We start from the raw sequence: 72089 nt of genomic DNA on the forward strand, positions 1-72089 counted from the left end.
GTAAATACAGCTAGTTAAAAATGTGGACATCTATTTAGCACAACATCTGAGTACCAAATAGCACATAACTATTCCTGCTTCAGGAAGGAACATGGGTTGTTACTCAGAAATACGTTTAAAAAACAGAGTAACAAAATGGATGGAAACACATAAGCATGTTTTCAGAGACAGAGTAAAATCTGCAGACTTTTATGAACTGTATTGCAAAATTGAACCAAACAAGGTCTTTTTTTTGTTTCTGAAAAAAAATGGACATGTAAGGTATGTGTCTTCTTTCTTTATAGTTATTGCTACTAGTATGCTGGGTATGTACTGTTATATTCTGTGTACTAGGCAGCTTCAAAAGTCACAGTTGTGTTAAGGGGTAAATTAAGCCTCAGTATAGGGACATACTTCCAAAAATAGGTATCTTGTGTGCAGGGGTAAGTCAGGTCTGAAAATTTGAATGTTCCTCCAAAACAGAGACAGTTGAGAGGTCTGACCAGTAAGCTCCATAGCACAGAGAGATGGAGACCTGACTACAGCCCTAATGATTCAGGTTTGAATACCTGCCCTAGGTAAAAAAAAAAAAAAAAAAAGCTGGGGTGTGAGATTGATCAGCTTATAGCTGGTTCACCTATATTGTGGGAAGATTGTTGGGAAAAGCCATCAACTGGGATGTCAGCAGGTTAAAAACTTTTAGAATTATCCCAGCATGCACATAGTTCTAGAATGACGCCATATAGTGCACTATGTTGAAGCTGGAGTGGGTTTCATCAGCTACTGTTCAGTCCCAGTATAACAGGAACATTTTTCATCTGTTGACTTGCAAATGGGGAGTAAATAGGAGCAAAACTAGAAAAAGACAAACCACCATGGATGAGAGAACAGCACAATGGATTAGAGAACAAGGCAGCCCTACTCTTGAACTCACCGAAAGTGTTTATGGCTGGTTGAGACAGAGAAATAAGAGTCAGCTGGCAGGTGAAGGAAATGCTCTGGAGGAAAAGACCATAAAGAATGGTTAAAAATGTATATTATTTTGCATGCTGCCTAATTCACTTTCTCAATATGTCTTAAACAAAAAAATGAGCAGATATAAGAATATGGTTAATGAAACAACCCTATAATTATTTGAACAAACTAACTACATGGTATAGAGGGAGAACATCTTAGCCATGCTACATGCAAGCTGAGTTCTGGTAGAGGCTTTGATGCCTGTAGGAGCTGACTGGGGAAGATGGGAGTGAGCAACTTCTGCCAGTTTGTCCAATATGAGGGAGTGAGGTGGCTCTGGCTCACCACATGGGTGACACCTAGCAGAAGCATTACTTGTTCACCTAGAGGAGCTCAGAATCAACTGAGTGCATGCTGTTATAGTTTGCAAAAGCAGCAGAATTCCAAGAGGAACATGACATGGAATGGCACTTTTCCCTTGGATGCCAGCGATTAGCTCAGATAAGACACTGAAGGGAGGAGGTGCTCATTAAGGGACAAAGTTAATCCCTCCCCCAGTATCAGCAAGCTGGCTTGATCCCTGCCATACAAATCCTACTGAGGAATGGAGGGCTGATCATGATTTCCATGCAAGAATGAATGGGCCACAGACAGGGCCATCACCTTGCCTTCAGATATGTGGGTCCCATTCCAATGGAATGAATGGGACATTCGGATGCCAGTAGAGGACCCACTGGCCAAGGTCCTGTGCGGTGGGGGAAGAAAACAAAAACAAACAAATAAACTATAATTAATGCCAGCTATGCCGTATTCAGAATAGACAGTTCATAAAATGAGTACCACAGGTTGTATTTCTGCTAAAACAAAGAAGTCTTAAATCTCTTTAAAAATAATACAGAAGTGCAGCTTCCTTAACTGACCTTGAAAAATAGATGCACAAGGCTACAGCAGCAGCAATGGGATCCTTATAACCAAATGTTTATGTTACATGAGACTCATTGCTAAGGAAAGGGAAAAGAATGAGGTGGCACATGCAAACTGAGTGGTCATATAGTCAGACCATCTAAATGTGCATTTTTTAATTTTATTTTAGTTTTTTGTTTATTTTACCTTAGGATGCACCACAACACCAGGCACATCTATACAAGGTTGTACACTCAAGCAACACTCACACACACACACACACACACACACACACACACACACACACACACACACACACACACACACACACACACACACAAACACGCACACATACACACACACACACACACACACACACACACACACACACACACACACACACACACACACACACACACATGTACACACACACACACATGTACATGCACACACACACACACACACACACACACACACACACACACACACACACACACACACACACACACACACACACACACACACACACACACACACACACACACACAAAGCTCATGGTACATACTTTTGTGACAAGGTTGACAAGGTATATGTGCGCTGATCCATAAATATCTTGGACACTGCATTGATACCATATTCTGGATGCAACAGATATGTACATGAGTGTCAAAAGGTTCTAAAAACTTAACTCTTAATCCATTGTTTGAGATGGTTTCTCTGTGTGTCCCTGAGGTTCAGAATGTTGAAAATCTTACTTGTGACAGAGCAAATAAAGTGAATATGTGAGATAGCTGTGAATTGCTTTGTGGAGTTTCTTGCTTTCAAATGTTATGTCTCAAAGCCTTATCTTTATATTCAGTCTCCTACTGACTACTGAGAGGTGGTCTATGTCTGGCTTACAAGGCATCATCTAATCCACTACTGATGAACATAATCCACATCTGCAAGTCTTCTTCTTCTTCTGGCTGCTCCCGTTAGGGGTCACCACAGCAGATCAACTGTTTACATTTCTTCCTGTCCTCTGCATCTTGCTCTGTCACACCAACTACCATGTCCTCTCTCACCACATTCATAAACCTTATCTTAGGCCTTCCTCTTTTCCTGTTACCTGGCAGCTTCATCCTTAGCATCTTTTTCCCAGTATACTCTACATCCCTCCTTAGCATATGTCCAAACCAACGTAATCTTGCCTTTCTGGCTTTGTCTCCAAACCTTCCAACTTGGGTTGACCCTCTAATATACTTATTCCTAATCCTGTCCATCCTCGTCACACCCAGTGCAAATCTTAACATCTTCAGCTCTGCCACGTCAAGCTCTGACTCCTGCCTTTTTGTCAATGCCACTGTCTCTAACCCATATAACATAGCCGGTCTCACTACCCTCTTGTAGACCTTCCCTTTCACTCTTACTGGTACTCGTCTGTCACAAATCACTCCTGACACTCTTCTCCACCCACTCCATCCTGCCTGTACTCTCTTCTTCACCTCTCTTCCACACTCACCATTACTCTGAACTGTTGATCCCAAGTATTTAAACTCATACACCTTCACCACCTCTACTCCCTGCATCCTCACCATTCCTCTGTCCTCCCTCTCATTCACACACATATATTCTGTCTTAGTCCTGCTGACCTTCATTCCTCTTCTCTCTAAAGCATATCTCCACCTCTCCAGGGTCTCCTCCACCTGTTCCCTACTCTCACTACAGATCACAATGTCATCTGCAAACATCATAGTCCACAGGGACTCCTGTCTGATCTCGTCTGTCAACCTGTCCATCACCATTGCAAATAAGAAAGGGCTCAGAGCTGATCCTTGATGTAATCCCACCTCCATCTTAAACGCATCCGTCACTCCCACCGCAGACGTCACCGCTGTCACACTACCCTCGTACATATTCTGTACCACTCTTACATACTTCTCTGACACTCCCGACTTCCTCATACAATACCACAACTCCTCTCTAGGCACCCTGTCATATGCTTTCTCTAAATCCACAAAGACACAATGCAACTCTCAGAGCAAACATTGCATCTGTAGTGCTCTTTCCTGGCACAAAACCATACTGCTGATCACTAATCATCGCCTCCCTTCTTAACCTAGCTTTCACTACTCTTTCCCATAACTTCATGCTGTGACTGATCAATTTAATCCCTCTGTAGTTACTACAGCTCTGCACAGTCTACCAGCATTAAAAATACCTGATCAAAGGACCTAAACCTCATTTACAAGATATGTAGAGCATATTGGAAAGACAGGTATGTATCTCAGAGACTACCTCTATTTTGGAACGGCTTCCCATCCATGTGAAGCAGAGTTCATCCTTGACCCATTTCAAATGCAACCTGGACCAATGGAGAGGGAATCAGAAATTTACCCGTGGACTGGCACCTATACCTCTGTTGGACATAGGCAGCTTATAAATGTTGTGCCAGCTAAACATAACTATTTGCCCCAGGGTAATTTATCTTGTCATTTATAAATGGGAAAACATGGATAGGCTTAAAAAAAGCCTCCTAGGGCCATTAGCATAGTAATCACCTATGATCCTATGTGACTATGGACTTGGAAAATACAAGTGTTGTGGTTTGTGGGTGATGCATGGGGTTTGCAGCCTTGCAAAAAATATTTTGGGCTGTCTCACTGTTCTATCTAACAGGCAGCTTTCAAAGATCTTTGACCTAGGTCATGCAACACAGTAGAAGTAGCTGATGCCTGTTAAGCATAAGAAACCATGATGGGCAAAACAGGATAATTAAGCAATCAGTGTTGTGGCTTCATCTGGCATGAGGCAAGGATTTTATACATTAAAGAATGGAATCAAAGAGAGAATTCTGAAGATAAGTCTTGGCATAAGCAGTTCTACACTTCCTATGACCTGGCTGTGTCCTCATTTTTTTCCTTCCTTTTCAGAGTCAATTTTCTGCCATTCGATGTCATTCAGTTCTAAATCTTGTTTGCCAAATTGTTTAGTCTTTTTATAGTCACTTATTCTTGTAACATTGGAACATAAGATGCAGATAATAAGAAAACCATTCCAGAATATCTGATATTGATCTCTTTGGTTCTTGTCAAGTTAACAAAGGTAGTTTAAGGCGAATATAAAAAAATCAAAAGCAGTTCACTGAAACTGCTTTTGCTGACAGTGGAGATTGCCTTTTTCTCTACTGATATGCAATCTCAGAGTCGGCATAAATAATTCCATTTCTTTTAATGTTTGCTGAACATGGTTTTGGAGAGCTGCTTTGTTTTCAATTTTTTTTTTTTTGCATTTGCTGATTGCAGCGACTTGACATGCGTAAACCAAGAAACTTGAAAAACTCCAAATGAAACTAGAAACCAGATCCCAGAGACCACCAGTAAAAACCACAGGAAACTTTATTGTATAAAATCAGTATTTACTGCTTTCGTCTAGTGTAACTACGACTTCATCAGAATACAAAAAAATTAGATAAATGCGATGCACACATTTAAATACTTCGTCTCCCAATCACATGATGAATCAAGACCAATCAAAGCCCCAAGTTACAAAGTCATTTGCATCAAGTGTGAGTCCACAAAATAAGTTTGTTAAAGAAACATGCACTTAAAAAAAGAAAAAAGCCAGACTTCACATAACCCAGGAAAAATGTTACACATCATATGAATGTAACCTTAAAACACTAGCCAGTGAAAGTTCATCATTCAAACCTGGTAATGTTTGAGCATTTAATCTGATTTGCATTTTTCACAGAGCTCAAGTAAATCATCCCAAGGTCCCCTTCTGCTATTCTTTATGACAGTATCTAACCCAAAAAATAAAAACTTGTGAGTAGAAAACTTTGATAAATGTCTAAACAAAGCATTAGAATTCTTTTGTTTTTCTACATCCAAAAATGTTTGTAGATTCTATCACAACGTTTTCTTTTTGGTTTTTCCTACATAAAAAAAATCACACTCTTGACACTGGGCTAGGTAAACTATATAAGAAGTATTGCAATTGCAATGAAAATCAGAGAAAATATTCAACCTATTAATCATCACATAGTCTTTCTCTAGTATATGTTTGCATTGAGAACAAAAAACACACTTCAATGTGCCCCTCTTTTTATTTGTTAATGCCCCCTTAGTTTCTCTATTCTGTTTTAGTTTTGGTTTACTGATTTACCTTTCCTAAGTAGCATTCTAGGTCCTGCTCCCACTGTTTCTACAACATTTTCATAACAACTGAAAATGTTCCAATTATCTTTCAAAATTTTCAGACTCACAACAAAGCAGTAGAATGCCTGGTAATTTTAAATGTGGCAGATGCAATGCATGCGCATATATTTGTGAGACAGGTGGTACCATATTCATTAATGGAAGAAAGTTCTACTTCCATAGTCATTTCAATTGGAAAAGCAAAAAATGTAATTTATATGGCTAAGTGTCAGCATTGTTCTGCCTTTTATGTTGGCAAGACCAGCAACTGAGATTGGATGCCACCATTTTTTCCTGGCATTAATGACAATGTCAGTATTGCAGCTATACTAACAATTAAACACATTTTAGGTTAACATACACAACACTAGTGTATGTAGCATTTATTTAATTTTCTTGGATAAGTTGGCAATAATATTTTGATACTGTTTAGTATTTTATTGTCAGAATGAGACAGTATTCTGAATTTTAACATGCATTTATCTGTCTTAAAATAGGTGGGGTTGGTGCGATACTATGCAATTTTAACTGGTGTTTAAGGGAATTTTAATCTACCAATTACTTTTAAGTGTTTAATTGATTTACAGGGAGGGGTATAAAAAGTTTGAGTTAGTAATGTTCATTGTTCTGAGGAAGTCCAACAGCAATTGGATGAAAGCGCTTAACCTGTGGATTGCGAATTGTGAATAAAAAAGTGTGCAACAGTCTTGGTATCCTGGGTGCCTTCATATTTGTGAGTGCAGTTATAAAATTTTCAGAATGCTATTGCTATCAGTCATGTATGTGGTGACAAAACAGTCTTGAAAGACATTGGTGTTTACAGCTGTGTCTCTGTTAGATTTAATTGGCTCCTGAGCTCTAATTATAGGTACATATAACCCCTGGTTTCTTTTCTGTTTAACTTTATCGCAAATAGTGACAACTAACTCAGTTGGATAACCTCTAAACACTGTAGTCAGTTTTTGACTCTCTACCTGGAACTGTTCATCCTCTGATACTTTTGTTCTTCTTTCGGCTTTTCCCGGTTAGGGGTCACCACACCGGAACTCCTGTCCGCTAATGATTGGAAGTAGATTTTTATGGTGCCGAGGTGCCAGCTCGATGCCCAACCTTCAGCGAAGGCACGCCCATTCACGCATGTCTTTCAAACACCACTCAACTGCGGGGAGGACATGCAGACTCCACACAGAATGTGCTCCAGCCGAGAATTGAATGGGAGAACCTCTTGCTGTGAGGCAACAATGCTACCGCTGCACCACCATGGCTTGACTCATTCATCCTCTGATACTATATGTGCTTAATGCACAAATTGCCCTTTCACTAGTCCTTTTTTTGTTTTTTCAGGGTGACAAATCGTATAATGTAATGTACTATTAGAGTATGTACTTTTTCTGAAAATGTTACTTATGATTCTCTGTTAGGCAACATCCTTAGTGATTTCAACATCCAGGTAGTGTATGTGTAATAAATCATCAGTATAGGTAAATTTCAAAAACCTAGATGTTAAATTCAAGTACCCAACATACTTTTTGTAACTCACTTAAATTCAGTTCTCAGGCAATAAAAATGTCATCCAGGAAACAGACATATGCACAAATTGCCCTTTCACTAGTCCTTTTTTGTTTTTCTGGGTGACAACTTGTATAATGTAATGTACTATTAGAGTATGCACTTTTCCTACTGTGGTGGTGGTGCTGTGGTAGCGCTGTCGCCTGACGGTAAGACGTTGTCCCGTTCGATTCTCAGCTAGAGCGTCTTCTGTCTGGAGACATGCGTGAATGGGCGTACCTTTGTTGAAGGTTGTGCATCAGGGCTGGCAACTCGGCACATAACAATCTACTGCCAATCATTAGCGGACTGGAGTTCCGCTGTGGCAACCCCTAACCGGGAAAAAGCCGAAAGACACAACAAGAGTATGCACTTTTCCTGAAAATGTTACTAATGATTCTCTGTTAGGCAACATCCTTAGTGACTTCAACATCCAGGTAGTGTATGTGTAATAAATCATCAGTATAGGTAAATTCCAAAAACCTAGATGTTAAATTCAAGTACCCAACATACTTTTGTAGCTCACTTAAATTCGGTTCCCAGGCAATAAAAATGTCATCCAGGAAACGGACATAAAGGGACCAGGGTGGTTCCTGGAACTTTTGAAAAATGTGTTCTTGTTCCTAATGTAACATGACAATGTTCATAAATATGGGGGCACATAAGGCCCCCATAGAAACACCCTTTTTCTGTAGGAAGTATTGACCTTCCAAGAACACATAGTTGTTTTAGTACCATTTCCATTAAAGTACAAAGGCTGCTAATGCCATTGTTACTGAACCCTGAAAAGTTTACCAGGAACTCATGAAAGGCTTGTAAGCCTTCCATATGGGGGATCACATTAAACAAATGCTAACTGCCTACAGCTAAAAATATGGTATTGTACAAATATCTGACCTTTCTAAGCTTATCAAGAAAGTCTTAGGAGTCACCCCCCCTCCCCCCCAAAAGGAGAGATATCTATACCAAACGATTGCAGCCCCCCAAACATCTCCAGCGCCCAAGTGAGAACTGCTCTCTCCAAAGCATAAAACACAGCATCCATGGGACCTGATGGTGTCCCCGGCTGTGTGCTCCATGAACTCAATGAGGAATTAAACCCACAGCTAGGACAGCTGTTTAATCAAAGTCTTACCTCTGGATACGTACCCAGGGAGTGGCGCACTGCAACTGTGGTACCACTTCACAAAGGCGGTGCCTCCACCGACCCTGGAAATTACCGGCCCATTAGCTTGACAAGCCTTATCTGCAAAGCCATGGAGAGGATCATAATGGACCTCATAAATAAAGACATAGGAATTTGCAGACTTTGGATCCAACCCAGTTTGGCTTTAACAAAGGCAGATCATGTTTTTTAATCTTGGTTGACTTTTTGAAACAGTCACCACAGCCGTTGGTGACGGAAAGGCAGTCCATACAGCCTACCTCGATCTGGCTAAGGCCTTCGATACAATACCCCACTCGGGTATCATTGAAAAACTCATCAGCTTAAATGTCAACCCATACATCACAAGATGGGTTGCAAACTGGCTGAGTGACAGAACCCACAGGGTCAGAGTTGCTGGCGCCATGTCAGACTCAAAGCCTGTCACAAGTGGTGTCCCACAGGGCTCAGTCCTGGGCCCACTCTTGTTTGGCATCTACTTTTCCGAAGTACAAGCAAACACAGGAGGGTTATGGCTGACAAAGTTTGCAGATGACTGCAAACTGGGCGCCATAGTAGAAAACACATCTGATACAGATATCCTTCAGAAGGGTCTCACAGAAGCGGATAACTGGTGCCAGAGCCACGGCCTAAAGTTAAATGCCAAAAATGCATAGTCATACCCTTCGGGAAAAACAAGGTTACCCCTAGCTACCAAATAGGTGGCAATCCACTGAGCACAGAAGAAGTTATCAGGGACCTGGGGACCCAGGTTGATAGTAGTCTGTCATTTGACACCCATGTAGCTAAAGTAGTTAGGAAGACCTTCTACATTGCCCACCTTATCATGAAGGGATTCTCATCTAGATCAAGGGAGGTCATAGTCTCCTTTACTCATCACTCATCAGACCAATGATTGAGTACAATGCCCCATTCGGAATGTATCTGACCCGACACTTGCAGCAGCTGGAGAGGCCACAAAGTTCCTCACCAAAAGGATAAAGGGTCTCAAAATCTGTCCTATGCTGCCCGACTGAAAGAACTCCAGCTCTATTCAGTCACTTACGCTTGCTCAGAGGTGACCTTTGCCTAACATACAAGGCCATGTCAAACCCAGATTTGATGAATATGCTTCACCTCAAAAAATCTAGATCCATCAGAGCCACAAGGGCGGGAGACTTAAACCTTGACACGGCTATTAATAGGACGTGCTGGAGGGATAGATTCATCACCCAAAGACTCCCTATGCTGTGGAACAAAATCCCGGTACATGTGAGGCAGAGCACCTCGCTGGCCTTGTTCAAGAGAAATCTTGACCAATGGATGGGAGATCACAGATATACCCCAGGGATTACCTCAGTGTCACTGCTCGACAGAGGCACAGCAAAATAATGGGTATAGTTCCCCATACTAAAGGGGTGGCGTAAGCCACAAAACAATGGGCTAGGCTTGTAAATGCCCTCGGGCAGATAGCCTAGTATGAACCTATGAACCTATGAACCTATGACAAAGATGTTTAAAGAACCTTAAACCGTTTTTTAGCTTGGCATTTATGAACTTGGCTAAAGGATGGATTTTCAACCTCCCCATCAACAATAGGTCTTAACAGTGGTTCTACCAAGTTCTTATAAATCTTCAGAATACTGAAGATGGGTAGTATTATTGGGTGTTTGACTTTCAAAAAGTTGTATTCCTCAAAACTTATCTGTTCTTGGGTAAGCATGTCCTCCAAACAGTAATCTATCCTTTGGTATCCCCCATGAACACTGTTTTGGGATACCTCCCCATTGAAATCATTATCTAGTAAATGCATATTCAAATGATTAAGATAGTCATCTTTGTTCATAATCACAACCCCACTCCCTTTCTCGGGTTTCATGACCCATATCTGCTTGTCCTGGCTTAAACTTTTAAGCAATAGCCACTCACTTTTAAAAAAGGTTATGTTCAACATTACTCATTGTTTTAGTAAACAGTAATTGTCTAAAATCAAACATGCACATTTTTTCAAACAGTACCAGAACCTGCACTGGGGGTGGGTTAAAAAGACTCTTGCAGGTCAAAACCTTTTGTTGAAATTGACTTTCTGAATTTTTAAACAAAAATTTACAATTTAACTTCCTAATAAACAGTTTAAAGTGAATAATTAGCTGATCAAGTTTTGCACGTGCCGTGGGAACAAATGTTAAGCCTCTGCTAAACAACTCTGCAACATTACCATTGTATTCATTACTAGAATCATTATAAACAGAAAAGTCACCTTTAGTGTTACTGATGATTGTAAGTTTAGTTTGCTCATTGCAGTCAGCAAAAACCGGGAGAGAAGTGAGCAAGGCATTCAGTATCTCCTCCTCCCTTGCCCCCTCTTCTGGTTTTGAAAATTGTTCCTCTGTCCTCTTGATTGAGAACTCTGTGTTTCCTGTTGATCTCTTCTTTGATTCTGCAAACGTTCCGAGCATCTCACTGTTGCTGGTTCTAAAGGGAGTTCCTCTTCTTGTGACTCTTCTGTATCTCCTTGAATTTGGTTAGTTGGAAAGTTATTAGAAGGGCCAACAGGCTGAGCACCCTTTGGTATAGGTTAAGCGGTTCTGTTTTTGTACTCATTTTGGTCCCTGATGATTTGTTTTTCTCCTTTCTAGCCTTAACTTTGTTGCTTACTTTGTCTAAGTGAAGAAAAACATTGTTGTAAGCAACACAATGTTGGTTAAACAACAAATATTTAGTGATATTAGTGTCAAGCACTGTAGCCTGTTACAAGTCTATCCACTTGTCTTTGATTGTGCTTGATTAAAACGTCCATAAATTCAAAACCTTGTCTGTTGAATAAGTCAAGTAATTCATTGCGTAGGTCTGAATTGGGTTGGAGCCCCTTGGGAAATTTAAAACTTCTCAGACCCTTTGGCACTATTTTTAAATGAATACACTCCTTGAAGTAACTAATTTCAAACTGTAGTTTGTGACACTTGATTAATGTTTGCTCAAGCTGTGTAACACATTGCTTTACAGTGCCACCAGAATTAAAACCATGGTCATTGAAAATAAAAGGTTTGTTTAACCAAATATATAAGCTGGTATTGTTTTCACAGTTATTGGCAGCAGCTTGACTTCAAAGGAAACTATCGCTGTTTTCTGAACCAAGTAAATTACTCACTCTTAAGTGTCCTTGTCCCGGGGGAATTGAAGACGAATTGGAGCAGTTAGGTATTCCATCGATAACTGCTGTAGTGTGATTGAACTTGAAGGGCTTTGATTGGTCTTGATTGATCATATGATTGGGAGAGGAAGTATTTAAATGTGAGCATTGCATTGGTTTGATTTTTTTGTATTCTGATGGAGTCGTGGTTACACTCAATGAAAGCACTCAATACTGGTTTTTATACAGTAAAGTTTCCTGTGGTTTTTACTGGTGTTCTCTGGGATCTGGTTTCTTGTTTCATTTTAGACTTGAAATACATCCCTCATCTCCAAATGGTAGCATGTATCTTGCAAATAATACCTGCATATAACTTTACCCTAAGCAATTGCATATGGCAAATGAATCAAGGGTGATGAGAAGTCCATCATTATCACTATATGGTTTTAGCAAAAGAGCCAGGACTCAAAATAATTTTTGCCAATGTTGCTAAGTATTTTACAGTACTGCAAATAGCACCATGTGACATGTGAGTTCAGCTAGACAGAAGAAATTATGTAGAATAAGAATCTGTCGTTCCCATTTTCAGCATGCCCAGTTATGTAGTTTTGTACCTTGTCATAGTACCATCTGATGCTAAGTCTTAGCTTAAAAGCAAGCTAGTAAGATCCACGGGTTTATATTAGCTTATCGAAAGCTGAAAAGAGTGAAGGCTCTTTGATTGACCCCTGAACATCGAACAACCTAAATAGCGAAGACACGGAACAGCAATTTTTTTTCCCCAGGGAAAAAAATTGCTGTTCCACGAAAAAAAAAAAAAAAAAATGAAAACACAACATAATATGGGGGGCTTTTCTGTGCCGCCCCCCACACCCCCTACTTAAATATACAAACTCCAAGATTGCACCATAGTGGAGGAGGTGGCAAACTCCTGAAAATGGCCCAGCGATTTTTTTTCCCTGGGAAAAAAATCGCTGTTCTGTGTCTTCGCTATTTAGGTTGTTTGATATTTAGGAGTCAATCAAAGAGCATCCACTCTTCTCAGCTTTCGATAAGCTGATATAGACCCAGACCACAGATATAATGAACATTAATATATGCCATGAGGTCAAAGCCATGCATTTTTATTGCCATTATCATAGCTTTTAGTGTGATTTGAGATATCCTGAATGTAGCTAGGATGCCAGAGTTTAGAGATTTTTTTCAATATACTATGTAAAACAAAAGATACATTGTTCAGCTAGACGGTAAACCTAGAGCACAGCACAAGTGAATGCAAATCAGACCGGTTCAGTTCGCAAATGATGAGCTATTGCTATGAGATAACTTTAGTGGTTTCAATTACTTCATGCAAGCTAAACACACAGTGTCCCATTTCTTTACTGACAGATCTGTGTAGGCAAGGTACATCACACTAGAGAAGTACCAGATGGATAGAAAGCAACCATATGGAGGGGAAAAAAAAAACAGAAAGCAAAAAAATATACATCATCTGGAAATCAGGAAGAACTGTCCACTCTTAAAACTTTCCCAAGCTAGACAAATGGAGGCGTAATAGTAAAAGCCAAGACTAAAGCAAAGTCCTGCAGGGACGGGACAGCTCTATAGGTGATTATGTCTTGATGAAGGGACTGGAGTGAAGGCTGGGACAGCAGCACAATATGCAATGGGTAAGAATGAAAGTGGATACCAAGTACAAGGAGTAAGGGGTTGAAGGATGGAACTGAGGGAAGTAAAGCACATGCTGTTAAGTGGCAGCACTCCATGATACAAGATGGTAAGACAAGATGGTACATTACTTAGGTGGACTAGAGAACCAGTAATCACTTTATGGCCATGTTATGATATATCCTGGGAACTCTGCTGTTCAAAATACCCTCTTTGCCATCTTTTCTGGTTCATTTATTTTTTTTTCCTTTTTATAGCTAGGGATCTCTGTATAACAGTGTACTTCAGTCTGAATAGAGAGGGACAGTATTTGCTCAGGAAAAGCAGAGACTGACATGCTTATATCTTCATGTTACATGGTATTTGGGAGTGAATTCCTGTGAAGGTGATTATTTTTTTCATGCTTTTAACTGAAGCAACCAAGATGAACTTTTTTTTCATTGTACTTTATTAGTGGCACATAGGAAAAGAGGTTTTGGGAAATGTTCACATTGGGAGTATTCAGTGCCACATTTGTATATTAGATATCTGCTTTCCTGGGATCAATTTATGAGCAGTTTAGTGTGTTACATTTTGGCTTCAGATTCCATTTTGGATAAGGTCATTAGGTTCACAATACAATCTGTCTAGTGAAACAGGCCATACAACTTATCACTTTCAGTTTTCACCCTCTGGATATTTCATTAAGGAATTATTAGTTAAGTAGTTAAGTCTGATAGCATGACTCCAGAGTGGGTTAAAATGGCTCTTGGGCTGATACTGGAGAGGACTGGAATTGTTGAGAACAAGGTAAGTGCCAGAGAAAGAGAGATACTGCATATATGAAATCATGTGGGTTGTGACACTTGCTGGAATGGATAGGGTTTGAATTCCACCCTGTCATGGCAATTTGTGAAAAATGGTGGCACATGCTGCCACCATATAAGAAACAAAAGATGAAAGCTGATAGTAGAGAGATTATATCTCTAGTCACACCATTGTTATCAAGCAGGTTTAAATAAAGGAAAAAAGGGTATACAAGTCTAACTCAATGATCAATTCACAAAATTCAATGTGGCTCCAATAACAGAAAAGGAATATGCACTGCTGTCCTGGGTATGAGCTTTTGGCATCCACACCCAGATTAGACTACAAACAAGCCACCTTCAGAGCCAAGTCTTTGTCTTAGAACCATAGCCTACTTTCGTACCAGTCTGTGAACCATACAAAGTCTTTCAGTGCTCCTGTCCCATTGTAACCATGTTTCACACAAGTTATTTTCAAATACAAACATACATATAATTCCCAGGAAGGCTGGCAGAATTCTGCAATTTCCCACAGGTTTTTCCTCTGGCATAGTAATAATGTCACCTTTCTGGACTTAGTCAGAGACTTCCAGTTACCTGCTGGTCTTAAAAAAACAAATATGAAATCATGCATATTAATAATCCCATGGCAGTAGGCCCTAATGAACTAAGTGCAGACAGGGCGCCACAGCCTTTTAACCTATAATAATAAGCAGTAATAATCCCACTACATAATAAATAACAATAATACCTATAAAGCAAAAATACAAATGCTTAAAGGTGAGTAATTAAAATATAGATAAATAATAAGGCAATTAAAGGTTAAATGTGCACAAAGGAATGTCAAAATAATGGTTAGTGTACAGACAGCACATGCAAAGAAGAATCTAATCTCCAGCTTTAAAATACCCTAGCTGTCCTTAAACAAAGAGTATTTGACCAAACTACTCTTAAGTTAGAAAAATATTTAATCTATGCAGACAGACCTTTCACAGATGTGTCAGAAGTTTCTTCCAAGCAAACATAACACAGAACAAGACCAGTCTCAAAATAGTTATACCAGTCTCAAAATATTTTAATTTCCTCAGTTGTGCTCTCCAATAACCATTACATAATTTACTTTTGCAGAAAGTATTACATTAGCTTATTTTAGGTATTGGTTTTTCCACAGTAAAAGTAACAAAACCATTAATGCTGCCTGTAAAGGTCAAGGGAATAATTACAGCAGTCCAGAATAATAGACTACAACAGAATCATGTATATATAGATGCACGGAACTAGGAATACCCACCAGAACCAAGACGCTCTTTTCCAAAAAAGGAAGCCAATCTGGTGGTCTCCTGCCATTAATAAACTCTACAATATAAGGAAGAAACTGTTGCAGATAAAGGTGAAGTCCGAAGACTGGAAAAATTCCCTTATCAGCCTCAACAAAAAGTTGAGATCCCTCATCAAAACCTCCAAAGCCAGCTATGAAGGCAGAATTGTGGCAGACACTAAAAACTACCACAAAGCCTTCTATAGTTATATCAAGAATCTCCACGGCAATACCCAGACTTGCACTGAGTTACTGCACAATGGTACTTCCTATACTGAGCCAACAGGTATTGCCAACATACTGGCCAACAGATTCAGTGCCAACTTTACCCCTCTCCCCCTCCAAAGGACCAATCTCAATACCTGAAGAATGCCAGGCACCCAGCATTACTGCAGCACAGGTTAAAGCTGCATTGTCCAAGGCCAAGAATGCAGCTTCCATGGGACCCAACAATATCCCTGGCTCTGTTCTACATGAATTACAAAGTGAACTGGCGCCACATCTGCATGCCCTGTTCACTCACAGCCTCACCTCAGACTTTGTCCCTACCAAATAGCACACTGCTACAGTCATCCCTCTCCATAAAGGAGGAGCAACTACAGACCCTGGAAATTATCTCCCCATTAGCCTGATGAGTCGGATATGTATGGCTATGGAGCGCATCATCATGGACCTAATTAACAAGGATATAGGGAATCTCCAAACTCTAGATTCCACGCAATTTGGTTTTCTGAAAGGTAGATCATGTCTGCTCAACCTGATTGACTTCTTTGAGTCAGTCACCAGAGCTGTGGATGAAGGTAAAGCAGTTCATACAGCCTACCTCAATCTGACCAAGGCCTTTAATACCATTCCTCACTCAGGAATTATTGATAAACTCACCAAACTAGGCATCAACCCCTATATAGTTTTGTGGGTTGCAAATTGGCTCACAGACTGCCAACCAGTCATGCGTAGAGGCCCACAGGGATCAGTCCTGGGTCCTCTCCTGTTTGGCATCTACTTCTCAGAAGTCCAGGCCAACATGGAGGGAATCTGGCTGACCAAGTTCGCAGACGACTGCAAGCTTGGAGCCATTATTAACTCCCCAAGTGATGCATACATCCTACAGAAAGGCCTCACTGAGACCAATGATTGGTGTCAAAACCATGGCCTTAAGCTTAATGCCAAAAAATATGCCATCATCCCCTTTGGGAAAACTCAGTTCCCACTAATTACCACAACGACCAGAGCCCACTGAACACTAAAGGCGTTATAAGAGATCTGAGGACAGAGGTTGACAGCAACCTCTCCTTCGACCACCACATTGCCACTGTGGTCAGAAGTCCTTCTATGTGGCACATCTCATTACCAAGGGTTTTGCATCCAGAAAGAAAGAGGCCATCATTTCTCTCTGCTCTTTCTTCATTAGACCAATCATAGCATATAATGCACAATTTGGCATGTACCTCACTAGACACCTGCAACAGCTGGAGATGCCACAAAAGCACCTCATGAAGAGGATCCTAGGTCTTAAACACATGTCCTACACAGACAGACTCAAAAAACTTCAGCTATTCTCTGTCTCATATCATCTACTAAGAGGTGATCTCTGCTTGACTTACAAAGCCATGTCTGACCCAGCTCTGTTAGAAATGCTACATCTAAAGAAATGCCAATCCCTCTGCACCACACGCTCCAGAGACCTCAACCTCATTACCACAATAAACAAAACATGCTGAAGGGGCAGGTTCAAAACTCAGAGACTGCCCATGCTCTGGAATAGATTTCCCATACATGTCAAGCAGAGCACCTCACTGGCCGTCTTCAAGAGAAACCTTGATGAGTGGATGGGAAATAGAAAGTTCACCTCGGGGATCAGTCCAGTGGCTCTGCTTGATAGAGGCACTGAGAACTAAAGTCGGGCGGCACAATGCCAGGTCACTTCTATGGGCTAGGTTTGCAAAGGCTCCAGGACCATTAGCCTAGTACACACCTATAAACTTTTGAACTAATATACAGGATATCAACATATATCTCTTAAATATGCACATTTTCACAGTTCTAGTTTGCTACCTCTTTGAAGTGGATTGTAATTACATTTTATGACCTGCTTGCACAGGAGATGCAAGAGCTTTTATTTTACATTCAGCACAAAAGATTCCTGTATTTTAATTTCTTTATCCCTTGTTATGTTTACAAAAGAAAAAGGTCACAATTTTACACATAATTTGCTGTCCAAATTTGTTACTGGTTGGAAGCATGAGAAAGAGAGAGAGTGAGAGAGAGAGAGAGAGAGAGGGAAAACGGGGACAATGCATAACATCTTTAAATCTGTTTTCCTTATCCAGGAAGCAGTCCTGGCACCATATGGATGATGATGATTTGGCAGAGGGGTCTGTTAAAGAAGGTGTTAGGCAGTTAAATAAGTAGTATTGAGTTAGAGAGAACATAGCACACTAGAATTACTGAACAACTTTAGCCTTTAGAAAATATAAAACTGACAATGCATTAGCTAATCATTAGATTGAATTTGCCTGAGCAAAATTTCAAGCATTAGAGGCTACATACATGAATTGTTTGGGCAGATTTGAGTCATAGTTTGTTAATTAATTAGTTAATTACTTGAAATGGCATTTGAGATGCAGCTTGAGGAATGGATATGGACTGAATAAAATAGTAATATTAAGTTATCCAATGGTTTCTATACCTCCAACATTTCTGGGAGTATTTTAACAGTGCATTACAATAACATATTGTATAAGCATAACTGTTCATAGTTTTGATTATTTTACTGTCTCATGTGTAAATAGGCAAAGTGTTTTACTCATTGTTCTTTGATCTGAGGAGGGAAGATATTCCAAAAGCTCGTAGATGTATTATTTTAAGTGAGTCAAGTAATTTCAACTGTATGTAGTCACTTATTTTTTAGGTATTTGCAATACCCAATATGTTATGGAGTTGTGATTGCTTCACAATCTATGTTACGTGCATTGCAATTGCTTGGATGTACTGTGTATGGTTGCCCAATATTGCTGCAGCCAAAATAGTGACAGTAGTCAGAATTGTAGCCATGGGCAACTTTTGGCAATCTATGGTCAGTACCATGGGCATATTGCAGGTTTCTGAAATTAATATTTTGATCAACTCTCTGGGTTGCACATGGACTCTAGTAAAATAGTTCATCCACTTGTCCAAAAATGTTATTAGGAGGACATCTGTAACTTAAGATTCCACTGCATTGTCAGTATTGTCATCATCACTGATGTGATAAGTTGTAGGTATGCTACAGTCTATACTCCTAGCACAGGTGATGCTCCCACTTATTATAATATGCATGGACTCTGTTCAATCAGCATGCAGCTAGGATGTAAGCATCATGATCATGTATTAAATGTTTGTGCACAACACCAAGGCAGCACACATGACTCTCACTTCCAGTATGGTGGTGCTCCACAGCATGTCTTCCAGTATAATTTGGTGCTACATAGCTGCCTTTTGAGGGATACATCATACCCACTGCTGTTATGGCTGAAAACACCTGTGCAGAGGCTGCAAACCAGGCAGATGTAGAATATAATACTGTATACCTGCTTACCAACAGGAAAATATCATCACTGAGCATGAATCTGCACATCTGAAAACCGATTTTTCTACCTAAATGCTATGGGGAAGCCCTGTAATATATGTCTGTGAAACTATCCATCATTGTTGTGGTATTTTGTATACTGCATAACATAACTGTGGATGGGATTGCTGTGGCTGCACAATGATCAGGGAAGAACATCCGGTAGATGGTAGATAGAATGGGAATTTATTGCAGGAAAAGTAACAGCAAGATGGTAGCAAGCAGGACAAGTAATCCAAGATGTTGCGCATCACATAACCACACCGATGCTGAAGCTCTATAGCAATTGCAAGTATGTAATACATAACAATAGTGTGTGTGTGTGTGTGTGTGTGTGTGTGTGTGTGTGTGTGTGTGTGTGTGTGTGTGTGTGTGTGTATGTGTGTGTGAGAGAGAGACAGAGAGAGAGAGAGTAAGAGAGAGTGAACTAGAGTTTTCCCCTGCATTATGTATCCTCCATAGCTAATTATCTCTCTCTCTTCTCTCTCTCTCTCTCTCTCTCTATATATATATATATATATATATATATATATATATATATATATATATATATATATATATATATATATATGTATATATATTTTTCTGTTATATTTCATTGTCCCAGGTCTGCAGGCCATCAGATCTTCCACTTTGTTCAGTGACTGACTTGGCTGTCATCTAGGTAGCCATTCGAAGTTTTTTTTTTGCTTCAAGCTCTGATAATGTTCCTTGTACATTTTTTTTATTAAGCATTTAAGGAGTGGATGTGCAATGTACATAGCGTAATGTAATTGGTCACTGCCAGTTGGGAAACACCCAGTAGATACCGCCATCCCTTCCAAGCAGACCATTCTACATTAGGTCTTCAGTCTCCACCATGGCACATTGATAAGATGAATGACCCATAAACATATTCCCCCTGCCCCAAGTGAGGAACACAGGTATATCCTTTTATTCCGCTCTCTCATCACCATATATCTCTTTATTCCTGTCTCTCATCACCATCTCTTCTAGTGCCTGGCCACTAAATGCACCCTAGTCATCTGGGACATAGTCAGGGCTCATTCCCTGTATGCCAGACAGCCAGTTGTAGAGACTAAGTATAATCAAACAGTATTTAGAAGAATAACATAAAATACTTTTTAAGTATTTTGAAATTGCATAACCTAGGAATATAATATTTGTGTTAAGGTTCAGACCCAGAGGACATCTTCACCAGCCTAGCCAGAATTCAAGCTGGGTAGGTTGGGAGGGGCACTTGTACTTAATGACTGTTTGCTCATTTTGTTAGGCCACCATGTATGCATAAATATTGCACCATAAATGTGCTCAGTGACCTTAGGATCTAACTACAACACTGTGTGCTTGTAAAGTGACATTTACTGGGCTGTGCTATGTAGACAGTTGTATGGAGTGTGCAGTAGAAACACTTCCAATTCCTGCAGGACTTGGACTTGCTAATACTGGTATCTGTCATGAGCTTTTTCAGCTAAGCATCACTGGTTCTGCAGACAGCTGCAGTTTGTTGTAAATGGTGAGAAGTACAGAGAATGAAAATGTTATTGGGTGCATTTAATTTCTAATATGCTTTCACAGCAGAATGAGTGTCTTTCAGTATGCATCTGTTAGGTTGCTTCCTGTCTTAATATTAGCAAGTGCTGACAGGGTTAGAAAAGTTTAAGATTTGTTCTGAGTAGAAAGTTCTATCATGGAATTTGGAACCTGTGCCTAATACCAAATTGCAGAATACAGCAGTCATGAGATCTTAGTCAGCAAAATTAATGCTTGGAGTGTTCTTTTCTAATTGGTAATTGTTACAATAATATTGTTTTTAATGAAAAAAGTTAAAATAGTGTTTATTGTTGTAATTCAAGGAGACAGGAGCTTGATTTCCTAGTCTCCCATGCATATGTATTTCTGAGCAATAAAGGAGATTGTTATTCTCTGCTGAATTGTCTCACTTGAAAGTTATTTGGTACCTTAACAGTTTCATGCCATGCTTCTCTGAGTTTGAGCTGTTTGTGTGCTGCTGCATTAGAAATTGCCACTAGGCCTTAAAAACAGACAGTTTTTTTGTCAGGCAAGTTTCTGGTATGATTGTACGCAATTTTAAATCTCAGCAGAGTTTAAAGTCTCTATAGGTAAGCTTTATTAAAACTTTCTTCACTAGTTCTGATTGCATGTGAGCAGGTAAACTGTACAGGAAGAGGAAATTGGATGTCTGTGTGATCACTTTTACTAGCATGTTTCAAGAATAATTGTGTGCTAGAGGGTTATTGCTATTATATAATGACATTATTTAAGAAAAAATTACTTACTTTTCTTAAATAATGTCTTTGTATAATGGCTCTGTGATGTTCTTCCTCTCTTTTGGTATCCTGATACTTTCTTGTTGTACTGTGCATGCGTATGGGACTTATGTTCCCACACTTAAGCAGCACATCAGTGCTTTGGAAAGGAAGCAATGGAGAAAGGGAGATCTCCATTGCTTCTTCTTCTTTTTTTTTTAAATAACGTTTGAAAGCTGGAGGGTTCAGAGGTATGAGAGAGACAAGGGAGAAATACAAGGAAAATCAGATACGTTTCTTTGGTTTTGCATAATGTACTTGAACGTCGAGCTGGCACCTCGGCATTCGTAAAAATCTACTGCCAATCATTAGTGGACAGGAGTTCCGCTGTGGCGACCCCTAATCGGGAAAAGCAGAAAGACAACAACAACAACTTGATTTTCATTGTATTTCTGCATTGTTTCAGTTGTACCTTTAAACTGTCCAGGTTTCAAACTGAGTACTTCCAACCTCTTAGCTCAAGAAAACTGAAAAGCCGTAGCATATATTAATAGGAGAAAGTCAGGACAACCGGATTTTTTTTGTTGGTATATGCTTGATTTTATAACGGGCATGCTGGTTGAACTAACCAATCAGCATGCACGTTTTTGAATGTTAATGACCAGTCATTGCGTAATAATGAATACATACAAGGATAGAGAATCCTTGTCACAGGGCCTGTGATGCCCTTGTAGTAGGACTTGAAAAAGCCTACTCAAAAGTGAGAGCGGGTTTTAATAATAAATATAGAGAAAAAAGAACAGAGGATTCCTTCATTGGTAATGTGAGTGATCCTAATAATAGTCGTAGCTCTATCCCTTTGGTATGAGAGTGGGTTTTTATAATGGGCACCAGTACTTAAACAGCCAGAGCCAGAGACTCCAGGCAGTTATATGTTTAATAAATATGGTAGAAACAGTTGTAATCAATTGATAAAATGGTCTCAACTCACAAGAAATGATAGTGCTTTACAGTTTCTGGAAAAAGGTGAAAATCTAAAAAATAAGTTGAAACAGAAAGGTAACAAAGTACCAGCCTCTTGTTGGTCAGCTTTTAATGACTGGTAAGAAGAATCTAAAAGTAAGGAAAATAAATCTGTAGTTAGAAATTTAAAATATAACCCTGCTAAACTAAAGTCACAGCTGCAGACAGCTAACAGAACAGGTGGCACTTTACAAAAAATATGCAGACAAAAAGTTACATTCCTGGGGGTATGTATACTTTTAAGACAGTAAGAGATGTTATCATTCACACAGCTAGAATCATCAGATGATAACTGACCACAATTACCTTCTGTAACCCCTCCACCTTACAACCCATCTGTATATCAAGAAGCTGACAGTGTTCCCTCTTCAAGAGGGCAGGTGGAGGTGAGTTTTGCAGAAACAAATACCACTTTTCCAGATACAGCCCAAGTTACTTCAAGCACTTGCAGTCTCTTCTTTGAGTTGGGTTACGGCACTAGATTTTGCCATCAAAAATATCCTCTTAAAGACATGTTTAACAGGTAGTTGGGTAATGAATACAAAAAACACACAACCTACCTAATCAGAAAGTGGACCCTTTGTGTTATTATTAAAAGTTCTTAGTGTCAGTGTCCTGACTTCTTCTTCGTGAGTTCTGCAGACTGAATTGGTTAGTTAAATGCAGGCTGCGAATAATAAAATACTCTAAAGCTTTTATAGTTCAAGAACTTTATTCAAGCGAAATTATCCAGGCAGATAAGTTTTGCATAGATTATCTAAAACAATAGGCTGGTACAGTTTCATATACACAGGAGTTTATAGGCATGTCTGCAACTGTCATAACCGTCATAGTGGATGTGTTTATTGATTGACAGTTATGCAAATGGTATATTCCTTGGTGCCGAGTTTTAGTGGTGTAATGGTTTGGGGTTTACTTAAACTGTATCTAAAAGAATCAGAAATAATCAAAATGACTAACAAAAACCTTTAATAAGAACACTAAGGGTACACTTTCTGGTCAGGTAGATTACGTGTTTTATGTATTCATTACCTGACTACCTGTTAATCTACAGCCAATCATTAGTGGACCGGAGTTCCGCTGTGGCGACCCCTAACCGGGAAAAGCCGAAAAGACAAACAACCACAACCTGACTACCTGTTAAATACATCTTTAAGCTGCTACAATTATTTAAGACCTGCTTCAGGATCGAGCAGGTATTCCTACCAACCTGGGTCATCGCATAAAGGGACAGAAACTTTTTTGTATTCTAACAATATTATCCTGTCATACCCTCAGACCAAATGTTAATGTGTATAGCTAGCTAGTAAAGGGAAACAATTATATCATATGCAGAAAAAACAGGGGAAAGTTAAAAAGATTTCTAAACAAAAGTTGGCCAGCAAAAACTAGCACTTTGGGTAAAATTAAACACATTATTACTTAATTACAGTTGTAACATAATGTAGAGGAATATCAGTGGGCATCCCCTGCAGGGCAACCTACAACAGAAGCGGCAGACTGTGACTATTCTACTGATTCTGATATGCCTTCCACTCAGATGCACCCCTTGTGAGAAGTACCAAACCCTGCAGCAGCTAGAGGCAGCAAAGCTGAACCTACTATAAGAGTGGTACGACCATGGACAACAGTGGATTTTCAATCCATTGTAAGGTGTCTCCCTCCACTTCAAACACACTCAGCAAAATATGCAAAAATCTTACAGGGGCACGTACAATTGCAAAACCCTACCATCAAAGGCATGAAAGCTGTACTCCACATGTCCTGACATTTTTATAAAAATATGGGAAAAAAATCTAACTTGAGTAATAATATTCCAAAACACACAGATGATGGGTTTCTAGCTACTAGAAATAACTTCTTAAAAGCTATTACCACAGTGTACCCTCCAGCCCCTAATTGGCAATAGAAAAAGCTATTGTGCAAACAGAGAATTAATCTATTTATGCATATCTGCAATTCATTATAGATGCATTTGAAGCCTTCTCTGGATATCCAGAGCCTACAGAGGGTGTGGCAGTCAGCAGGTTGTCGATAGATTTTTTAGAGGAGTTCTTACCACTTATACACGAACATATTAAAAAGATTTGTTTGAATTGGCCAGGTCTGGGCATTCATGAGATTTTACATCAGACACAATATGTAGCAGACAATATTCTTATGGAAGAGAAGGAACAAAATAAAAAGTTAGTGGATATTCAACTTCAGTAGTTCAGTACTGATATTCAAGTGTGGGGACGGGCAAGAAGAAATTGTCAGGGCAGAGCCAGAGTCCAATTCTTTCAACACCCCCAGGACAGTATCAGCAAAATTATTATCCCCATGATTCATCACAGGTACCAGAGGGTGCACCATGTTTAAATACTTGTTTTAATTGTGGTCAAACGGGTCTTTGGTGAAATGAATGTTCATTCACTGGACAACAAGCAGCTTTGCCAAACATTCAAACACCACAGTGACCTGATACAAACCCTCTTGTATGGAACAGTAGTTGGCAGCTACTAGCATGGCAGAAAACTTGTTAGGACAGCCATACGAAGACAAGAACTAAATTTATTTCCCTTTATACCAACTAAGCCTAATGGTCCCTTTGTAAATGTTACAGTGCAAAATACATCTCATTTCTTGTCGACATGGGAACTACTAGAGCTATGATTACTTCGGTGAACCCTAAGGACCTTCCACTTTCTAAACACACAATTCAGCATGTGGGTATGTCCAGAGTTCCTCTAGACTATCCAGAAACTAAACCTGTACCTATGCAAATCAGTCTGTTAAAAGAACAGCATGTTTTTCTTGTAGGAAATTTGGCCCCTTATTATGCAAACTTAGATGTACTGTTTATTGCACACCTACTGGTGTATTTTTAGACTTTCCTAATGAAACTTTAGGATTATACTCTTTTGGGGGGCGAGTTTGGCACAATGGTTGAGGTCTTCATCTCATAGACACAAAGTTTGATTCTGATCTTAGGATATTGGTTAGGCTTAAAATGGCCCTTAAGGACCATTAGCCTAGTATTCACCTATGAACTATTTGTTTGAATAAAAATGCCTTTTTTATTTTATAATAGTAGAGCAGCAAGACAAAAATGCTGATATGGAGAAATTGAATGCTATCCCCCTGCAGCTCTGGACTACCCATGAGAATGAGGTAGGGCTCATACAGGATGCAGAACTTGCACATATAACACTAAAGCCCTGTGAGCATCTGCCTAGGTAGTTCAGTATCCTTCGCTGGTAGAAGCAGAAAAAGAAAATGAAGCTGCCATTTCTGCTTTGTTACAACAAGGTATCAATATCATATCTTGCAGTCCTTGTAATACTCTTATTTTACTAGTTAAGAAACCAGAGAAAAGTATGTGTAGGTTTGTACAAAATGTACTTGCAGTGAATGTTGTAGCAGTACCAATATTTCCTGTTGTTCCTAACCCTGCAATAATATTGAGTTCTATCTCTTCAGATGCCACCACCTTTTCAGTGATAGATATTTAATCTGCCCTCCTTTCTATCCCTATACATCCTGATAGTCAACACCTGTTTGATTTTCTTTGTAAGGGTCAGCAGTATACACTTGGACTAGGTTACCACAAGGATAGTCAGAATTTCCTAATCATTTCTCCAGAGAAATGAGAAAACAATTAGATTAAATTTCCTTATGTGTCTACTTTGATTCAGTGTATAGATGATTTATTTTTAGCTTCAAGAACTGTACACAATTGTAAACAAGATACTGTTTTTCTTTTGACTCAGCAGAACTGGATGCAAGGTAAATAAATGTAAATTGCAGTTACGAAAGTCACAGGTTCAATACTGGGACATCTTATTTCAAAAGGTGCTAGGCAGATAGCTGCAATCCAAACAATACCATTCCCTACAAACTGAAACAGATATGCGCTTTTCTGGGTCCAGGTTACTTCTGGCAATCAATTTCTAACTATGTAGAAGTAGTAAGACTATTGTTAGAATGATGAAATAAAGAAACCCCTGAACATTTACCCTGACAGGATTATCATGAACAAGTTTTTGTACAATTGAAAAAGTTGCTCTTACATCATCCTGCACTTGGGTTACCAGACTAATCTAAGAATCTTTTTCTGTTTTATAGTGAAAGAAATAAAGTGCCATTAGGACTGTTAGTACAACACTGAAATGACGGTTTTAGACCTGTTGCTTATTTCACTGTGAATTCTCGATCCTGTAGCTGCAACCCACTTACATGGGAGTTCTGTGTTCTGTAGAAAGACTAAAACACAATATTTATCTGCAACATGGTTGTCTAAATATCAATTGTTGTTGTTTAATAACCCTTCTTTATAGATTGTTTGATGTCCACCAGTTAGCCCTGCTTCTTTGATCCCTACAACAGGCAAAGGAGAACCCCCATGAATGTGTAGTTGTTGCTAACACTATGCTTCCTCCCAGAATAGATTTGACAGACATTCCTTTGCAGAATCTAGATCTCATCCTTTTTGTAGATAGCTCATGTGTTTGAAGAGACAATGGTTTACTCGTAGCAGCCTTTTCTGTTTGCACTCAAAACATTTTATTAACTGGACAGTTAAACAGATATATATATATATAGTCAAATAACTGAATTCACAGCTCTAACTGTAGCATGTAAAACTGGCAAAGATAAGTCACTCATCATATATAATGATTTTCGTTATGCTTATGGAGTTGTGCACAATTTTGGCACACTTTAGAAATAAAGGGGTTATTTAACATTGGCAGGGACAGTTATTAAAAATGTTCATAGGTTGGTACTAGGCTATCGGCCCCTAGTATACAAGCCTAGCCATAACAATTCCCTGGATATTTCTTCCCACAATAATATGTTGTCTTTTAATGAACTGTTTGAAGCTTTATTATTACCAAGAGAGATGTCTGTAGTAAAATGTGCCACAAACAAAACTGATAGCTGCTTTTTTAGCAAGAGTAACACTTTTGCTGACATGGGGCAAGACAGGCTGCATTGTTTTATCCTGTTCAGGCTATATTTTTGCAGCAACTGAATGAAAATAACAATAACTTTTCTTTAGAGGAGTTACTATCTTTTCAAGACCAGACAGAGGTCTCTGAGAGAGAAGGAGGTGGATAAGCAATGACTGTAGTCACTCTCCGGGCTTTGTGTGGCACCATATGGATAGTCAACCAGTAGCCCCACTAATTTTCGAAATCAATTGGTTAAAACCTATCACTTGCCTTTTCATCTGGGCAAAAGTGAGTTAATAAAACAGATTTCCACTGATTGGTATGCACCTTATTTCTCAGCAGTTACTCAACATTTTGTAAGTATTTGTGTAGTTTGCTTAGAATATAATGTGTCTAAATCAGTACCTGCACCTGTTCAATCAATACAAATGACCTGGGGACCTTTTTGTTCACTTCGGTGGAACTTTACAGAACTTCCTCAAGTCCTAATACACCATTCTGTCTTGGTGATGATTGACATGTTTTCTTGATGGGTAAAAGCTTATCAGAATGTGAAGCATGATACACATATGGTAGCCAAGAAATTGCTAAACAAACTGAGTCAGAGGTCTGATGTTATCTCTAGCATTCAATCAGATCAGGGATCTCATTTTATTAGTCAAGTAATACAACAGCTTTGTAAGGCTTTATGTGTTAAATGAAATTACCATTGTCCCTATGAACCACAAGCTTCTGAGACAGTAGAGAGAGCTAATCAAACTATTAAGGAATATACTGGTCTTAAGTGGCCAGAAGCATTGCTTTTTCTTTTATTTAGTTTTAAAAGTGCAGTTAGTGCTCCTAGAAAACTGTACCCTCATGAAATCCTCATGAGAAGACCCATGAGAATATCTACCAACTGCTTCTTAATTTAGAGGTGCAAGATGTTGATGAGACCATGCTTTCCTATTGTAAATCACTGTTTTCTCTTTTATAGAAATACCACAGTATCATTCTGCATACAGCTGAATGACCAGGACACATCAGAACACCTTGACCTTCATCCAGGGGACCAAGTATACCTTAAAGTGACCAGTACAAATCAGAACACCTTGACCACCATCCAGGGGACCAAATATACATTAAAGTCCATTCCTGAAGAAACTCACTTAGTACCAGATGAAAGGACCATACTTGGTTTTGCTCACAGCTGCCATTGCCATCTGTTGTCTGGAACCACCCATAAACTGTTTGCCATCCAACCAGATTCCACATCTGCCTTCCAGCTTGTATCTGGAACTGAATGTAGTTAAGCAACCCCTGTTGCCTGACCAGAAAGTTAAACAACATGTCTCTGCTACCTTATTCTGGTCTGATTCGACTTCCAGTGGTTCTTCTTCTTCATTTCTAACAGCTTTTTTTCTTGTTTTCAATTCCAACATTATTGGTTCATCATACCTTTTGGATATCAATTTGGACATTGCTTTATCCAGACAACATTCCCTTTCAAAAACATCTGTGATTAAAGCCTTTGGATGTTGACTTTTTGATGATTGATTTCATTTGCACAATGAGCAGCCCACCAACATCTTTGTTTACAATTTCTTCTCAATCCTCTCCAGCCCCAACATGCTCGCCTTTCCTGGGGACCAATCATCACTACAATTACTGTACTTTTTATCATCATTTTGTTTTGCCTGCTTTTGCCATCTAGACCTATGAGTGCATCAGCATCTGTGACCATCAGAACTGTAAATATAGAATCCTCTCTTAATAAAGCTCCATGCTTTGCTAAAAATTGAGACAGGTGTTTGATGAAAACTGAACCGAGAACACCTGAATGGCATCCTCAGGTTAATACTTCTACTGCTGTTTTGAATACCTGTGCACAGGCTCTCAATGTCAGCAACTGCTGGGTTTGTACAAATATTCACACTGAACATGATTCATAGGTTCATAGGTTCATAGGATGATACTAGGCTATTGGCCCAGAGGCCCTTATAAGCTTAGCCAAGAATTTCACCCATATTCCCACAAACTCAGCACCAGTTTCCTCTGTCCAGCAGGGACACAGGTGGGATCCCAGGGGTATATTTTTTGTTTCCCATCCAGTTGTCTAAGCTCCTCTTAAAGAGGGTTAGTGAGGTACTCTGCTTGACATGGAGAGGAAGTCTATTTCACAGATGGGGGAGTCACTGGGACAGAAATCTATCCCACCAACAAGTTTGATTAATGCCACAGACCAGGTTGAGACCTTGCATGTGGGTTGCATGAGTGGAATTTGACTTACAGATATGCAGCAACTCCATCAAGGCTGAGTCTGAGATGGCCTTGTATGCCAGACACAGGTTACCTCTGAGCAGTCTGTATGAGACTGAGAAGTGGGACAGGGCTTTTAGCCTATCTGTATAGGACAGGTGTTTGAGACTCTGGATTTTCCTGGTCAGAAACATCTGTAGTCTATCCAACTGCTGCATGTGCTTGGCAAGGTACATGCTGAAAGGAGCATTGTACTCAATAATGGGTGTGATAAGAGAGGAGTACAGGGATGTTATGACCTCCTTGTTCCTGGATGAAATACCCTTACTTATGAGGTGGGCCATGTAGAAAGCCTTCCATACAATGGAGGCAACATGGTGGCCAAATGTCAGGTTGCTATCAACCTGGGTGCCCATGTCCCTCACAACTGATTGCATGCTTAGTAGATTGTTATTAATGTGATAATTAGTGGGGACACCATTTTCGCCAAAGGGGATAATGATGCATTTCTTAGCATTCAGTTTGAGCCATGCTTCTGGCACCAGTCATTAGTCTGGGTAAGGCCCTCTTGGACGATGTTCACATCACTAGGGGAATTTATGATAGTGCCGAGCTTGCAGTCATCTGCAAACCTGATCAGCCACAGACCACTGGTTTTGGCTTGCACCTCAGAAAAATATATCCCAAACAGTAGAGGTCCCAAGACTGATCTTTGGGGTACACTGCTTGTTACGGATCTACTACTAGAGGTGCTTCCCATATTTTGACTGAGTGGGTTTTATCAGTGTGGCAGTTAGCTACCCGTCTGGTAACCTATAGGTTGATGCCTAGCTGGGAGAGTTTGTCTATTATACCTGAGTGGGGAATAGTGTTGAAGGCTTTGGCTAGGTCAAGGTAGGTGGTGTGCACTGTCTTCTCCTCATCCATGGCTTTGGTGACTGTTTCGAAGAAGGTGACCAAGTTTAACAAGCATGATCTCCCCAAACTGTGTGGGATCAAGCATTTGCAGGTTGCCAGTGTCCTTGTTTATAAGGTCCATGATAATGTGTCCTATGGCCTTGCAGATCAAGCTAGTTAGGCTGATGGGCCTAAAAAATGCATGGGTTGGTGGACACCCTACCTTTGTGCAGAAGGATGACAGTGGCTGTCCTTCATTTTGCTGGTATGAAGCCAGTGCACAGGATTTGTTTGAATAGGTTGCACAGTGGTGCTGAAAGCTGTTGCCTGAGTTAATGTAGGACACAGCCAGGGATGTTGTCGGGTCCCATGGAGGCTGTATTTTTGCCTTTGAGAGGGCATTAATAACCTGCTCCCTGGTGATGAGGAAGGGGGGCAGGTGCTGGAGATTTCCTTATTTACTGATGGGGGGATGGGGGTGAAATTTTCACTGAACTTATCTGCCAGCAGGTTGGCTATATGTATGGTGTTTGTGTATGTGGTATCCTTGACCACCAATTCAGAGCAGATTTAGGAGTTACCTTTGAGATTGCAGACATATGCAAAGAAGGCCTTGTGATTTTCCTTAGTGGATGTGGCCAATTTGGACTCAAAGTTAGCTTTAGAGGATTTCACCAGTGATCGTATTTGTTTGTTCAGACAAAGGACAGATTGATTCCAACTTGGCACCTGCTCCTTCTTGGCCCTGGACAGCAATTTTTTCCTTTTATTATAGAGTCTGTTTATTGTTGCTGTCCACCAGACAGGTTTACTCTTCGTTGAGGAAGATGATTTGGTTCTGTCAGTTATTGCTGAGTCCATGCAGCTATATAGATGCTCATATAGTTTTTTGGTGTAGGCTTGGACATTAGTGCTTGATTCAACTGAAGGGATGGTGGCTGTGAAGCTGCTTATACCTGCTCTCAAGAGGTTGTAGTCAGCTTTGGAAAAGTTTTTTTGTTCGACCCTGGCAAGGGGGTGGGGGGGCATCAGGGGAGATGGTGACTTTGAAAGTGATTGCTTTATGATTGTATCTTACCAAGGAAAATGACACTGTAGGGGTGCAACACTGGCTACTCATGTTGGTTAGTATGAAGTCCAGGATATTTTCACCTCTTGTGGTGGTGTCAACCAGCTGATCCAATGCATTGGCATTGACAAAGTTGAGGAATCTCTGGGCATTTGTATTTGAGCTAGAATAGGCCTTCCACTCTATGGTTGGGTAGTTAAAGTCACCGTCACCTAGGATCAGGGTAAAGGGTTGAATCTTGATGGATTCAAGTAAGTCCAGATAGGTGAGGTGGCCCTCTTGAGTCACAGTTGGGGTTCTGGAGCTAGCTATGATTTGAATAGGTGTTTTGTCAACAGTTAACTGCACCTCAGATGTCTCCTGTGCGTCATACTGTTTGACCAGCCTGGAGGTGTGTATGTGTTTATTCCATTGATTCTTATACCAGTGATAGATTCTGAGCTTCATACTGCATTTTGTCTTATTTTTCTTGTTAAAAGTTGAAAGAGTAAACATGTTTCTAACTATTTTAAGTAATGCTACCTCATCTAGCAATGCCTGCTAAAAGATTTGTTTGCTATTGCAAACATGGAACACTTTTTGATAGTATTAGTACTTATAATATTACTTGGGACATTTATGATGGGGCTGAATGACAGAGCAAGGCATCGTTACATGAATATTATTACATTTGTGGAAATCAGGCTTATCCCTGGTTACCTACAGACTAGACTAGTTGTTGCTTTACAGGAAGACAAGACTCACAATGCTCACCTCAAGAGAGACATGAAAGACATTCCTAACACATTTGGCAAAATAAATGTCTCCTGGTATATCATAATACTGTACAACAAACTGCTTTTAAATGGCTTGCTCACATGGATCCTGATGATGGGGTCATTTCTTGGGCAGGCATTATATGTGCTTATGGGTGGCAAAATCTATCTGAGAACTTAGAAAATTATCTAAGTTCATGGAGTTTTTAAGTAATTCCACTTTTGAGTCCATTAATTTAATAACTCAAGAAATGACTGAAATGCAAAGAGTGGTGCTACAGAACCACATGGCACTTGACTTTACTCTTGCTTCTAAAGGTGGGACATACACACTCATCCAAATGGAGTGCTGTTCTTTTATTCCAAAAATACTGTTGCCATACATTGCCACCTAGAAATAATTCAAAAAGTTGCCAAATATTCAAATGCCAAAGAAGCTAATAGTACCCAATAGGCATGGTTGACCAACCTTTTCTCTGAATGGGAGGGGGATAACTGAGAGCCCTACAGTCACTAAAAATGTTGGTTTATATCACACTGTATTGGAAATATTGCTAGCTGTTTGTTAGTAATTTAGTAATTATGAAAATAAGCAATATTTCCATATGTACTTAATATTTCAAAAACAAGAGACTTGCAAACTGTTGAATGACATTAGGTGAAGCCTTCAAAATTGTTGAAGGAAACATCCTTTATTATTCACTGTAAGTTGCACAACTTGAGAGATATCCATTATTATTTGAATTACTAATTATACACTTAAACATATGTTTTCATATTTCTGTAAATATCTCACTAAACATGCACACATAGAAGAAATTATTGTTGCCATGTGAAAACATATGTCTGGTTAACAAAATGTTCTAATAACAGATGTGTAGGTTATATAGTTTTCAAGATATAAGAATATGTTTGTGAACATTTTGAAAAAAATATAATTTGGTATTTGTAATATATATACATTATTTATAGAAAAGGCTATGGATGCACTATTATCACTATAAAGACTATTTCTTACTGATAGCATTGCTACTTGTATAGTTTAAATACATTTTATTGTTCACAAAATATTTATGTTTGTTCATCTTATGCTTTTGTAAGTTTATTTTCAGAAAATGCTCTGGAATGCAAAATATGTGTAGGCTGCTAGAAATGTGACATTCCATACCAAATAGCCGTTATTGTGATAAAGTATGCATTTTGAAATTATTAGAGTCTAAAAGGGATGTCAAACTGAACCTGATTGAAACATTGCCATTGACCACTATTACTAAAGATCATAGTGTAATTAAAAGATGAAAAAAAGTATTGCAAGCTTTTAGTAAATATATGATAATCTATATAAGGGGGAAAGTGAAAAAGTACATAGTACTGAATGTATTATTGATGATTATTTACAGTATTCAGATTACATTTTTGTTCCATCAAGACATAGACTTGTTTTCACTGAAAATAATTCTATATTTTTGAAACGATTGTGTAAAGATTGCCTATATTAGGGACAGAACCATCATATGAAAAATTTCTAATAAAAATTGAAAACGTGTCTGTTCATCTGAAAACTTGGACTCATTGCCCAATCATAAATAATTATTTTTTTTTACTCAAATGATTTTTATTTTGATGAAATAACACAATAATTTAATATATTCATAACATTCAATAACTATTTACAGTATTTACATTCAGCCAGACAAAAAGGATTCAGATAAAAACATTTGTAGTTAAATAATAAGTTAATATATAAACTATGATAGGAAGAGTTTGGTTCCATCTGTAGGGTATCAATCAAGTTCAAAACTTTCCTCCACGGACTATTAACCAATGGCTTAGGAAAAGTTCTTAACTCTTTAGTTCTTTTCTCCATTAGTATGCATTTCTTCAGTGATGATAGGAATTTCTCCATTGTGGGTGCTGCATTAGAGTTCTGTCTTCTAGTTACACATTTTCTGGCTATTGCTAACATTGTCCACAATAAATACAGGTCATCTTTCTTCATATTATTGCTATTAACAACATTCAATAAAATTAAAGACTTTGTCAAACCAAATATATCAGTATAGATAGCGTGAAGAAATTTGCTAATTTCATTCCAATATGATTTAATATTAGCACAGTCATAAAAAATATGAGACCAGTCAGCATTAGTGGACAGATGACATCTCCAACATAACTTGCTGTTTGAAGGGTTCATTTTTGAGAGTTTTGCAGGTGTCAAAAAGGATCTGTGTAGAAATTTCCAATGAAAACTCCTCCAGAATTGTGAATAAGAAGTTAGTTTAACTGAAATAAAATGTTTGTTTTATCTTCCATTGATAATGATACTTGAAACCCTTTAGTTAGGTATTGCCAGTAAGAATCTTTAGGAGCTGTCTTATAGACAATTAAAATGTTATATAGATATGATAATCCATTCTTAACATTGATATTATTATATAGAATTGCAAAGATCCAGTTTATAATTTTTGCTATGGTTTTGAAGGATGAGTTATGCATTATTCTACACAGATCCTTAGTGTATGCTGTGACACTCTGAAGAACCAACCAGTCATTAGGGGATAGGCCATAGGGTGACAATATACTTTCTGTGTTCAAAGCTTGTTAGTTTTCAATACATTGCAACCAAAAAATAGGTTATTATTTTACCATAAACCAAAATTCTCTCTATGTGTTTTATCAGGGAAATCTCTTGTAATAGTAAATGGTATTAAACATATATGCCACAGTTTTATATCTAAATTTATGTTAATGAATTTTCTAAACACATCAAAAATATTGTTTATTAGTGTTAGTTTAGTTAATTTTGTACTATACTATAAATTGAAACTTACATTGTGCCATATCTTATCTTTGTCAGTTACCAACGCATTCTTTAATAAATAATTTTCATTCATTAGTATAATGGAGTGTAACTGTTTCCATTTGGAAGATTATCTAGGATTTATCCAATTTATCACTGTTTTAATTATAGATGCCTTTATATAAGTTTCAGTCTCTGGGAATTTTAATCCCCTTCTTCCCATTTTCTGATATGATGAGAATATGCCACTATTTCTTTTGGGGTACCATAGGAATTTCATCAGAGTTGATGTGATTTCTTTAAGGATTTTCTTTCCTGGTGGAAGTATAAGGGCTTGTGCTATATATAATATTTTAGGTAACAAAACCATTGTTATCAGTTGTAACCTATCATCAAATGTTATAAACAAATTATTCCATTTGCTTATTAATGTCTTGATTAAGTCTAAGGCTTTAGCATAGTTAAGCTGTAAGGTTTCCTCTATATTCTTTCCTAGGACTATTCATAAATAGTCCAGAGTCGAAACTTGGTTTCCAATAATATGATTAACTGGAACCTGTATGTTCTTTCTTTTATATAATAATACATATTTTGATTTAGATTTGTTGAAGGAGAGTCCTGAGATTTTTTTGAAATTTGTTGTTATTATATCCACTTCACCTAACACTTCCTTAAAGTTGGGAAAGGTAAGCAAGACATCATCAGCAAACATCATTATTTTAGAAATATATTGGTCATATATATTTATACTTCTTATATTTGGGTTATTACATATTAAAATGGCAAGCATTTCTGTGGCCAGAGCAAATAGGATAGGGCACATGGGACATCCTTGTCTAGTACCTCTAGTGATTTGGATTGCTTTGGAAGTAAAGGGACCTAATTTGACATATGCTAGATTATTTTCAAAGATTTTCTTTATCATTGTCATAAAAAGGGGAAAAATCAAAATGTAAAATGTTAAATAAATAACTCCAATTTAAGGAGTCAAAGACCTTTTGAATATCTAGACCTCTTATCAATGCTTCATGGTTTCCTCTATTGAGGTAATCTATCAGAGTTAATACTCTTTTAATATTATCCTGTCTATGCCTGTTATGTATGAAACCAGTTCGGTCTTCATTAATTATTTTAGATATTGGTATTTTCAATCTATTGACCATAACTGACATAAATAGTTCATAATCATTATTCAACAAAGAAATTGGTCTATATGAAGTGCAGTGATTAAGGCCCTTATTCCCTTTTAATATAGGGGAAATTAGAGAATATCTCCAAGAAGGAGGAATATTTGCTAATGTTTGAACTTCAAGAAATATTTCATGTAGGAGAGAGATTATAGAAGAAGGGAACAATCTATAAATTTCGATAATTAAGCCATCTATTCCAGATGCTTTATTAGGCTTACTTCATTTAATGTCATCTATAATTTCTTTTTGAGAAATAGGTTTTTGTAGATCTAACTTAAGTTCCTCAGGAATTCTTGTTATATTGGGAACTATATTCTCTAACTTCTCACATTCACTTGTACTTATTTTATTTTTATGATGTTCTGCATGATGATAATTAAAAGCCTCCAGAATGTCCCCCTTGTCTGAGATGTTTTTCCTTTTCCCTTCATGAAAGATAAGCTCCAGGATTCACGAATCCTCCGTGTAAGAGTAGAGGAGGCTTACACGGAAACGCCAGTGTAAAAATAAGATGGCAGCGTGCCATGCATATTAATGAGGATGTGCTGCCTCAACTCCAAGGCTAACATGGAACATGCACGAGTGTAGGGGGCATGTCGGACTGCCAAGCAGTCCAAAAATCCACTCCCCTGCAAGTGTCACAATAGGGAATGTCAACTGACATGAGCGAGTCCGCTCAGATGTGTACATACCCAACACTACACTCCCCCACATTCTAAGCCCCAGTAAAATAATAAAATATAAAACTTTTATTTTTTTTTAGCATTCCCGATATAGTTGCCCGTATTTGCGCGTGTTTGCGAGTGTATGCCCATTGCTTAGCTACAGTTAGCAGTAAGACATCGAAGAGGATAATAAGAAACTTATATGCAAATTAAGCAAAATAGCAATAGTGTAGTGGTAGAACCCTGCACTAAGAGGAGGTATTCCTGGTTCAAGTCCCACCACTCCCCTTTTTATTTTCTATTGGAAATCCGTATATGAAAAGAATTCCTTCCATTTACCAATGAAATTTTAGTAAAAAGCATTGAAATGGCCTATGTAGTAGTGAACAAATTTTATATATATATAAGAAAGTGAAATTGTTATGCATACTGATGAATGCAGAAGTAATGTATCTTAAGCAAAGTGAAGCACTGCTAAGCAAAGTTTACCAGTATTAAGCACATTGCAATATAATTGCTCATAGCTTAGCAGCGCTTTAACTAGCACAATAGCTTTGCACTGAGCTGCGCATTGCACCAACTAATGCAAACAGAATATGTGTGCGTGCAGCTGTGCACTGCGCTAATCAGTGCAAAGTCGGGCAACGTAGAGCAACGTAGAGCAACATCGGGCAATGTAGAGCAACGTAGAGCAACATCGGGCAATGTAGACCAACGTAGAGCAGTGTAGAGCAACATCGGGCAACATAGAGCAACGTAGAGCAGCATAGAGCAACGTCTGGCAAAGTCAAGCAAAGTCGGTAAAACATAAAAAGCAACGACAGACCTTGAACCTGGGATACTGTGCACCATAATCACAGTACTGAACCACTAAGCCATGACATCTTTACATAAGTATGCACTTTCAACACACACATACATATCAATGTAAGTTTACCCATTGCTAAGCAGGTGTACCATCAGCTGCATTTTTTCAAAACTAGCCAATCACAAATAAGTGCGGGAAATGATGCATATTAGCTGCATAGGCGGGAATACTGTCCATAACTGGTTGTAGCTCCCATCTGCAGGCAGCAATGGCTGGTGCTGGAGAGGGCTCTCATTTTCGAGCGCAACGTTGGGGCATTGAGGAGTCAAAAATGATGGTTTGGCTCCTTGTCCACCATCATGAGGATAGACTCCTGTGGGGCCAGTACCAGGGCACCCAATACAAAGCGGAAGCCTGGGACGGTCTAGCTCATGATCTCACCAGTGCCACAGGCGTCCCTCTGACTGGTGAGCAGGTCAGACACCACCATGCACACCTGAGAAGACGCAAGGCAGATCAACTGACCCAGTGGATCCAGGAGGCCCATGGGATGCCAAATTCTCCACTACTGAGTAAGTAGCCATGGAATTAAGCATGTACGAATTGCTATTCTAGTGTATACTGTGGATAGGTATGTCTCAATATCACTTCAATTACTTCACAGCTGCAGGTGTCCGTGCTGTGAATCAGCAAGCCTATGCAGATAGGCTGCTAAGGCTGTGCCACCAGGCAGGTTAGTAAATATTTTGCATGTACTATTATGTAAAATAAATGAGAGAGCCTGAAAAATGTGTTCAAACACAATAAATAAAGGTATAATAATTCTTTAATAATTATTCTGCATGCACTGTCATATAAAATAAATGAGAGAGCCTCTAGAAAAGTGTTTTAAGTCTTTAATAAAGGTATAAATCCTGGAGTGTGTCTGTGTCATTTTTTTATATGTTGTTGTATTCTTGCATTATAGAAATAGTACTGTTGTATTAAGCTCTATTAACACACGGTTGGGTAGGCCCATATAAAGTGGATGAAGGGAGTGCCAGTAGCTTTTAAGCATATTCACAGTCCTCAACTGTTGGTTCATGCCTCGCATGTGCAGATTAATCTGGCACATGAGTAGCTTGGTATTGTGTTCCCCAGAAATTTCATTGTGCTGGCAGAAATGTAGGGAGCTGTTAACATATAACTGATAATTTCAACTACACATATCTAGATAAGTATATGAAAGTAGAGCTGTCAGTGTACCATCTCAGCAGTAGTGTGTCTGAGCAACTCTCTAAATATGTAGCAGTAACATCTGCATCCCGGACAGTTTGTATGTCAGATACAGCCCATGTATATAAAGATCTAGCAAAACCCATTTCACGATCTAAGGACAAATGTGTAGTATAATAATACATGTAGGGGACATATAACTGCAGTCAATAGGAATGTAATGTAAACTAGAAGGCTATATAAGTTGTTAATGGAGCTATAATTTTCCACCCTACTGTATGTGCATAAAAAATGCAATTCCACACCTCAATGGGTATGTCATAATCTCAAAACATTTGTTGGGACATATGTCCTATTGGTTTATAAATATCTGCATTTATTTCAATGCATGTGCCCTGTTCAAATACCACAATATTGGTGGCCTGCTGCCGTCAATTAAACCTGCATGCTGTTGTAATGTCCACTGTTGTCCCATATATGCATGTGTCATGCTTGCTGTTCAACTGTTGGAACTCTGGTGTGTTGGGTTAATGGGAACACTTCTGCATGCTGTTATACCTAATTGGGAATGCTGTTGACTGTTACTAACCCATATTTTCATTAAATCCTCCTAAACATAGAACATATGGGAAGGCCGGTCCCAGCGGACCCATCTGTCCCACCTCAGCTGGTGATGGCACCTGGCACCAGCAGGACCGGTGCCCAGCCTGGGACCTCCTCCTCCATTGGCCCTGTACCACCTTCTGGTGGAAGTGCTGCAGGGGATGGGGCTCATCCCCCCATGCAAGAGTGGTCAGAGGAGGGCCACCTATCACCCTTCGAATGTTCTGAGCTGTGGTGCGTAGGGAGATTGAGCGTTCTGTCGCTGATCCCCTACACCAGCTTGAGGCATGAGTGGCACAACTCATGGGTGTGCCTGACCCTCCTATGCAGCCCCCAGCACAGACACCCTCTGGGCTGTGAAGGTGCAGTGGTGACTGCCCATGGGTGGGGATCTCAGTTTCACTGTTGCCATCTGTGGGCTCATGGGCTTGCGATTTCCAAACATCCTTCCCCGTCAATGGTGTTCACCCAACATGTGTCATATCCTGCTCTTGTCTGTTTACCTCCCCAACCTACCTCCCGAAATATACCTACTTCCCCTACCCCACATTCCACTCTCACCTGAAAAAAAAGGGCATTCTGCTACCAAAAAAAAATTATGCCCCATACATAGCTGCCCATTTTGCACACATGTCTGCTGGACACATAAACTGACATTTAATTGGCAGTACAACATACTTTGTTGTCCTCACCCCTCTCACAGGGGTTGAAGATTTCATATTTCCCTCCAAATTTATTGCATATGCACAGCTGTTGCTGTTAAAGAAATGGGCAGCTATGGGCCTTCCCTACACCTGTCCTGCACATCCCGAGCTGTATTCCCTACTGTCTTCCCCTCTTTGTACCCCATTTTCACCATTTTCCTATCTCCCCATTTTCTTTTCTTTCAAAGAAATGAGCACGGGGGTTAGCGGGAGTAAGCACTTTTAAGCAGTAGTTAGTGGGTTTGCAAGAGTGTGCGCCTATGTGCACTTGTGTGTGCTTAGCTAAGCATCGCACAAACCCACACAAACCCGCTTACAACTGCTTAAAAGTGCCTTAGTCACTCTATGTCAGGGCCCTTGTTCTGCTCAGCAGCAAAATAAAATACCTCTGTCAGTCTCGAACCCCGGACCTTGTATACACTAGACTGCATAAAGTACCATTGAACCATGGTAAACATACAACAAATTGGTGCTGAAATCAATATATCATGCATCAGAATGAGTGAATGTAAAGGACAAATAGGAATGCCATAACACAAATCCTGTTCTGTGGATCTTTACTAGCAGTTCTTGTGGAATTGCATTACATGACTGTGAAAACAGAACCAGCCATTCTAGCAGGAAATAATGTTACAGCAGCACTTTACAACCCCCACACAGTATCATAGCAGGACAAACACTAGCATATCTGATTAGGGCAGAGGCCATACTTCCCAACTGTGACTAATTTTCAGGCATGTCCCTGATTTTGAGACAGGTTTTAGCTGTGTCCCTCTGAATCCCTCTGAAAGCTACTGACATTAGGCAGAAAGATAATGAATTACACTTAATGAATAATGACAATAAGTAAGAGTTAGACACCGCTTGTACTTCAGGAAATGTGTATTAATCCATATGCTCTGATTCTCTCAAAGTCTCAACTTAATGTCTCTAATATTGTAAAGGTGTACCTCACTTCTACCTACTTTTCCCTGAGTCTGTTCAAATATGTACCTGAGTGTTTGAGAGGCCTGGCAGAGGCAGAAACACACAGGCATATCAGCTATTCTGCTGTTACACACTGTGCAAATAGCTTTGGAAGGAGTTCCTGAAGCATACCCTTATGTAGGAGTACAACAATGAAATACCAAGGAATATAGCCATGTACTGGTAGCAACCAACTGTGACAATGCCATTGTTCCAGTGCTGAAAAGACCTGTGTGATGCACAGACAAAGAATAACAGGCTAACCTCTGGCTACCATCTGGATAGTCCACAGTTGGGAGCTACGCAGACAGACTACTTGCCTTGGTAAACTAACAGGTACACAGCAACCCTTTAAGTCCAGCAAGATAAAGTTCACACATTAATACATAATGCTCTCTGTCCTTCTGCACCCCTACCCAAATGTACAATAAACCTGTGTGTTCAGGGTCTACCAAGGATGTAGGCAGGCATACTCAGTACTGAAATTTGTCCAGTTTTCTTGAGCAGCCTGTGCTAATGTCAACACTAAAAAAGCACAAACTGTTCAAAAGTGAGTAAATTAATATTAACAGTATAGCAGTTCACAAACAGTTAATGTGCCAAATGAATACATCTCAATGACTATTTTTGTATGGCAGTTAATTGTATAAGTAGAAAAGAAACTACATACATCCATGTATCTTGTGATAGCATTTGTAGGGTTGAGTACAATTCTACACTGACAACTATGTAGTGGAAGTGGCAACATTCAGGTCTGAGTACAACATTTAAATCACTGGCTACACCCCTAGCTTCAGATATAAGAAGTATACCAACCTTCTGACTTACACAACGGTGTCCACAGCAAACAAGAATGGGCCCCATTTTGGAAATCTGAAAGGGCTATGCCTACTTGACATAGCAATTTATAGCATTGGGTTGCTATGACAGTGAGTACTCCAATTACCACACAGCAGGCTGCATGCAATTACCAAATGGTGGCCACCAATTGGTGCAGAGGCCATCACATGCACATGTGCAGATACCTATAAAAGCAGGCTGTACTTGCTAGCCACACATGCAATCATCCCATTGCAGATGCTGAGAGAGAGAGAGAGAGAGAGAGAGACAGAGACAGAGAGAGAGACAGACAGACAGAGAGAGAGAGATGCACACCCCCACCCACACCAGTGGAAAAAAAATAAAAAAAAAAGCCAAAGATACAGCAAACTGAAAACTATGAACACATACAAAGGAAAGGTATGTAACAGATATGTATTTACTGGCATGCAGTAGATGTATTTGGAGACTACTCTACATACTTTGAAACATCAATATGTGGCAGCAGTATGTATCTATGCACAGATGGCCTGCATAACTACTACCATGGACAAATCAGTGTGTAGCTGTGTGCAGTGGGACATAACTGTGATATATGTAGCTCAGCATTAAATGTCAAACATCTGAACCATGTCATCTGTGTTCTGTACAGTAGTTTGGACAATGGCTGTTTGCTGGTATAAGACATGTGGTGGTTAAATGCTGTGGGTGTGATTTGTTATGTTTGCAGTGTGGCAGCCAGTGAGGCCTGCTAAAGCCACATGGGCTGAGAACACCTTCAATGCATTTCACACAAGACTGTGCAATATCATTACATAACTGTATACCTCACATACTTTGCATAATTGATATTCTCACCATGAAAGGTGGACTGTATATGTGGCTATATGTATATCTATATGTACACCAATGGATGTTTATATGTATGTATATATATAAATATATATATATATATACATATACATATATATATATATATATATATATATATATATATATATATATATATATATATATATATATATATATATATATATATATATATATATATATATATATATATATATATATATATATATATATATATGCATATATATATATATATATATATATATATATATATATATATATATATATATATAGAGAGAGAGAGGGAGACACAGAGTTATATTTACTGTGACAGATGCCTGGTGACAAAGCCATGGCCTCAAGCTCAATGTTTGAAATTCATTCGCATCCCTTTTGCTAAAAACTCTGTACCCATGAACTACCACATAGGTGGTAGTTGACTTAACACCGAAAGTGTGATAAGAGACCATGGGACACAGGTGGACAGTAGTCTCACCCTTGATAATCACAATGCCACACTAGTCATGTTATCTGTCTACATGGCACACCTTATCACAAAAGCTGTGACATCCAGGGAAAAAGAGGTCAGTGTTCCCCTCTACTCATCACTCACAAAACCCGTTATAGAGTACAATACCCCTTCTGGTATGTACCTTACAGGACATCTACAGCAACTGGAAAGGCCACAGACATACCTCACAAAGAGTAATACTGCCCTCAAACAGGTGCCCTATGCAGACCGTCTCACAAAACTACAGCTAGACTGTGTTGCATACCGGCAACCCAGAGGTGACCTCTGCCTAACATACAAAGCTATGTCAAACCCAGAGCTGTTGGACATGTTCCACATAAACAGATCACTATCCCTATGAGCTACACACTTTAGGGACCTAAACCTTGTCACCCCAATAGACAGAACATGCTGGAGGGATAGACTCCTATCTCAGAGACATCACATACTCTGGTACAAACTACCTATCAATAGCAAACAAAGCTCCTCAGTAGCACTCGTCATGAATAGTCTTGATGATTGGATGGGAGATACGAAATATACCCCGGGAATCACCTCTGTGGCTCTGCTTGACAGGGACACATGAAACTAAATTACTTGGCTGTCAAAGGCCAGGGTACCGTCTGGCTAGGCTTATATAGGCCCTAGGGCCAATAGCTTATAACCTACCTATGAACCAATATACACCCACATGTACTTGTTGCAATAATTGCTATGTGAGGTTGACTGAGTGTGATGGCAAATGTGTTGGTGAATGTGCCACAGTTGTGTATATGTTGGATAGCTAAGTGGGAAACTGTTTCTGTCATGGTATTATGTGTCCTAGCTCTGATCCCAGCAAAAGATGTGTATGCTATTGCTAGCCAGAAAAAGCAGTATGGCATATGGTCTGACATAGTCCCTTTGTGTTAACTGGGGTGTGCCATTGGAGGATAAAGCAGTACGTGTATGCTCATTGATTGGTACTGTTGGTGAATCAAACCCCTGCATGAACTGTAGTACTACCTGAAGCTGTAGGCCTAAACAGCACAGTATGGTGTATATCCACATTGCTTGGAAACACTGTTTTGTGTGTTCTCTGTAGTCCTCACAGATTACATACCTCAGGCATAAGGGTTTGTAAGTACTGACACGCAGTACTGTATGGTACACACGTAAAGCTCATCTGGGTTGCCATACCTCTGTGTCCTGTATGTATGTCTGATGTGTGTGTGGGTATGCTTGTAACATGCCCTCAGTCATATGTGTGTTACAGGATATAAGTGGGTATCTAGCAACATGTATAGTCTAGTACAGCAGTATGCCTCCTATATTCACGAATGTCACACATTGTAGGCAGGGGTTTTCCATCAACAACTAGTGTGGTATACTGGTAATACTATAACTGGATTTTACAATCATTGCAATGGATTACATATTTCATTATGCATTAGCTGGATATATACCTCCTGTGGCTAGGTGGTGCATTGTGTCGCATACAGTGTGCCATGTACCGTTGCATAGTCTTACATAGTGGTTTCTCTTTGTTGCTGTGCAGAAAATGTTTTAATATATAGAGCGTGTCAGGCAGTCAGGCAGTTGTGGGATGAGCACTGATATGTGGTATTTTATTTTTATTTTATTTTATTTTACATTTGTTGACTGGGCTAGTATGTGAACTTGTGAAGTGTGTATCCACTGACAGACAATAGTTTGCTATTTATGGCAGTTCAGTGATATCTGCACTGTAGAATGTTAAGTGTGCCACATGACTTGCTCACACATATTGTTTTATTGTCTTCCAGGGTCATGTTCCACCATTGCAATCCTGCCTATAGCCATGCAGAGGATGAGATACTAACCAACTGTCTCATCCAACAGTACACCCTGCTATTTTCAAGAACCCGCCAGGACCAGCATGAGTGGACTGCACTGTGGCAAGATGTTGTCTGTAGGATAAATGACATAGGCATGCATAGCCAGACTTATGAGCAGGTACGACATCACTACAGTCATTTACTTAGACATGTCCGGCAGCGTGCGTCTGATATCCATAGGCAACAGCTTGCCACAGGTGGTGAGGTTGCCACCCACCCCCCCTCACCAGAGTGGTGGAGCTGCTCCTGAGCCTGGGGGCTCCCGGTGAACAACAACAACAGCACACATGCATCATCATGGAGGCCTGAACCCCCCATCAAGTTCACATGGAGCTTGCAGGTAAGATGGCATATCTGTAGACTACTGTTACCTCTATTGTTAGATCATGCATATGTGAGATGTGTACTGTGTAGTTAGAAGATGTGGAGCCTGGTGTTGTTCAATACTGATAATTTGGAACATGATGTGTAGGCCTGTGACTGTCAACCATTGTGCTACTGTAAGATTGCAAACCCACAGTAGCAATGCCACAGTTGTTGCCACTGACAAACTGTTTCATATCCTTGTAGGTCCCTCTGGTATGACAGCAAGGCAGCAGACCCAGCTGGTGAGTGTGTTCTACATTTAATATTGCTAATAACATGTGCATGTCATAGGTGAGGTGTAGGCCATGTACACATGTAACACACCTACGCATAATGCATGCTGTGCATGTTTGCTGTGAGACTATGCACATCTCAGTAACGTGAGTGGCTGCCTCAAACACATGCAATACACAGATCATCCCAAACAATTCTGGCTACACTATAGTGGACATTGGATAGGCAGTCGATACACATGCACACGACATACACAACTCTGTCATACGCAGTACATGTTAATATGCTACACATGGCGTATTCAGACACACGCTGTAAGGTCACACGCCAGTATCCCAAATGTCATCCACACAGCACACATAATATACTTGAGGGGTAGAGGCCTATCATGGGGCAATGTGACACTCTCCAACACGCAACACATTCATGTTAGGCAATGCTCCCTATTGGGCACCTTACAAACCCATGTAACAACTGGCTGTGAAATTGTGAATGTAGCCATGGTACTGCAGTTCAGGTACAGCATGATAGGTGCTGGTCTGGCACACATAAGTGCCTTGAGTGACCACATGATGCTGCATGATGGTGGCTCATGATACAACATGCCATCCAGTTACAGTACCCACAGTACTACACATAGCATTCATTGCTATACACCTCAATGTTGTGTGTGTGCAAACATATGCACCTATACACAATATGCATAGCAATCGCCATTTGCACAAAGTGACACATATATGTCTTGTAATGCTATTGAGTGTATAAGTCACATGACACACATTGGGTATGTGTGATGTTTAATGTTGCAGTTGTGTTATAGCATGCCATGTCATGGCTGGCACTGGCATGTCCACAATATGTTTTACACTCACAATAACTACTGTACAATGGCTATGTTGAGCAATGGTATTCCATCAGGTATACACGCACCACTCATCCTGTGCATATACATAGCATGCATGAGCTAAACCAGTGTCCACAATTATCTGCTAAAGACACAGACAGTCTAATCAGTAATGGATATCTATGTGACACACAGATAAACATCCAGTCATGGTATGTATACCTGTGAGTGATGGTGTACAGCACATTGCAGAGCTTATAATACTTGCACAGTAATGTTGTGTCCATGTACACATTGCATTCCAGGGTGAGGATAATCACTGTACAACAACAAACATACATCAAAGCCATGTATACTGTTATTAACAAACACTGTCTACACTCGCACTGCATGCTGTTGAGCAACACACGTCCTGCATGCTGACACGTGTTATATGACTGTTTGTCTTGTGATACTGTACCCCACCATCAACCATTATTGGGTATGTTCTGGATTGCTGTGGTGTGTGCGTGTGTGTGTGTGTCTCTGCTTTAGTGAGGAGTGTATTTGTGTGCATGTGTGCACGTGTTCATGTGTGCATGTGTGCATTTGTTCATGTGTTCTGACGTCATGTACAGGTCGTAAAGTGTGTTTCCTGTCTTCCTCTCACAAGTGCTGAGGTTGGGCTGGTTCACTGCAGCAGGGAACCTGATGTCACTGGCTCAAATAGGGATAATGATGATAGGTGTGTTGAGGCAGAGGCATGTTTGCCAGGGTCTGACATTGGGCCACCAGTCGACAGTACACAGCTGTCCACCCCATCCATGCACACAGCCATACTGCCAATACATCCCTCATCACCAATGCCCTTAGCTGAGGGACAGTCTGCAGTCGGCAATGGCCAGGACAGTGTGGTACCTATGGCACATGCATCCGGACACAGCAGCCATATCCAGACGTCTGGAACGGTACCATATGGGCAGATGTCCAGGGGTTCTCAGAGCACTGCTGGTCATCATGCCCCTGGCAGATGTGCCACAGGTCTTACAACATCACGCATGTTCCAGACTGTCATGGAGACACAGGCACATATGGAACGGTACACCAGACAGGGACTAAGGGCACAGAGGGCACAGAGGGCACATAACACCACTTTAAATGACAGTATCCATGACCTAGCAGGTGCCATCTATAATTACACTGAGGTCATGGATAGACGTTGAGGTGAGACATTAGATGTCCTCCACAATGTCATGTCCATGTGTCAGGACAGTGCGGGATGGGTGAGACATCGATGTGGACATATGCCAGCAACATCAACAGCTGGAAGTCGCCACAGACATCCCTCAAGTCACAGCCGCTCCCGTAGTGCCAGTACCAGTCCCAGCAATGTTGGGGGTGGGTTGTCCATAGACCATCCTAGAAGACCATGTGCAAGTGGTTCTGGACAGTCCCAGCAGGGACCTGGGTCCAGTGTACATATGTCTACTTCTGAGGATAGTACTCAGTCTGGCTCAGTACTGATACTGTCAGTAGCACCCCTGCCAGGCACAGGTACCATATCTGTGGCCAGAGATGGTGATCTGTAAAGCCTGGCAGGTACAGTCTGTGGCTGTCCCACAAATCCCTGTATATGGCAGCCACATGGTGGAACTGTGTGCATGCAGACACACACACACATAAACCAGACACCTAGGGCTAACACATACCCGCACACATTACATCAACAATGGCCCATACCAGTATTCTTGGCCCTCACACACACACACACACACACACACACACACACACACACACACACACACAAAACATGTCGATTGTATGGCTCAATGTAGGCCTCTGGCAAACCAACAACACACCATGTGCATATGATGAAACCTGTGTCACCTCCTGTCATCTGTAATATTGATGCAGGAACAGGCTAATATGGTACTGATGCACAGGGTGACTTTATGGCAATGTTTGCATGTTATCAGCAGTAAAGTGTAATGTTATCCTTGAAGGTGTAGCTGAGCAGCCATGATGCATTAAAGCTATGATTGTCAACGTAGTATTGTTTACACCAGTGTTAATCCCAATAGTGTACTGTCTGCCCACGTGCCACTTGGCTGATGTGTGTAGTATTGGCAGCATGTGTTAGCGAGTGGACAGTATGTGTGGGATGTGTGCAGCACAGGTTTGCAGGTGTACATTTGTGAACATGGTGGAGGTGTACTGTCTGCATGTACGTGCATAGTGGACACATGGGCAGGGTGACATGCCCTGTATTACAGAATGTTAACGCTCAATAGTTTCTATTGGTGGCCAGTATGCATTGTACTACACACATTTTGGGACTTGGGTACACGTGTGTATGACATGGTTTGACACTGTGCTGTGGGTGATACTGTTACTATCTGTCATTGGTTTGCATTCTGGTAGTATACATAACCTCTACAGCCTGACCATAAACAATCATTAGATGATGTCTTGACAACTGACAGACAGATGTAGGACACACAGCAACATTTGTACCCTTCAGTAACTATACTATGCCAGTAACCAGTGGTGTTCACCTGCACCCATTCCTGGGACCATTCCTGATTGCCATATAGCTCAGTTAGGTACAAGCAAACACAGTAGGGATATGTCCGTCCACGTCTGGGAATGCATACTGTGGCCTATAAGGCATTCTCTAGATGACACACACATCCTCCACAAGGGTATCATGCGGACAGATACCTGTTGTCAAACCCATGCTGTAAAACTATAAGCCAACTAAAGCATGGTCATCCACCTTTACAAAACATAGTATCCCCACAGTACCACATAGGTAGTAGCCCGCAACATGTTGATAGGTACCATTGGGTACATACAGCCAAGTGTCACATCATCTCTCCTTTGGTAATCCCATTTCCAAAGGTATTTTGAAATCCCTCGGTGAATCACATAAGTAATAAGGGGTCTGCATGCATATCCACAAAGGTTGTTGTACACCTATATTGAATAGCCATCATTGACAGACTTTGCTGCATTTTAACTGGTCTGAATATACCTCAGGCATAAACCCTCACTCACACTATTCAATAGAAACTGTAATGAGTGTGCGTGACACAGATGACCTAGGCCAGGGATCACTGCAGTGGCTGGGATTGTTACAAGCATACAGATGTGACCTAAGGTCTGGAAAGCAGCAGCACACTCTGGCAAAGTTAACAGATGTGTTCATGGAGAAAGCAGGGTTCCCACCTCTGAAATAATTGAGGTCACATGTACTAATATGAATTTGCCACACAGCTACCTGATGTGCAATGCACATACTGTTGTCATTGTGATATGTCATACAGTAGTAAAAGCAAAACCCACAACACACTCATCAACTGTGTTACACACATAGAGCACACACACACACTCACCAAGTGCAGGATTCAAACCCCTACCTAACTACTTTATGATACTAAAGCAGCACACATTTACATAGCGCACTATACACATTACTGGGAGTTCCCCTTTCCACATGAATATTTGTAGGATGGTGACATCATCAGACTTGACAAAGATAAGTATACCACTTTTAAGGTGTTGTAGTTGTCTCCAAAAAGGTTGCTCCTTTACAAGGAGATACACACACACTCATACAGTTGTCAAGTGCAGGATTCAAACCCCTACCTAACTATTTAATGATACTAGAGCAGTATGCATTTACACAACACACTATACACATTACTGGCAGTTCTTTTTTCCACAGGTATATTTGTAGGATGGTGACATCATCAGACTAGACAAAGTGGGTTAGATTAGGTGACATTAGGTGGGCTACATAGAAGGAATTTGTAGACACTTTGGCAATGTGATCATCAAAGGATAGTTTACTGTCTACCTGTGTCCCCAGGGCCATAATTACATTCTCTGTACATAATGGATTCCCAGCTCTGTGGCAATTTGTGTGCACTTTGTTTTATCCAAAGGGGATGACTATGCATTCTTTGGCATTCTGCTTGAGGGCATTGTTTTGACACCAGGTATCTCTCTGTGTATAACCCTTCTATATGATGTCTGTGTCAGCCTTGGAGTTGATTATGGACCACAGTTATCAGTCATCTGCAAACTTGTTCAGCCATGCTCCTCCCATGCTTGCCTGTACCTCTGAGCAGTATCTACTGAACAGCTGGGGTTCCAGGAAAAATACCTGTGGGATGCCATTTGTGACTGGTTTAGAGTCAGACATGGCACCTGCAACTCTGAACATGTGTGTTTGATCTGTGAGCCAGTTGGCCACCTATCCTGTGACATAGCTGGTAACGTTCAAGCTGGTAAGCTTGTCCATGATGCCAGAGTGGGGAATGGTGTCGAAAGGCCTTAGGGAGGTCCAGGTGGGCTGTGTGGACTACATTCACCTCCATCTATGTCCTTGGTAACTGTTTCAAATAAGTCAACCAGGTTTAGGAGACAGGATCTACCTTTAACAAAGCCAAGTTGGGTAAAGTCCAGTGTCTGGAGGTCCCCATTGTCTCTGTTTATGGGTTCCATGATAATTTGCTCCATAGATTTACAGACCAGGCTGAGTAGGCCTATAGGGCAATGGTTTCCTGGTTCTGTTGTGGCACCCCCTTTGTGGAGCTGGATGACTGTTGCTGTATGCCATTCCTTGGGTACATAGCCTGTGTAAGGTTGAGTCTGGACAGTGAATGTAGGTGAGGATGTAGTTCCTTTTGGGGCTGGTGTAAGTCACAGCCTGGGACACCATCCTGTCCCATTGATGCTGTGCTCTTAGGTTTGGAGAAGGCTGTTTCTACCTGCATGTCCATGAAGTCTGGTGCTCTGCATTCTTCTGGGATGGACACAGGCCCTTTTGGGGGTGATGTGGGGGGGGGGTTTGCACTGAACTTGTCCCCCAGGATGTGGGCAATGTAAGTTGGTTCAGTGTATCTTTTTTCCATTTTGCAGTAGCTGACAGCATTTTTGAGAGTTCCACCTAAATGTTCGGTATAGCTAACAAAGGCTTTGTGACTGTTATTCTTACATTCCTTGGCAATTTGTCTTTAGAAACTGGCCTTGGATTATTTTATGTCCGATCATGCTTTCTTCCTAATAATGATCAGTGATGCCTTTCCTTATGTGAAGTTTGCTCTATCATGTGTTCGTTCCCTCCTTCTGTTGTATAGCTCATTTATGTGCGACAATCACCAGATTGGTTTCCTATATTTGGAGGAATGCATCATAGTTTTATTTGGCATGTCTCAATACATGCATCCCTGTAGATGCTCATAGAATGCACTTGTAAATGATTCTGCAGATTGTATAGCATTTTACTATAGCAAGGGTGCTTTAGAACTTTCCACTTTGGTCTTGAGAAGTGTGCTGTTTGCTTTAGAAACTTTCTTCACAGTGGTTTCCTTGACTGTGGGGGGGGGGGGGGGCGTGATGTGGATGTCCAGTGTGATTACTTTATGCTCTGATATTACTTTATCTCTGTTGTGGAACACTGGTACCCCATGTTGGTGATGATCAGGTCCAGTATGTTGTCACCTCTAGTGGGCGTGGTAACCAGCTGTTCCAAAACATTTGAGTTTTTAAACTCTGGGAACCATTGGGCAAAGGACGTTGTACACGAGTAATTCTCCCAGTCAGTGTTTTGGTAGTTGTACTCTCCTCATATAATGGTGTTTGGTAGGACATTTATATTTTCTACTGTTCTCAGGAATACTGGGTGAGGTTCCTGAGACAAGGTAGGTGATCTGTAGCAGGCTACAATCTGATAAGCTGCTTTGCACAATGTTAGTTGCACTTGCATGGTCTCCAAGGCCTCATGCTGTACCACTAACCTGAAGGTGTGGGTATCAATAGGGTAAATGGATACACCACTTCCTTTTGTATTTCACTCTGGGTTTTGGGGCCGAAGATCTGAGGGATTGTGAGTGTTTTACGTGGAGCATGTCCAACAGCTCTGTGTTTGACATAGCTTTGTATGTTAGGCAGAGATCACCTCTGAGTAGGCGATATGCGAGAGAGTACAGCTGGAGCATTTTGAGACTGTCTGTGTATGGCATGTATTTCAGGCCGCTAATGCTATTTGTGAGGTATGTCTGCAGCCTTTCCAGTTGTTGTTGATGTCTTGTGAGGTACATAGCAAAAAGGGCGTTGTACTCTGTTATAGATCTAGAGAGTGATGAGTAGAGGGGAATAATGTCCTCTTCTATCCTGCATGAGACACCTTTTGTGATGAAGTGTGCCATGTAGAAGGATTTCCAGACTACTGCGGGGATGTGATTATCACAGTTGTATCCACTGTCCACCTGTGACCCAATGTCTCTAATTACACTTTCAGTGTTAAGTATACTACCGCCTATGTTGTAGTTCATGGCTACAGAGTTTTTACCAAAGGGGATGACAATGCACTTTTTGGCATTGAGCTTGAAGCCATGGCTTTGACACCAGGCATCGGTCTCAGTGAGGCCCTTTTGTAGGATGTCCACATCTTCAGTAGTTTTGATTATGGCTCCTAGTTTGCAGTCATCTGGAAACTTCATTAGCCACAGACCTTCCATGTTAAAGTTTACTTCAGGGAAGTAGATTCCAGACAGGACAGGAGCCAGGATTGAACCCTGTGGTACTGCACTTGTCTCTGGTCTAATGTCATACTTGGAGTCTGCTACTTTCACAGTATGTGGTCTGTCAGTTAGCCAGTTGGCATCCCATCTTGTGACATAGCGATTTATACCTAGTTTAGTGGGCTTATCTATAATTCCAGAGTGGGGGATGGTGTTGAAAGCCGTGGCAAGATCTACATAGGCTGTGTGAACCACCTTACCCTTGTCTATGGTTGTGGTGACTGCTTCAATAACGTCTATCAAGTTTAGGAGACATGATCTGCCTTTTACAAACACAACATTGTTGTGGTCCAGTGTTTGGAGATTACCAATGTCTTTTTTTATAAGTTATATGATGATACATTCCATGGCCTTGCAGAGCAGGCTCATCAGGCTAATGGGCCGCTAGATCCTGGGGACCATGGTGTCTCCCCCCTTGTGTAGTGGGATAACCATCGCTGTGTGCCATTCAGCAGGCACAAAGCCTGAGGTGAGGCTATGACTGAACATGGTACGTAGGTGTGGTGCCTGTTTGTTCTGTAATTTGTGTAGACCACAGACTGGGATGTTATCTGGTCCCATGGATGCTGTGTTACTGGCTTTAGAGCGTGTTTTTTACCTGTGCAGCCGTGATGACAGCAACTTTGCAGTCTTCCGTTATGGAGATGTGCTCATTCATGGGTGAGGGGGGATAAAGTTAGCACTGATCCTATCTGCCAGGATGTTGGCAATATCAGTTGGGTCTGTATATTTAGTGCCATTGTGCTGTAACTCAGAGCAGATCTGAGTGTTGCCATTGAGATTCTTGACATAGCTATAGAATGCTTTGTGGTTGTCTTTAGAATCAGTGTCAATTCTGTTTTCATAACTAGCTTTGGAGGATTTTATCATGAATCACAGCTTCTTACTGATGTGGACCATGGAGCCCCTCCCCTCATGGAATTTTACCCTGTTTTGCAACAGTATTTTCCTTCTGTTGTGCAGTTTGTTTATGGCAGGGGAACACCAGATTGGCTTTCTTTTCTTGGAGGTTAGCATCTTGGTTCTGTTTGGGATAGCACGATGCATGCAGTCATGTATGTGCTTATGAAGTGCAATTGTGAAGGATTAAGTAGTCACGACTGTATTGTCCATCTGCATGTGTGTCCTGCAGTTCAGCACTTCTGTCTTAAGAAGCATGACGTTGGCTTTGGAGAAATTATTTAACATGGTTTCCTTAATGGGGGTGTGGGTCCAGAATGTGGATCTGTAGGGTGATTAGCATATGGTCAAATGGGACCAATGAGGTGCTGACATCAGGTGTGGAACACTGGTTACGCAGGACAAACCAAACCCCGTAACCAACACAAATAACCACAAAGTGAGCTAAATGCTACTCATTGCCAGAAGTCTCAGCCTCCAGATGCACACACTCGAGGCACTTCTCATTATGGAGAATATTGATATCTGTGCAGTATCGGTAACCTAGTTCAAGGCTCCAGACAGCACACCAGCACTACCAGGATACTACTCATTCCATTCCTTCCAGCATCAGAACCTGAATCATAGCACATAGGGTGAGGATGTATCCATATTCATCAAGGATACCTACACCTCTCTCTACATGCTCTCTACAGGATATCTACCCATAGAATGTTGCACAGTGATGTTATTCACACTCCACAGGGGTGGGGCCATGAAAACCCCTTGGCATTCATGCTCTCTGAGCCTGACAATTGTGTTCTGCAAGGCAATGGAGCCAATCATAATGGAAGTCAACAATACAGAGATTGAGAACCTTCACACAGTTGAGCACACACAGTTTTGCTTGGTCAAATGCAGAACACGCCTCCTGAACTGGAAGGATTTCTTTGACAGTTACCCAGGCTACGGATGATTGAAATGAGATCCACACAGCCTACCTATGCCTCGCTAAGGCCTTTGACACCATTCCCCAGTCAGGTATCATAGATGAACTCACCAACCTGTCCATGAATCCATACATCACAGGATGGATTGCAAACTGCCTCACAGATAGATCCCACACATTATGAGTTCTGGCTACATGTCAGACTCCACACCGGTAACGACTGGTGTCCCCCAGGGTTCAGTCCTGGGGTCCCTCCTGTTTGGTATAGACTTCTCAAATGTACATGCCAAAACAGGAGAGTTGTGGTTGACTAAGTTTCCTGGGAATTGTAAAGTGTTTGCCATAATAGATTCCCCGGAAGACAGACATATTCTCCAGAAGGGACTCTATGAGACAGATGTGTGGTGTCAGAATCATGGCCTCAAGCTCACTGTGGAGGAATGCATAGTGATTCTCTTTGTTGAAAACAAAATACACACAAACTACCACATGGGTGTTACCCCCTTAAAAATGACAAGGTGATAAGGGATCTGGGGACACAAGTAGGTAGTCATCTTTCCTTTGACAACCATGTTGCCAAAGTGATTGGGAGATCCTATGTGGCCCACCTAATCAACAAAGGGTTTGCATCAGGATCCAAAGAGGTAGTGTTGGCACTCTACTCTTACATCATCAGACCCATCATTGAGTACAGTGAACCATTTTGGATGTACTCGACTTAGCATATCCAGCAGCTGTAGAGAACACATAGGTACCTCACCAAGAGGATTACTGGCCTCAAACAGTTGTGTTATGCAACACAACTGGTAAAACGACATCTGTTCTTCATTGCGTACCACCTACTCAGAGGCACACTCTGCCTACCATACAGAGCCATGTCCAACACATGACTGTTGAACATGCTCCATCTACACATAACAACATTGAGTCGCTCTACACATTCCAGGGATATGAACCTCATCAGGATGATGAATACAACATGCTGGTGGGATACAGTACCATCCCAGACACTTGCCTTACTGTGGAATAGAGTCCCAATGTACATCAGACAGAACCCCTCGCTGACACTCTTCAATTGGAACCTTGATGAGTGGATGGGAAACAGACAGTTCATGCCAGGCATCACATCAGCAGCCCCACTAGAAAGGGGCTTAGGGTACTAACTATTAGAACTAGGCCTTGGGAGACTACCCAATGGTGTGGTGAAAGCTGCACAACTTGCGTAGGCTGATATATGCCTTCCTGGAGATAGTCTACTACATACCTATAGACCTATGTGACAGGTACATGTCTACAGATAGTAGATGTGTACTTCATTGTACAGTCATGTTGTACAGCAGGCACATGGACCACATACACTGTAATGCTTACAGATACTAGTGGCTGTTATGTACAGTGGGAGAGATGTGCACCTCATGTCTTTCATGCCATTGGGATGTGTGCTGGGTGGGACAGTCCTGGATGGCTCCCTGCCATGGTCAGCTAAAAAATTCCAGCAGACCTTGGATCCTGGTTCCGAAAACAACTTTAATAAAAAACTTGACCAACAAGAAGATAAAATCCACCACAAGGCACTAAGCGCTTTCACCCTCGTAAGTAGGGCATCATCAGAGTGCAAATATTCATTAACAGATCATCCCTTAAATAATGTTTGATAAAGCAGTAAAGTGAATAATGACAATTCATTAACACTTGATTAATAAATTGACCCATTGCCAAAGGTAAAATGCAATGAAAATGTTTCATGTATTAGCAAAACAAAAAAGAAAAAGAGAAGACGAAAAATCCTTACCTAATACACAAGATAACTAGATAGGTACAACGACAGTTACCTCAAATGAAATAGTAAAATGTTGTTAACATATGTAGATAAATATGTATAAAATATATAATAAAAAAGTATGTAAAAGATGTATTTAAAAAGATGTGTTTAAAAAGATGTATTAAAAAGAATGTTTAAATAATGACTTAATACAATGTGGATGTGAGTGTGTGTATTGATCACATATAATATTAACAATTGTGTTAAAATAGTTATGATATAAAGAAAACTCATAATACTTAATATAATATTGTAATTATTAATAATAATAAATATTAATAAATATTTATACATATTAATAAATATTAATAAATATTTATAAATGCATTATTTATATTAAATGAATTGTTAGTAATTAATTATTAAATATCAATGGAATAATCCATACATACATGTACATACAATTTATTAATCAAGTGTTAATGAATTGTCATTATTCACTTTACTGCTTTATCAAACATTATTTAAGGGATGATCTGTTAATGAATATTTGCACTCTGATTAAAGTTGTTTTCGGAAACAGGATCCAAGGTCTGCTAGAATTTTACGTTTTGGATCCCTGCCATGGTCACCCTCTTACACACATCTGTGCCCATCCATCTTTGGCTTATTATACTGTGTTCCCCCTACATATATATATATATATATATATATATATATATATATATATATATATATATATATATATATATATAGGTACATAGGTAGGTGATAGGCTATCTGCCTGAAGGCATATATTAGTATGAACAGAGTGTGCAGCTATCACCACCCATGGAGTTAGTTCCCTAGGCCTCTGTGTAGTAGAGCTGATGAAGTGATCCATGGTGTGACAGTTCAGTTTCACATACACTCATCAAGACTCCTCTGGAAGAGTGTCAGTGAGGGTCTCGGCTTAATGTTGGTTGGGAGCCTGTTCCAAAGCAAGGGAAGTCTGTGAGTTAGTCATGTATCCCTCCAACATGTTCTATTTAATGTTGTGATGATGATATCCCTAGAGCATGTGGTACAGTGAGCTTGAGTTTACATCAGATAGCGCATGTACATCAGTTCTGTCTGTCTGTTGGGCAGAGATCTCCTGAGTAGACAGTATGCAACAGAGTACAGATTGAGTTAAATTCAGTCTGGTTGCATAGAGCAACTGTTTGAGGCCAATAATTCTCTTGTTGAGGTACTTCAGTGGTCTTTCCAGCTGCTGAAGGTGCCTAGTCAGATTAATCACAAATGTATTGCGGTACTCTCTGATGGGTCTGATGACTGATGAGTAGAGGGAACCTCCTTTGACCTACATGCAAAGTCCATGGCAGTTTGTGGGAACACATAGCATGATTTTCTAACCACTTTGTGAATATATTTCTGGAAGTAGAGATGACTATCTACATGTGTCCATAGATCCCTTATTATCACCTCCATATTTAGGGTGTGGGCACCTATGTGGTATTTGTATGACTGTAGCTCGAGGGCATAACTTTTACACCACATATGTCTGACTGAAACCCTTTTTAAGGATGTCTCTGTTGTCCCACACATCGATTATGACAACTTTTTTGCAGTTATCCACAAACTTTGCTAAACATAGCCCTCGTGTGTTTGACTGTATTTCTGAAAAGTATACACCAGACAGGAGGAGGTCCCAGGACTGAGCCATGGGAGACAGCGGTTGTTACCAGCTTGAACAGGAGACCACAATTCTTACCTTGTGGGATCTATCTGTGCCCCAGTTGGCAATCCATCAGATGACATAGATATGTATGCACTGGTTGTTGATTTTGTGGATACGACATGTGTCTGTGATGTTGGAAAAGGGCTTTTCAAGGTCTATGTGGGACGTGTGTAGCTCATTTCTTTGATGTATGTCCTGGGAGACTGCCTTGAAAACAGCCTAGCAGGTTTGGGAACCATGATCTGCCCCACACCAAACCGAAATTGGTAGGGTTGGGTGTTTGTAGGCTCTGTTTATGAGTTCCATCATGATGGAATCCATGGCCTTGCAGATCAGGCTTAATAGGCTTATAAGACAATAGTTCCTATGGTCTGTTGTGCACCAGCACTTGTGGAGTGTGCCAAATGTTGCTGTAACGCATTCAACAGTTTCATATCCTGTACAGAGGGTGAGTCTCAATGGACTGTTCAGGTGCAGGGTCTGTTTGTTTTGGAGTTCACATATGACACAGCTAGGGAAGCCATGTCATCCCATAGACGCTGTGTTTTTAGGTTTGGAAAGTGCTGTTTAACCATTGTATATGTGAGTTCTGGGTTTTCACAGTCTCCAGGTATGATAATGGGCCCTTTTGTCAGTGAGAGGGGGGTAAATATGTATGAACCTGTCTGACAAGATGTTGGCGGTGTCAGTCATGTACATGTATTAATTTACAGTTTGCACTGACTCAGAACATATATGTGTTTACATTGATATTTATGACATTGCGAAATAAAGCTTCATGGTTCTCTATGGACTCTTTGAAAATATTTTTGCCAGAACATGGATTGGATAATGTTAGGAGTGCTCATTGTTTATTGATGATACTGATTGGAGATTTATTGGTCTTTGAATTTTCACTTTCTCTGAACGAGTTCAGTACTTGTAGTAGATAGTTTGATTATGACAGGAGTCCAATATATTGTATGGGACTGTTTTCATATCACTGTGTGCGCAAGGCAGGATTGGTGGATAGTGACATGTTTCTGGGGTGAGAACTGCAACTGCCAGATATGTGTGGCCCACTGCTGTACTCAGACATGGCCTAAGTGTGTGAGCATGCCCAGTATGACTTTTCATTATGTTGTTGACTGACATTTGCTTTGTTTATTGAAGTGTGTGAGCATGCCCAGTATGGACAAATATAGTATATGTGTGTGAAAAATCAAGTTGTTTTTTACTTCAGGGCTCACCTTTACGTTGAACATCGACAGGAAGCACGCTGTGCCTGCAGGGCTTCCATGAGTTGCTTTACATAGACTTAACATTTCTACATACAGGGGGGACAGCTATTATTTGCACATTTCTACCCAGGGGGCACACCTGATTGTTACTGTGGGTTTACATTGGATGAGGGGTTCACCTGACACTTATACACATTTGCTAGGCCTGCACTGCTATGTCAGGTACTCCATTTCAGTCTGTACTGTTGCCTATCATACTGGCTTGAGGCATACTACTGTACTACAGAACTTAGCTTCCAATTCCACATTTATTAGTTTGTGACTTCATAGCCTACCCAACCCACATCACACTGCCTAGCCTGCTGTTATCTGTATGTATAGGCCTGGGGGGAAGTTCAGAGGGCATGATACAGCATTTGTTTGTGTTTGCATTAGTCTACAATTGCCCTGCTGTGTTTGTGCCAGTGAAATGCTGTCATGGCTTAGTGATTCAGTACTGTGTCTATAGTGCACAGTATCCTGAGTTTGAGCCCTGTCACTGCTTTTTATTTTCCTGCTGGGCAGACCTGACTGGTTAAGGAACAGTAAAGCAGGTGTGAGCGTTTTTAACCGACTTTGCCTGACTTTGCCCAATGTTGCCCAACGTTGCCCGACGTTGTGCTAGTTTGCGTGGCATGCAGCTCCACGCAATTGTGCTTAAATATGCTAAATACTGGTAAAATGTGCTTAATACTGCTTTATATTGCTTAATATAGGGCAATCATGCCTCAGGTGGTGCTGCAGGGCTGCCTATGTTGGATGCACATAATACACTCCCTATACATGTTTGAAACTGGTAGTGTCAAGTTAGGCATCCCTTTCATTGTATGTGTGAGTCAGAGAGAGGTGTCATTTCCAGGGTTCCTACTGAGTCAGTGTATGTGCTATGCATTGCATCTTTGCCAAGGCCAGGGCATACTGGGAATGCCTCCTTCTGCCTACTGGGGCAGGCTCAGGTTGTTCCTCCTCAGAGTCACACTGTGCCTGTGCAGGCCTTGGCAATGGTGGGGGGCTGTTTGGCCCTGCCCCATGCTGTTCCTGCTGCAGCTGTTTTTGCAGGATCATATTGTGTAGCATGGCATATACCATGACAATTTGGGTACATGTAGTTGGTGAGTACTGCAAGGCTCCACCGGATGTGTCCAGGCACCGGAACCATGACTTGAGCATCCCAAACACACGCTTAATTATGTTTCTTGTTTGTGCATGTGCCTCATTATGGAGTTCTTGTTCAGGTGTGTGTGCATTTCTGATGGGTGTCATCAGCCATGGCTCCAGTGCGTATCCAGCATCCCCCACTAGGTGACCATCAGGGATGTCCCCATTGGCAAATCTCTGGTACAGCTGCGTCAGATGCCAGATGTAGGAATCGTGATAGCTTCCAGGGCAGCCAGCACACACATTCATTATTATGCCCTGGGCATCGCACACAACCTGGCAGATGATGGAGGGGAAGCCCTTGCGGTTGATGTATTCACTACCCTGCTCACCAGGTGGTGCTTTGATGTGTATGTGCGTGCAGTCTATTGCACCCACCACCTCAGGGTATTCCGCTATTTGGTGGAAGAGATGCATATTGCTGGCCAATGCCTCACTGGAATTTGGGAAACATACATGCTCACCGACATGTGCTGACATGGCATCCAGGAACTGGTGCAGTACCCTGGATGCTGATGCCTGTGAAACACCCATCATATCACCAGTTGGTCTCTGGAAGGTACCTGTAGCTAGTATTCGTAGGCCAACACATACCTTGGTATCCACTGGGATGAGTTCCCCTCTGTTGGTTCTGTGTGTGAGGTGTGGCCGGCACAGCTCAACAATTTGCTGCAGGAGGTCTCTGTCCATTCTATAGTGCTCCCCTATCTCCAGCTCATGTAGCCCCTGGTAGGTTACCCTGGGTCTGTACACTCTTCTCCATCTCCTCACTGTGGGTTGCTCAGCAGCATTCACAACATCACCACCCTCAGCACCTTGCACATGTTGGTTTATAATAGCAATGTCAGCCCCTAACATTTTGTCAGCCTTAAGCTTTTTGAGTTTTCACTCTTTCTAAACTGCAGTGCTGCAGAGTTCTTGTGAGAAAACAGGTTAGACTGCTGTTTGCAGAGTTTAAATTTCTGGGCTAGGCTGGGCTAGTCGACTGCCTGTGTAATTGGCTGATTGTGATATATTTCACCTAGCAGCTCTGCTAGTTCTCCTTGGTTAACTTCCTACTACTTCTTTTCCTTCCGTTTTCTCTTTCTGTTTCCACAAGGGGCATTGGCATGCAAACAAGTGCACACGTGTGCACACTAGCACACACATGCCTACACACACGCACAAGCGTGCACACGTGCGCACACGCTGTGTGCCCGTTTACAAGAAAGTTCTGATATATCCACGGTGTATGCCTTTGGTTTCTTGTTTTCAGCTACTACCACTGTAAACATGCCTCTTGCAATCCTGAGCAACTCAGAGCAAACACATGCCACTGTGCTCCAATCACCTTACAGCCTTTCAGACATACCCCCGCATGATGTCACCTATCTTCTACTCGACTAATACCCTACTCCTACACTTACACTCTAGGGACATGGCTCACATGCCAGGGAAAGTTGGGATTCACTATCCTTATCCTCATTTGTAAGTAGCAGAGACCTCCAAAGCAGACACCCAAGCAACCGCTACCCCAAAACAAAACACGTGCAACACATAGATCACAAAGCCAGTGTGCCGAACAGTCACAGCCCTTAAGGCTAAACAACACACCTGATACACTTGTAATAGGTGACTCTATCGTCAGGCACACTGACGTCCCGCTCACCAGGCTGAACAAGGAGAAGGTCACGGTGAGCTGCCTGTCGGGCGCTAGGATCCGCCACATAACACAAGCACTCAGGTCACTCCAAGGCAAGTACAAATATGACTCAGTCATTGTCCATGCTGGTGTGAATGACCTGAGACGTACCTCCCTGAGCTACATGAAAAGAGACATAGAGGAGCTCTCTGAGCATGTAGCCCAGGCCGGTATGACCCTAACCTTGAGTAGCATCTTATCCTCACCAAGAATGATGCCACAATATGAAGACAAGATGATCACTTTCAACAATTGGCTTAAGTGTTGGTGTCATTCAAAGGGGATCCAATGCCTGTCAGCCTGGGATGACATGCTCGACAAGCCACGATGCTTTGCTAGGGATGGCTTGCACCTGTCACCCCTGGGCTTTCGGATATTGGCAAAGGCTCTTGCTACAAAGATACCCACACCTCCAGGTTGGTGGCACAGCATGAAGCATCAGAGACTATCCATGTGCAACTAACTGTGGGTAAAACTGCCTTCCAGTTTATAGCCTGCTACAGACCACCCTCCCAAACACAGGAACCCCACTTGGCCTTCCTGAGAATACTGGAAAATATGAAGGTCTCTCCAAACACCATTATATTGGGCGACTTCAACTACCCAAACATAGAATGGGAGCATTACTCTAGCTCCAACACCCTAGCCCAAAGGTTCCTAGAATTTATAAACTCAAATGCTATGGAACAACTTGTTACCACTCCCACAAGAGGGGAAAACATACTGGACCTGATCATCACCAACATGGGGACACTATGCTCCAGACCAGAAGTGTATCCCTCACTGGTAAGATCAGACCATAAACTAATCTCACTGGATATTCACATCCCGACCCCACCCCCTGCCCAGAAAACCACAGTGAAAAACTTCTCTAAAGCAAATTTCACATGCCTCAAAACCGAGGCGAAATCCTTCAAAGCTCCCGGGCCTGTGGAAAATATGGCCCAGACCGCAGAATCCTTTATAAATGCATTCTATGAACACCTTCAGGAATGCATGGATCATGCAATCCCAAATAAAACCAAGACCCAATCCTCCAAAGACAGGCGTCCTGTCTGGTGGACCCCAGCCATAAACAAACTATACAATAGAAGGAGGAAGCTACTACATGATAGAACAAAATCCCAAAAAGGGAAGGCATCTCTGATCAGTATTAGCAAAAAACTACGGGCACTCATAAAATCGTCTAAGGCCAGCTTCGAGAGAAAAATTGCACAGGACACTAAGGATAATCACAAGGCTTTCTTTAGTTATGTTAGGAACCTGGGTGGGAATTCCCAGATATGCTCAGAATTAGTCCAAAATGACAAAAAATACACCGAGCCCACAGACATTGCCAACATCCTAGCTGACAGGTTCAGTGCAAACTTCTCCCCCCTCTCCCCACCAAAAGGGCAAACATCTATCCCAACAGAGTGCTGCACCCCTGACATCTCAGATGCTCAGGTAAGAGCCACCCTCTCCAAAGCAAAAAACACAGCATCAATGGGACCAGATGGTGTCCCGGGCTGCGTCCTACATGAACTCCAAGAAGAGCTAAACCCAAACATAAAACTACTGTTCAATCTTAGCCTTACTACAGGATATGTACCCAAAGAGTGGCGTACAGCAACAGTGGTCCCTCTCCACAAAGGTGGTGCCTCAACGGATCCTGGAAACTATCGCCCCATAAGCCTGACTAGCTTGGTCTGCAAAGCTATGGAAATCATGGACCTCATAAATAAAGATATTGGGGACCTACAGACACTGGATCCTACCCAGTTTGGCTTTGTTAAGGGCAGATCCTGCCTCTTAAACCTGGTTGATTTCTTTGAAACAGTCACCAAGGTCATTGATGAGGGGAAGGTGGTCCACACAGCCTACCTGGACCTTGCAAAAGCCTTCGATACAATACTCCACCCGGGCATTATAGATAAGCTCGCCAGCTTAAATATAAACCCTATGTCACTAGATGGGTAGCAAACTGGCTCAAGGACAGAACCCACATGGTTAGAATTGCTGGAGCCATGTCAGACTCCAAACCAGTTACAAGTGGCATCCCACAAGACTCAGTCCTGGGACCTCTCTTGTTTGGTATATATTTCTCGGCGGTACAGGCCAACACAGAAGGACTGTGGCTGACCAAGTTCGCAGATGACTGCAAACTGGGTGCCATAATCAACTCTCCAGCCAACACAAGCATCCTCCAAAAGGGCCTCATAGAAACAGACAACTGGTGCCAGAGCCATGGCCTCAAGCTAAACGCCAAAAAGTGTATAGTCATCCCCTTTGGAAAAAACAAAGTGCCCACAAATTACCACATAGGTGGTAATCCATTAAGTACAGAAGAAGTCATTAGGGACCTGGGGACTCAAGTTGATAGCAATCTCTCATTTGACAACCACGTGGCCAAAGTGGTTAGAAAAACATTTTATATAGCCCACCTAATCATGAAGGGATTCACATCTAGATCAGGGGAGGTCATCGTACCTCTTTACTCATCCCTCATGAGGCCCATAATTGAGTACAATGCCCCTTTTGGGATGTACCTTACCAGACACATGCAGCAACTGGAAAGACCCCAAAAGTACCTCACCAAGAGGATCAAAGGGCTCAAACAGATGCCATATGCTGCCCGGTTAAAGAAACTCCAGCTCTACTCAGTGGCATACCGCCTGCTCAGAGGCGATCTGTGCCTGACGTATAAAGCCATGTCCAACCCAGAATTAATGGACATGCTGCACCTCAGAAAATCCAAATCCCATCGAGCTACGTGCTTGAGAGACTTGAACCTCAGCACTGAAATAAGTAGGACATGCTGGAGGGACAGATTCATAACCCAGAGACTCCCTTCACTCTGGAATAAAATCCCAGTCCAGGTTAGGCAGAGTCCCACATTGACTCTCTTCAAGAGGAATCTTGATGAGTGGATTGGAGAAAGTAGGTTTACCCTGGCTATGACTTCTGTGTCACTGTTAGACAGAGGCACAGTATACTAACCTCAAAAAAAGGCATAGCAAAATTAATTTAAAATGGGTGGCGAAAGCCAAACACACTCTAGCTAGGCTTATAAATGCCCTAGGGCAGATAGCCTAGTATGAACCTATGAACCTATGAACCATTTGTATAGGATTGCCTACTAATGCTTGGTTACATCTCTCACACTGAGCTTCAACCCCTAGCAACCACTACTCAGTGGCCATATTGTTTGCAGCCTGCCATTCACCTGCATGGCAGGACAAGTTTTTTAGTGTAAAAGCACATTTGTGGATATTTTTCCCTTTTTTTCATTTAATTGAAAGAGCAGCATGTTTGCGCGACGCTGTGCTACGGTTAAACATCGGCGATCAGGGAAAAAAATAACATTGGATTTTGTGGATTTACAACATTTGCAAATGCCAATGGGCTTATATTTGGCCATTGGCATGCTTCCTTAACTAGATGCATCCTTTATTTGGAGCTGTCATAGCTCCGTTTAGCTATTTGCAGAATGGTACTCCGTTACCAACGGAGTACAATTCTGCAGATAACACTACTCTTACATGGACAGGTTAGTGGTTCCTGGATCGCAAATTTACCTCATTTGCATAGCTTTTAGCAGCAAATGAGGTAATTTGCATACCATAACACTGTCCGTGCAAGAGTAGATTTAGAAGCTCTCATGCACGCCCCTACCGGCTATTGCTGAATCGCTCGGCAGACATATTGCCTGTCTGCCGTCTTACACTGTTCTTACACTCCGTGCAAGCCTTCGTAAATCTGGCCCACTATCAATGCTATTAATTTTTGATTGTATCTTAACTTTCATAGATAGGTTATGGAGATGCTTAGGAGAGGTAGCATAAGAATTTAATTTCAGTTTTTCCATAGCTAAATTAGTTTTATGAGATAATGTTTCATTGTATTTCTTAACTGCTTCTTCTACTTTCTTCTTATTATCTGTAGCAATTAAGTTTTTTATTATATTTAAGAGATAATATTTGATTTTGGAGCTGCTGTCACTCTGAGTCCCATTCTTTAATTTTATTTTTATACCAGCTAATGGTTTTACCATAGAGATAGGCCTTAAGAGAATCCCAAACCATAAGTGTGTTTGCTTCAGGTTTATAATTAATCTCTAAGAAAAGCTGAACTTCAGAAGTTATCCAAGATTTAAAATCTTTATTTTTTGTGATATATGAAGGAATCCTTGAACTAATAACTAAGTGATTGAATTCCAAGTGTATTGTTAACAACAGGGAATTATGATCTGAAAAGGGACAAGGTTGTATTGAAAAATTCAAGATTTTAGAATAAAGATCTTGTGAGATATAAATTTTATCTATTCTGGTTTGGGCATCATATCTATAGTCCTGGTGTGAGAATAGTAAACAATTTGGTCCCAAAGCATTAAAGGTATCTTTTAATTTAAACATTTCTGTCCATTTTTTAACTGTTTGGCTGGAGACAATAGTTTAGGAGATTTCCTACTAGTAGTGTCTGTAATATCTGTGATACAATTGAAATCACCTCCTAGTATAATATCACCTTTAGAAGTAGTTGTAATAAAGTCTAAGTGTTTCTTAGCTAGACCAAACCCCATACCCTGGAACCAGAATAAATTAACCAAGGTTCAAATTCTATTATTATACTTAAGTATAACTAAGGGCATGAGTCCATCATTATCTACATGTTTGTAAATGATTTGGGGATTTACAAAAGTCTTTTTCCATAGAATTGTTACTCCTCTGGTCTTATTTTTATAAGAAAATTGAGCAAGTATTGTGCATGCCTTAGGGTCCCACATAAATGTGTCATTTATTTTAAAGTGTGTCTCTTGGAGAAAAACTACTTGAACCTTGTTTAGTTTAAGATTCCTTAGTAGGTTGGCTCTCTTATATGGGTTGTTTAAGCCATTAGTATTTAAGGATATCCAAGTTAAATCCATATCAGAATTCTTTAAAGATAACAAATAATAAAGGAACTTGTATTAATAGAATCCTGTATACTTCCTGAATAGGCAATAGAATATCAATTGTTGTATTTCTATTTATCTCAATCCAAATAACTTTCCCCATAAAAGATAAAAGTAAAACAATTGTGTCAGGCATTTCAAAACTAGAAAAACAGCTAAATAACAAAAAAATAAGCATATTTCACTCTGATATAAACTTTAATACACCCTATACATGGAATGAGATAGAGTCCTAGTCTATCAATCAAAACTAAATCTGCTAGACTACCTATCCCATTCATCAACATTTGTTGGTTCAGGCCCATGAAAACAAAGTAAAAAAAATGGAGAATATATTATAAATTAAGAGAAAAATAGTAGTGACAAACAACTAATCAGATATTGATTCCAGTTAGGCTTTAGAGATGAGTTACATACACTATTATTAGAAACATTAAACATTTATACAGGAATTATTCACTAAGGAAGCAAGAGACATATTAGGATATATATAATCTGAATTTAGTGCTTAATAAACTAAGGAAACATTAGCTTTATTAACAATCTAAATGATTACCGAAAATACCTAAGCATGTCATCTGTATTAGTTCTAATAAAAACTTCAAAATGGCAGAACAAATCAAAGAATCATTTAGCATTTGTATTTACTTGCCCTCTGAATAAATTTTATCATGACAAACTCCCACTAAATAAAAACTTCACAAGAATTGGGTGTTGGCACATAGCGAGTGTGTGTCATTCCCAAAAGATGTTAATATAGATTTTTAGAAATATTCCATAAGACATATTCATCCTTATTAACTCTTATACTTTTGGAAAAGCATGTTTAAATAACCAACTAAAATCAGTAATAATTAACTGGCATCAGTTAAAATGACAAAAATTAGTAAAAAACATTGACCGGGATTCACTAATCCTCCGTGTAAGACTAACTAAGTCTTACACGGAAAGTGCAGTCTAAGAGTATGATGTCAGCGCATCATGCATATTCATGAGGGTGTGCTGACTCAACTCTAAGGCTTACATGGAGCGTGCACGAGTGCAGGGGGCGTGTCAGACTGCCAGGAAGTGCAAATATCCATGCCCCTGCAAGTGCCTAAACTGCAAATGTCAACTGAAATGAGCAAGTCTGCTCAAATGTCCACATACCCAGCACTACACTCCCGCACATTCTAAATCCCTGTACAAGTTTAAAATGTAAAGCTTTCCTTTTTTTTTTTTATTATTCCCGATATAGCTGCCCATATTTGCGTGTGTATGCGCGGGTTTGCCCACTGCTTAGCTACAATTAGCAGTGTAGACATCGAAGAGGATAATACACTATTTATATGCAAATTAAGCCAAATAGTAATAGCGTAGTGGTAGAGCCCTCGCACAAAGAAGAGGCATTCCCGTTTCGAGTCCCGCCACTCCACTACCTATTTTCTGTAGGAAATGTGTGCATAAAAAGAATTCCTGACATTTACCTTTTAAATTTTAGTAAAATGCATTGAAATGGCCTATGTGGTAGTGAACAATATTTTATATATATATATATATATATATATATATATATATATATATATATATATATATATATATATATATATATATATATATGAAGGTGGAATGGTCATGCATACTGATAAATGCATAAGTAACTTATCTTAAATAATGTGAAGCACTACTAAGCAACGTTTACTAGTATTAAGCACAGTTAAGTACAATTGCTCATAGTTTAGCACTGCTTTAACTAGTGCAATAGTTTTGCGCGAAGCTGCTCACCGCGCCAACTAGCGCAAACAAAACATGTTCATGCAGAGCTGCGCACCACACTAAGTAGCACAATGTTGGGCAATGTCAGGCAACATCGGGCAGCATAGAGCAACGAAGAGCAACATCGAGCAACGTTGGGCAAAGTTGAGCAAAGTCAGCTAAACACAGCAACACCTCCTAGCCGGTTTGGCCAGTAGTAAAATAAAAAGCAATGACAGGCCTCGAACCCGGGATACTGTGAACCATAATCACAGTACTAAACCACTAAGCCATGACAGCTTTAAATATGGATGCATTTCCAACACACTCATATATATCAATGGAAGTTTACCCATTGCTAAGCAGGTTTGCTTTTAGCTGAGATTTTTCAAAACCAGCCAATCACAAATGAGGTTGGGAAATGAGGTATATTTAAGCTCCATAGGCGGGAATATTTGTCATAACTGGTTGTAGCTCCCATCTGCAGACAGTATGGCCGGTGTTGGAGAGGGCTCTCACTTTTGAGCGCAACGGTGGGGCATTGAGGAGTCAAAAGTAATGGTTTGGCTCCTCATCCATCATCATGATGCAAGACTCCTGCAGGGCCAGTTTCTGGGCACTGAGTACAAAGTGGAAGCCTGGAACCATCTAGCACATGATCTCACCAGTGCCACAGGCGTCCCTCGGACTGGTGAGCAGGTCAGACACCACTTCTCAGACCTGAAGAGACGCAAGGAGGACCGACTGAACCAGTAGATACAGGAGGCCTGTGAAATGGAAAATGCCCCACTACTGAGTATGTAGCCATGGAATGAAGTATGTAAGAATTGCTATTGTAGTCTATGTTATGGATAGGTATGTCTCAATATCCCTTCATTTATTCACAGCTGCAGGTGTCCGTGCTGCGAATCAGCAAGCCTATGCAGATAGGCTGCTAAGGCTGTGCTACCAGGCAGGTTAGTAATTATTCTGCATGTGTTGTCATATAAAATAAGTGATAGAGCCTGAAAAAGAGTGTTGTAACCCATTAATAAAGGTATAATGAGTGTTGAATAACTTCTCTGCATGTACTGTTATACAAAATATGTGAGACATCATGAAAAGGTGTTATAACCCATTAATAAAGGTATAATATGTCTTGAATAAAAGACCTCTGCATGCACTGATATATCAAATAAATGAGAGAGCCACTAGAAAAGTGTGTAATGTAATTAATAAAGGTATAATTCCTGGAGTGTGTCCATGTCACTTACTTCGATATGTTGTTGTACCTTTGCATTATAGAAATAGGGCTGTTGCATTAAGCGCAGTCAACCCACACATGGGTAGGTCCATATAAAGTGGATTAAGGGAGTGCCAGTAGCTGTTAAGCATATATACAGTCCTCAAATGTTGGTTCTTGGCCGGCATGTACAGGTTAATCTGGCACAGGAGTAGCTTGTTATTGTGTTCCCCAGAAATGTCAGTGTGCTGCTAGAAATGTAGGGGGCTGTCAGCATATGCCCGATAATGTCACCTGAACACATCCAGATATGTAGATATATAAATATAAATTAAATATATAAATATGTAGCAGTAACATCTGCATCCAGGACAGTTTGTATGTCAGATACAGGTCAGGTATACCAAGAACTAGCAAAACGCATTTTACAATTTAACGGACATTGCCTAGTGTAATAATACATGTAGGGGATATATAACTGCAGTCAATAGGAATGTAGTGTAAACTATAAGTATATATAAGTTGTTAATGGAGGTATCTTTTTACACCCTACTGTATGTGCATAAACAATACAATTCCACACCTCAATGCGTATGTCTAATCTCATAACATTTGTTGGGACACATGTCCTATTGGTTTATAAATATCTGCATTGCATTTACTTTGATGCATGTGCCCTTTTCACATACCACAATCTTGGTGGCCTGTTGCCACCTATCAATCCTGCATGCTGTTGGAATGTCCACTGTTGTTCTATATATGCATGTGTTGTGCTTGCTGTTCAACTGTTGGAACTCTGGTGTATTGGGTTAATGGGAATACTACTGTATGCTGTTACAAGTAAATTGGAATGTTGTTGACTATTACTAACCCATATTGTCATTAAATCCTCCTAAACATAGAACGTATGGGGAAGGCCGGTCCCAGTGGACCCACCTGTCCCACCTCAACTGACGATGGCACCTGGCACCAGCATGTCCGGTGCCCAGCCCGGGACCTCCTCCTCTGTTGGTCCTGTGCTTCCTTCAGGTGGAAGCACTGCAGGGGATGGGGCTCGTCCCCCCCCATGCAAGCATGGCCGGAGTAGGGCCACCTATCACCCTCCGAACAGTCATGGCTGTGGTGTGTAGGGAGATCGAGCAATCAGTTGCTGATCCTCTACGCCAGCTCGAGGCAAGTGTGGCGTGACTCATGGGTGAGCCTGCCCCTCCTATGCAGCCCCCAGTACAGCCACCTTCCGGGCTGTGAAGGTGCAGTGGTGACTGCCCATGGGTGGGGATCTCAGTTCCACTGTTGCCATCTGTGAGCTCATGGGCTTGCGATTTCCAAACACGCTTCCCCATCAATGGCGTTCACCCACCTCATGTGTCATATTCCACCCCTGTAT

The sequence above is a fragment of the Protopterus annectens genome, chromosome 2.part2, assembly GCF_019279795.1.
Source record: "Protopterus annectens isolate FY-2018-M chromosome 2.part2, PAN1.0, whole genome shotgun sequence".
NCBI lineage: Eukaryota > Metazoa > Chordata > Ceratodontiformes > Protopteridae > Protopterus > Protopterus annectens.